Source organism: Mauremys mutica, unplaced genomic scaffold (genome assembly GCF_020497125.1).
Source record: "Mauremys mutica isolate MM-2020 ecotype Southern unplaced genomic scaffold, ASM2049712v1 Super-Scaffold_100033, whole genome shotgun sequence".
Taxonomy (NCBI): domain Eukaryota; kingdom Metazoa; phylum Chordata; order Testudines; family Geoemydidae; genus Mauremys; species Mauremys mutica.
In genome coordinates, this window is record NW_025423255.1 from 9,237,450 (window position 1) to 9,308,506 (window position 71,057).

A 71,057-nucleotide genomic window follows, 5' to 3' on the forward strand; every position below is an offset into this window, starting at 1 on the left:
CGCTGTTGAATATTTGTGCCTCAGTTGTAATATGAATTTGTCTCTTTTCACCTTCCAGCCACTGGGTCTTCTTATGCCTTTCTCTGCTCTCTTCAAGAGCCCTTTAATATCCAATCTTTTCTCTCCATTAAGGCACTTCAACACTTCATTGAAGTCACCTTTCAATCTTCTTTTGATCAGCTAAACAGGTTGAGCTCTTTCAATAGCTCACTAGAAGGCATTTTCCTCCAGACCTCACAACATTTGGTGGCTCTTTGCTGCCCCAGCTCCAATTTCACAACATCTTTTTCAAATCAAGACATCAAACCTGGAGGTAGTATTTGCCTAGCTGTACATCGCTTGCAAAAGAAACAGGTCTTTTTGGTGACAAGTGTTGAAAGGAGCCATTAGACAAATGTGGAGACAGGAAAAATGTCCCCTAACTGAACTGGCATCTCTGGATGAATCATAGAATCATAGAATCTCAGGGTTGGAAGGGACCTCAGGAAGTCATCTAGTCCAACCCCCTGCTCAAAGCAGGACCTAACCCAACTAAATCATCCCAGCCAGGGCTTTGTCAAGCCTGACCTTAAAAACCTCTAAGGAAGGAGATTCCACTACCTCCCTAGGTAACCCATTCCAGTTCTTCACCACCCTACTAGTGAAAAAGTTTTTCCTAATATCCAACCTAAACCTCCCCCTCTGCAACTTGAGACCATTACTCCTTGTTCTGTCATCTTCTACCACTGAGAACAGTCTAGATCCATCCTCTTTGGAACCCCCTTTCAGGTAGTTGAAAGCAGCTATCAAATCCCCCCTCATTCTTCTCTTCTGCAGACTAAACAATCCCAGTTCCCTCAGCCTCTCCTCATAAGTCATGTGCTCCAGCCCCCTAATCATTTTTGTTGCCCTCCGCTGGACTCTCTCCAATTTATCCACATCCTTCTTGTAGTGTGGGGCCCAAAACTGGACACAGTACTCCAAATGAGGCCTCACCAGTGCTGAGTAGAGGGGGATGATCACATCCCTCGATCTGCTGGAAATGCCCCTACTTATACAACCCAAAATGCCATTAGCCTTCTTGGCAACAAGGGCACACTGTTGACTCATATTCAGCTTTTCGTCCACCGTAACCCCTAGGTCCTTTTCTGCAGAACTGCTACCCAGCCATTCGGTCCCTAGCCTGTAGCAGTGCATCGGATTCTTCCGTCCTAAGTGCAGGACTCTGCACTTGTCCTTGTTGAACCTCATCATATTTCTTTTGGCCCAATCCTCTAATTTGTCTAGGTCCCTCTGTATCCTATCCCTACCCTCCAGCGTATCAACCACTCCTCCCAGTTTAGTGTCATCTGCAAACTTGCTAAGGGTGCAGTCCACACCATCCTCCAGATCGTTAAAGATGCTGAAGTCACAACACAGAGCGCTAAACACTATATGAGAACGGGTGGTGTCAGAAGAGTCTCTACCAAAGCCTTTTCCCACCAGCAGGGGCCTCTCTGTGCACAGAACTCCAGGTAGCATGATGGCTGTAGGCAGTGGAGAACTCCATTTTGGCATCTCTTTTGTGGTGAACATCTGCAGTGGCTATTAAAAGGTCTCTAGATAGTGATCTTTGGGAAGAGCTGGCTGAAGAACCTTCCTACTAATCAGGAGAGCCTGGCTTGGCCTTCCTCGCCGAACCTAGTGTGTCTGTTGGCTCCTTTTTTTGTCTCTTTTCAGAGAAAGAAAGATCTGTCAGTAGAATAGTTCTAAGTGCTTGTTCAAGACAGAGAGAGCCTTCCTTGCGGCTGAGTCTTGGTGCCATGGGGCATGCCTCACTGCAGCACCTCCTGCTGACCATCCTAGCAATTAGCTCTGGTTCACCGGTGCGCCTTCATCTAGTAGCGTCTGGCCACCATCTGTTCTATCATTAGGACCCATGTTGCTCTCAGGACTTCAGTGTCTTCTTATGGACACAGCTCTCTGGCTGTGCCCCACTCAGTTCTCTCCCCCCTGCTGGGGGGGGGGGATGTCCTCTACCCAGACACTTGCCTCAGTGGCCGGCTGCAGTCCAGGGTGTAGCCACCTGTGTCAGTGGCTACTGAGGCAAAAGGTGTGAACCTCCAACCCTGCCATCTGTTTCCCTGGACCATTTCCCAACAGACCTAGAACCTTCCTCCACCTTTGTATCAGGGCCTTAGTCTGGCAGTAGTCAGCCAGGAGGTCACTCATGCACCCCTTACCCCAGCACTGCTCTGATCATGGTGCCCTCCCTGCTCCTTCCTTCCTAGCAGCCAATCTTCCCTTCTCAGACTCCAAGGAGTGACTAACTCTTGCTGTGCTGAGCACCTCTTTATATATGGGCTGCTCCAGCAAGCCTTCTCCTGATTGGCTCTCCCAATAAGCCCTTTCTTGATAGGCTGGGTTCTGCACAGCCTCTTCAAGGCTGCCTTAATCTTTCTCCTGCTTGTTTGGGGCAGACAGCCCACCACACATGGAAAGTGGCAAATGAGAAGTCTGGAGCTGAAGGAAAGGTTACCATGACTCAGAACTGAGCCGAGGTTGCTGCGACTGAAACACAGATCACTAACCATTATATGATCACAGTGACTGGTGGGAGAGGCACATGTTAGAAGCCCTCTGTCTACTCAGCTGTGGCTTTCTGTGCACAGAGAGCCAGACACCTCAAGGTCTGCAAGTCTTGAGGGTAATGGGGAACGTCTGTACTTTAGAACTTGCAGGTGTTGACTTGAACCAGCAAATGAAACAGTTGCAAATACTTTCTTCAGGCAGGCACCATGGCTTAGCTGGCTAAAGCACCTGTCTCGTAAACAGGAGATCCTGGGTTCAACTCCCAGTGGTGCCTTGGTGTATGGATTTTGTCTCCTCTGCTCACATTTTCCTGTGTCTGCCTAGGAAACAGAAGAGGCCTCCCTTGGTATCCAAGTCATTGCTTGCTAAGGAAAAGGCATCTTTGGAGAGAAGCATGGGAAACAATCAAATCACAAACCTGGAGTTGATGAAAACGCTGCTATGACTGGCATTGGCATGGCGGTTGCTTCAACTGCAATTGCTGCAACACGAGAGCCTGCGCCACACATCCTTGTGATTCCCTGGAGATGTTCACACACAGATGTCATGTCACCTTCCTTTTGATTGTCATTGATGAAAAATGGAGCGGTTGGGAGAAAAGTCCCAGAGAGTCGCACCGTGGCTAAGCTGGGTGACTCACCTGCCAGGTAAAGTGGAGTTAGGGATGCAGCTCCCAGTAGTGCCTTAACAAATGTGTCTGCTCTTCCCACCTTTTGGTGAATCTTTTGCGGAAACAGAGAAGACTGCCTCTGCCTTGCAATGCAAATGCTTGCAAAAGAAACCAGTTGTTTTTTCTGACAAGTGTCAGAAGGAGGCACATAAGAAATGTGGAGACAAGGAAAAGGTCATCATAACTCAACTTGCATCCATGGCTCTTGAGGCCAGAATGCAGAGCACTAAGCACTGTACGACTACAGCAAAATCTAAACTTTACACCTTATTACACTAGGCAGTAGTTAGGTCAAGCAATTTTCTCATCCTACTGGATGTTACCCTCCTTAATACATAGAATTCCCCCTAAAACCTGGATTACTGTCCTCAGATGACCTTCATTTTCTCAGGATTCCTGCTGCTTCCAGCATAGGTGGGGGAGGAGAAAGGCAAAAACATGATGCCCCAGTCTCCTATTTTATATCCTTAGTTCAAGTGTCTAGAAGACACTTGCCCAGACGTGTCCGGGTGGGCTCTGCTGAGTCACTAGGTTGGGGAATCCTCCTGGTGTGGTCTTGTGCAACTGAGTCATAGACTTGAGCGGTCCCCACAGTGTTGTGTTTGGGCATCTGTCACTGAATTGGAAATCCCTTAATTACAATTCCTCTGCTGATTCATGGCTGTTGAACACCCTCCTCGGCAGGGGTCACTAGCAAAATTATAGCCTATTTCAGTAACAACCATACAGCAAAATGCATAACTTCACACACCCTCATGCTATACATATTTGGACAGAATAACCGATTTCAGCGGATCATGACTTTTCATATGATAACTTACATGGAATGGTTTGTAGGACATATCACAGCCATATATGAATGATGACTAAGTGAGCTACAGGGAGCTATTTTGAAGTACATCATGTCACAAAAGCCTCTAGAGACTGGCCTTTGGGGAGAGCTGGCTGAAGAGCCTTCTGAGTAACCGAGAGATCCAGGCTTGGCCCTGCCAGTTTGTGCTTGCGAACTAAACTTGTCCGTTGGGCTCCCTTTTTTGTGTCTCTTTCACAGAAACAGAGCAGAAGTTCTTGGCCAATCCTTGAAAGTGCTTGTTCAAGACACAGGGAGCCTCTGTGCTGGGGCAGGGGTAGGGGTGCAGGAGGTGGTCGGGGGTGGAGGTGCTTACCTCGGGCAGCACAGCTCCCAAAGTGACTGGCACACACTCCCCTCTGGCAGTGGCTCCTAGGCAGTGGGATACGGGGGCGGGTCAGCTGTGGCGTTTGCACTCAGGGCTGCAGGGCCGGCCACTTCCAGGAGCAGTGTGGCAGGGAGGGAGGGGGCAGAGTGGGCAGGGAGCCACCTTAGCGCTGCTGGCACATCTCCGTGTGTCGCTTGGGGAGGCATCAGGTCTCCATGGGCTGTCTGGGGCAGGGGCCGAGGGGGCTCGGGCCACCCCTTTGCCTCCTCTCTCCAGGCTCCCAGCCCATCTTGCCGGCCGACAGGGATTTTAGGGTGCAGCAGCGCAGGGAGCAGGAAGGGCGAACCACAGCGGCTGCCTCCCCCACATGCAGGAAAATGGCTTGACCTGCTGGCCCCACGGACTAAGGCACCAGGCCTCCAGCTTGCCCCATTCGACCCAATGGGTTGATCTTGTGGCCAGAATTATTTGCAGTCGGGATTTCCCCCAACAGTGCCCCACAGGGGTCCAGGGTCAGCTCCAGCACAGGCCACACAGGAAGGCTTAATGCTCGAGCTGCAGCACATGCTGGGCAGGCTCTAGGCCGGGCTCCCCATGGCAGGAGAGAAGAAGAAGACTCGGCCCCTGGAGGGGCAGGCTGGGGCTTCCTGGATCCCATTTGCTCACAGCCAGCGCCCTGCCCCCACTCCCATGTCATCAATGGCACCCCCAGGTCAGCCAGAATGGAGCAGCGGTTTTCACTGCACCAAGTCCACTTACGGCTTACAGGCAACTCCCAAAGCCACCACAGCCCACCATGTCGGCCAGAAAGGAGCCCACTCAGCCTCGCCATTGCTGCTTTTCCGTCCCCCCAGAACCCCGCTTCTCCTGGGCTGCAAGGAGCCATCCCTGGGAAGCCAAGAGGCAGGCACAGGATTCTGCCTCCCAGCAGCCAACCGCACCTCCCCCGGCTTTGCAGAACGAATGGTGACGCTCTACTAACCCCACTTAGCCGCACTGAGGTGCTTAGCTTCTGCCCTGCCTTCCTCAGCTCGACTTTCCTCTTTTCCCCCATTCCTGCCTCACTTCCTCCTTTGGCAAGTCACGCAGAGGAGGCCAGCAGGAAGAGCCGGCCTCCACCGGCCAACCTCCAACAGCAGAGGAGGCCAAGCCACAAGCCTCCAAAAGGTGACACGCCGCACTCCTCTAGGTTCTCCAGCCTGACGCCAAGGTGCTTTCTCCACTGCTGTCAGCACCCTCTGTCATGCAGGGGTTGGAGTTATCCCACGGACAGGCCAATAGGAGAAGGAGGAGCGTCTTCCTGAACAGCAAGGGGATCTGGCAAAAGGAAGCCAGCATGTTTCTGCCTGGTTTTGAACCAGGGACCTTTTGCGTGTTAGGCAAACGTGATAACCACTACACTACAGAAACTCCATCTGCTTGGCTGTTGCTCACCCTGGCACAGACCGATGGACAAACCTGGAGAAAGTGGTGACAGCCCTTCAATAGGTCAGCTGGCAGAGCAGAGGTCTGGAGCGGGCACTCAGGAAGTCGTCCTTACGTCGCCCTTGTGACTCCAGCTTGAGGGAGAGCTTCTTTTTCTTCCCCTTGCTGACAAAGAGCAAGAGAAGAATGAAAGGGCAGGTGGGCCAACTCGGTGCAGAAGCCCATGCTGTCTTTTCTTGCTGCATAGCATGAAATGAGGGACTTGTGGCAGTTAAAGGCACTGCTGCACTTTCAGAAAACATCCCACCCGTGTACAAAGAGGGATAGAAGAGCCTGTTAGTCTAGCACGCTCCCAACTGAACTACTTCAGCAGCTGCTCGGTTTCTTTTTGGCCTCCCGCTTTTCTGTCTGGGATGTTGTTGTCAGCTGTGGCACAGAAAAAGGATGTCATTGCGAGCAGCCCATGAAGACAAGATTCACTTTTGCCTTCCTTGCTCGGCTTTACTCGCTTCCTCGCCCTATTCCTGCCTTAGTTCCTGGGTTACCTGAAGGCGACGGGGGGCCAGCAGTACCAGGAGGAAGTTGGGCAGCTAGACCCTGGTGGCAAAAGTCCTGCCGCCACTTGCCACCCCACTCTCTTCTCCCAGCGTCACATATTGGCCACCAGGGACTTGGGGCCCAGCAGCGCAACGGAAGGCAGTGGACAGAGCCACCCTCGCCTTGAAGCTCCGGCTCATTAAACCACATCTTCAGTCGCTGATGGCCAATGAGAGACCGACATCGCTTGCTATTTTAGCACTTGGAAATGCCATTGGTCAGTCATTGGATCTCTGTAATGCTGTTACAGAACAAATGAACATAGAATCTCAGTGTGACATTCTATACCTTTGGGGGAGCGGCTGTAACCCCATAATCCTCATTTTCATATCATCGTGATCTTACATATAGAGCATGACTTGTAAGGTATCAGGGAAAGGATATGATCGGCTGAAACTCACTTCTCTACCTATAGATGTAGACCATTCATGCATATGAAGTCATGATAATTGTGCAGCGTGGTTGTCACTGTGCTGCAAGGTGGGGGAGTCAGCCAAATATTAGCTCCCTAGTGGCAACAGCAAGGAAAGTAACCAACACCCGGACAGGGTGTCAAACAACCCATCGACAGCCATTGCCCAGCAAGGGAGCTACAATGTAATGACTCACCTGAATGAGGACACCCCAGGGGAATTGCTCAGACTTGCTCGGAGAGACGCAGTGATGCTCACCTGACTCTGAAGGGGGGAGGGGGGCACAAAGCCATGAGGGAAGAAAGGACATGATAAAAGGAGAGACATTTGCCAGGCTTTATCTCTCTCTGCCACCTGCGTCTACAGACACCCCCACACCAAGCAACTGAAGCGCTGATGAAAGGGGAGAGCCTGGCTGAAAAGCCACCAGCCAGCCTGTGGTGAGGAGCATCTGAGTTTGTAAGGGTACTGAAAGGGTTAAGATCAGCTTAGAATTAAAAGCAATGAGGAGTCCGGTGGCACCTTAAGGACTAACAGATTTATTTGGGCATAAGCCTTCGTGGGTAAAAAGCCCACTTCTTCAGATGCATGGAGTGCAAATTGCAGATAGAGGCATAAATATAGATTGGAACATGAAGTGACGGGAGTTACCATATAAGGGGAGAACCAGTGTTGAATGCTAATTCAGTCAGGGTGGATGTGGTCCTCTCCCCATAACTGATGGGGAGGTGTCAATACCAAGAGAGGGAAAATTGCTTTTGTCGTGAGCCAGCTACTCCCAGTCCTTATTCAAGCTCAAATTAATGGTGTTGTTTGCAAATCAATTGCAACTCTGCCATTTCTCTTTGAAGTCTGTTTTTGAAGTTTTTTTGAATGGCTACTTTGAATTGTTGGGTGTGAATGTGTAAATGTGCTATTGACTGTATAAGTCTCATATGGTCTCGTGATCTGGATTCCTGGTTTTCACCCAGGCGGCCTGGGTTCAATTCCGAGCGTGGGAACAGTGCAGAGCTCTTGCTCAGAGAGGAGGCAGGAAATGAAAGGAATGGGAAGGGATCCTGCCAGCAGGGGAGTTGGACAGTGTTGGGAGGGGACCCCAGAAGTGGGGGTGGGGCAGTGGTCTGGGGGGAGATGAGGGAAAGATCCCAGCTCTGTGGGAAGTTGACATTCTGGAGAGCACAGGCCTGGCATGGGGGGTGGGAAGAGTGAGTGTGTCCCTCTAAACTCACCACCAGCAGACTAGGAAGAATTACGTATTTGTTGGTAAATGTCAATTTCTGTGTAAACACACAACCCAATGGCAAAATCTTTCCATCGATAATCATCAAAACTAACAGATGGGCAAAGTAAGAAACGTGTTGCTTGAGAACTTATCCTGTTCTAATCCTCTAGGGTTCCCTTTTGCCTTAGGCACCACCACGTGGGCATTTCATATCCCTCCTCATTTTCACACAGACACACAATTTCCTTTGCACAGATCCATGAACAGCAAAACCTCCCTGTGTCTATTGTCTGAGCCAGGGCATTCGACTCCACTGAAACCTTCTCTCCTGCAATGGCAATGGTCAGACAGAGGGGATGCGTCCACCTTCCCCCTGGCAGTGAGATATTCACTCTCCTCTTCATGCTGCTGTTGTTATTCCATGAGTCATCAAGGATGGAATAAAAAGCTGAGTTTACTCCAGGGTGAGGAAAGAAAGGAGCCACCAACGCCCTCAAAAATCTCAGTGCCCAGAGAAAACCTGCCTCTGTTACTGGACTCCCAGAGGTGCTGGCAATACAACGGGAAAAGGGACTGTCTGAATTGCCAAGGCAGGGAATGAACAATCTACAGCAACATCATTAACCACAAACACACACTAATCATGCTCCAGCCAGTAGGGAAATGGGCAGGAATTCTGGCTGTTCAGCCATGGCCACATGTACAGAGCTGCACAGCAGTGAGTGTGCTGGGGAAGCTGGTCTGAGCAAACAATTTGTAATGACCCTTCAGTGAGAACAGAAGCAGAGTGTAGAAAGGCCTCTGTGTTAAGTGGTTGAGGCCTTAGGGAGCTGGGCTAAAAAACCATGGGGGCCTTTCTGTGAAGGTTTGATCCTTGCCAGCTAGGCAAGGCTGGAGTGTGGTGTCTCCTTGGCTGCACTTTCAGGGTCTGATCACAACAGTGCCAGAGGGAGCCAAGCCTAGACATATTCAGAGGCTAAGGCCAGATCAATATTTCAAACAGTGAGTCTAGGCTGCTGCAGCTCAGTAATGGAGATGCTCTATGCCAGGGTTTCTCAAACATCCTTTCTACTGCAACCTCCTTCTGCCAAAATAACTTAATACGTAGCCCTGGAAAAAGGGACCAAGCCCCTCCACTCAGGGGGGCAAAGACTGAGCTCCAATGGGGGGAGGGCAAAGCCTGAGGGATTCAGCCCTGGGTGGGGGGGGCTCAGACTTTTGGCTCCAGCCCCAGGACCCAACAAGTCTAATGCCAGCCCTGGTGACCCCATTAAAACAGGGTCACAACCCACTTTGCAGTCCTGACCCACAGCTTGAGAACCACTGCTCCATGCTGAGGGGGGAGAGTTTTCCTGTTGGTGTAGTCAATCCACTTCCCCAGGAGGTGGCAGCTCTGTCATGGGCAGAAGCTATATCAGTGGGTGTGCAAGCTGCGGTGTTTACCACATTTAAGAAGTTTAATCAAACCCCATTTTTAAAACCACCTGTGGTCTGGGAATGGCAAAGGAGCTCGATGAAGCAGGGTCTGTCCTTCAAAGTCCTGGAGACCACGATTCCATACTCCTGTTGTAATGGGGGTATAGCTCAGTGGTAGAGTGTTTGATTGCAGATCAAGTGGTCCTTTGTTCAAACCCAGGTGCCCTCTTAAAGAAAAGAAAAACATTTCCATTCTCCATTATGTTCAGGAGCTCCACCATACGAGGATGTTTGAAATGAATGTGAACACTCAACATTTTGCTGTCCAAATGCATAAAAACCTAGCAAACCTGTCCATCTGCTGAAATCAGTTCCAATCCTCTAAGTGTCTAGTTTATGTTTTCATCAATTAAACAAAGGGATCATTCCCTGAAGCAGAGCACAAGTTTGAAATACAGGCAGCATAGAGCTAATATTCATAATGTCAACTACAAAAAAATGATACACATCTAGAGATCGCATCATTATAATCAGCCAATCAGAACCTCTCCACAGACCCCTTACACGACCACTTCTCTGTAATATTGGCTGCAAATATAGAACAGTGGTCACAACGGTGATCTATACAGTTACAGATTATGTCAATAACGTCACAGGAGGTGACACAGCATCAGAGAGACTGATACTGGAATAGCCTCCAGTTTTGGTGTCCTCGTTTGAAAAAGATGTTGTGAAATTGGAGCTGGGGCAGCAAAGAGCCACCAAATGTTCTGAGGGCTGGAGAAAAATGCCTTCTAGGGAGCTATTGAAAGAGCTCAACCTGTTTAGCTGATCAAAAGAAGATTGAAAGGTGACTTCACTGAAGTGTTGAAGGGCCTTAATGGAGAGAAAAGATTGGGTATTAAAGGGCTCTTGAATCGAGCAGAGAAAGGCCTAACAAGACCCAATGGCTGGAAGGTGAAAAGAGACAAATTCATATTACAACTAAGGCACAAAAATTCAACAGCGAGGATGATTCACCACAGGAACAAGCTACCAAGGAAAGTGATGGATTCTCCATCTCCTGATGTCATTTCATGAAGACTAGATGCCTTTCTGGAATGTGTTTGCCTCAAAAGTAGCTCTTGTGTCCTACAGGAGGCCTGTGATATGCAGGGGGTCAGATTAGATGCTCTAATGGTCTCTTCTGGCCATAAAGTCAACTAATTTCTGAAAAACTGAGTGTAGCATTGGGAGCAGTGTCTGATGTTTCCCTGTCTAGCCGGCTTGCTGCCTAGAACGAACGCTCCTGGAGTGGGGTGATCCCCAGGGAGCAGCTCAAACCTGCAAAGTGCCTGGCCAGGGGCAGGACATTAGCCCAGCAAGGGAGGGGTGTGGCAGTGACATCACAAAGGCCTTTGGCAGGACCTCAGCCTATTGGTCCAAGGTGGTGGGGAGGTGGTGACCTCACAGAGAGATGCTGACATCAGCCAGGCAGGACCGGGGCGAGGGGCCAGGGAAACCTCAGAGACCCCTGTGGCTTTGCTTCCGCAAGTCTCCTTCTCCAGGTCTCTCTTTGAGGACTGAGAGAGTATTCGGGTTCACGGACGTGAGCGCCTGGAGGAACCTCTTTCGAGTTTTCTCTTTCCCTTTCAGTGATTTTACTAGAAAACAGCCGTCCCTGTTTAGAAGGTAAGAGCCTCCTGGAGGTTTGAAACCTGTTCAGTCTGATCCATCTGGTGACAGTTGAATTCTAGGCATGGAAAACACGAGCTTAAGGAGGCAGAATTTTATTCTGCACCTGGGATTTTGTCCCTTAGAATCACTGGGGACATTGGGGTTTGTCCTTTTTGTTTACCTTTTGTCCTTTCTCCTGTTCCCCTCTCAACACCAGGAGAGGGGTGTGTGTTGCGGGAGAGTGCTCAAAATGTGGGGCTGAAATAGTGCTCGGGCAGTGATCCCCACCAGTGACCTGGGCCATCCTTTGGGCTCCCTGGTGAGAACCCTCAGCCTCCCGCCCTCAGTCTGTACCCTGATTGGCTGAGCAGGGAGTTATTGACAGGGAGGAGACTCAGGTCCTTGTTGTTCTCTTTTAAGATCAAGTAAATAAGTCAGAACCAGTTCTATGTTTGATGGATTTTGCTGCTTCTGGGCCCAAGCCGCCTACTCCTTGGGCACACTTGTTCCCCATTCACAGTGCCACCCCCCTCTCTATTCTCAGCAAGCTGCAGCATGAGGTTTCAGCTACCGTACTCCCACCCCCTCCCTTTCCTGTTGATAGCAGCCAAGGGAATTGCTGGGAAATTTGGTTCTTTCCCTGCTCCAGGGCTGGCTCTATAGGCAGGGAGCTAACCAAGGAACTACAGCTCTCAGGGCTCCCTGTTGGTTCTCCGCTCCCAGGCTCGATCCCTGCTGGCTGCCGCCCCTGCAAATGGGCTGCTCCAGGCACCTGCTTGCTTTACTGGTGCCTAGAGCCACCCTGACCCTGTGCCCCTGCCCGGAGCCTGCATCCAGCACCCAAACTCCATTCTAGAGCCTGCACCTGACTCCATCCCAGAGCGCAACCTCTCAACCATCCTACACTCCAATCCCCTGCCCCAATCCAGGGCCTGCACCCCAGACCTCCTCCCCCCACTCAAACTCCCTTGCAGAGCCTTAGGCAAGTGTGGGGAAGAGTTCGGGGGGGGGGCAGGCTCTGAGTGGTCTGGGCACCACCAAAACTTCTACAAACCTGCTGCCACTGATACTTGGGGCGGGGTGAGGAGGCGAGCGGCGAGTCGGTGGATGGAGGGGGGCGCCATTTTCAGTATTTTAATGTTTGGTACTGCAGTGATCGACTGCTGTGTGCAGTAATATAGTGACCCCTGGGGGGTCCATACTCGGGGGGGGGGTGAGGAGGTCAGCTGCGAGTCGGCGGATGGAGAGGGGCAAATCTCTCAGATTCAAAATCTGGGACAGTGTCTGTTGGTCCTTTTTGCTGCTTTTCTCTGGGTTGGGGGTTGTCCCAGTGCTGCACAGAGGGGGTTCCCACAGGAAGGTGCTTGCTCCTAACCCCCGAGGCCGTCAGTGTGTCGGCTCTTCTCTAGCCAGCCCACTTGCCAAGTCTGATTGGCCTTGGTCGGGCTCCCAGCCCCTCTCCAAGGGGTGCAGCTGTCTGGAGGTGCTGCCTTCCACGCCTTCCTCAGTCCCACCTCATTCACTCCACAGGGCGACTGATTACAAAGTGGGGGGAAGATCTTATTCTACTTCTAGCAAAAAGACATTTTTCTATTACCTTAATTACACTACCTTAGGGGCCCCCTATAACATATTACCAAGGTTCAATACAAAGTCATAGGCAAGTTATACAAAAATGCATAATGCAGAGATTTATCTACAACTGCATTGAGTGACTGCTGTGTGCAGTAATATGGTGACCCCTGGGTCTTTGAATGAGGCTTTATACTGGGGGGCAGGCGAGTCGGAGGCGAGTGGGTGGGCAAGTGGCGGGTGGGCACAGAGGTGAGCAGTGAGCCAGCAGGGGCTCTAGGGGCGGGCAGGGGGGTTTCTGGCCGGGGAGGGAGGAGGTGAAAGGAGGCGAGTGGTGGGTGGGGGACTGACTAGGAGGAGATGCAGCAGGCCAGTGGGGAGCTAGGGGTTGAAGAGGGGTGTGATGATGGGGACGAGCGGGGAGGGGGCAGGTCCTATTTTACTGCTGTGATCTGGTCACCCTATGGGTGCCATTTCTTCCCCCTCCCCCCAACCTTCTTTTTTGGCCCACACCTGTTTCAGTGGGGCGGCGCTGGGGAAGGAGGGTTTGTTTCTTTGGGGCGGGCAGTGCTGGGGACGTTGTTTCCACAGGGCTGGGCAGCGCTGGGGAGGTGTTTCAAGGGGGCTGAGTGGCACAACGGGGGGAGGCACTTTTATATTCTTGCTTTGAGGGCAAAAATAGCTAGTTACGGCTCTGGGACCCCATATTGCGCTAGGTGCTGTACAATCCCTGGCCAACACTGGGACACCCAGGGGGTTCCCCTCAATCTCCCTGAGCCTCTGCAGCCCAACTTCTTCTAACTCCATCTGGATCATACACACACATACCCCGGCAAAAAAACAAACCAAACTGGGCGGGGCAGCTCCTGGGGGCAGGGCTCTGGCACAGCCTGGGGGTGGGGCAGCTCCTGGGGGCAGGGCTCTGGCACAGCCTGGGGGCGGGGCTCTGGCACAGAGCAGGGGCGGGGCAGCTCCTGGGGGCGGGGCTCTGGCACAGCCTAGGGGCGGGGCAGCTCCTGGGGGCGGGGCTCTGGCATAGATGGGGCTAGTTCCCACCTCAGAAAGTCCCTGGCCCGGTGAGTGTGGCAGCTGCAGCCTGGTTTGGTCTTGAAGGAGCCAGGAAGGGGCTGGAGCAGTGGGGGGCTGGTAGGAAGGAAGCAGGAAAAACAAGGAAAAGAGCCGTGGGGCAGCTCCTGGTGGCCGGGCTTTGTAAGGTACCAGACACTGCTGGTGCTGCTGCCTCCAGTGTGTGCTGGGACCCCGGGCTGAGCTCCGGGCTGCTGCTGCAGCACCAGAGGGGCTGCTCCAGGGACAGACTTTCACTGAAGCACTTTCTGTGCCCATCCGAGGTGGGGCAGCCCTGGGTGGGCAGAAGAGAGACTCCACACACAGGTCCCAGAAGCTCAGGGTCTCGCAGCCCCTGGGGATCTTCTCTTGGGTGGGGTCTGGACAGCGATGGAGCCCCTGCCTCATGCTGCCTCAGGTGTAGTGTGAGAAACTGCTGTGTGTAGGAATTTGCTACTTATGGTGCACTGAGCATGCTCAGTAAATCTGCTGAAGCCACTTCCCTTCACCCTGCCCTTTCTCAGAATCAGATTCTGCAGATTGCTATTTACAGGGTGTCATAAATGTATAGCTACGGGCAGTGATGAGCTGCCAAAATGCTAACAACCGGTTCCCGCCTCCTCACCCCATGAGGGGTCATGCCCCCCCCCGGGACTCCTGCCCCTTCCAACCCCCCCATGTTCCTTGACAGCCCCCACCCCAGGACCCATGCCCTATCCACCCCCTTCCCTGTCCCGACTGCCCCTTGCCACCCCATCCAACCCCTTCTCTGATTCCTGATGGCACCCTGGGACCCCTACCCCATCCAACCACCCCTTCTCTCTGTCCCCTGACTGTCCCTGGAATCCCGACCCCTAACTGCCCCATTCAACCCCTTCTCCTTTCTGACTGCCTCCCCCCCGCTTGCCCCGTTCAATCCCCCTGTTCCCTGCCCTCTGACCGCTCTGACACTAATCCATTCCCCCCCCCAACTCCCCTGCCCTCTATCCAACACACCCTCCCTGTTCCCTTACCGTCCTACCTGGACCCGGGGCCAACCCCGGGGGCCGGGCAGGCAGGAGCCGCGCCCCCCCAGCTGGACCCGACCCGGGCAGGCAGGAGCTGCGCCCCCCCCCCCCCGGCTGGACCCGACCCGGGCAGGCAGGAGCCGCCCCCCCCAGCTGGACCCGACCCGGGCAGGCAGGAGCTGCGCCCCCGCCCCCCGGCTGGACCCGAACCGGGCAGGCAGGAGCCGCCCCCCCCCCCGGCTGGACCCGACCCGGGCCGGCAGGAGCCGCGCCCCCCCCCCCGGCTGGACCCGCCCCGGGCCTGCAGGAGCCCCCCCCCCCCCCCGCTGGACCCGACCCCGGCAGGCAGGAGCCGCGCCGCCCATCCCCAGGGTCCGGCCGCGACCTCGCCGGGCGGCGCAGCGCCTGGAGCCCTCCCCTCCCGCTGGCGTCCCCGCTCCCCGCCCCAGCTCAAGCTCACCTGCAGGAAGCCGCTGCTTTCTTCTCAGCCCTCCCAGGCTTCCCGCGCGAACAGCTGATTCGCGGGAAGCCTGGGAGGGGGAGGAGAAGTCAGAAGCTTCTGAAGAGGAGGCGGAGTGAGGTGAGCTGGGGCTGGGGGAAGGGCAGGGAGCTGCTACAGCTTTTCTTAAATTTAAAAGCCCTTTTGGAACTAGTTGTCCCTCCGGGAACAACCGGTTCTAAAGGGGGCTTCTGAATTTAACAACCGGTTCGCGCGATCCGGTGCGAACCGGCTGCAGCTCACCACTGGCTACGGGTAGCATAAAATACCCTGTAAAGAGTTAAAAAGCTCCAATAACCTGGTTGGCACATGACCAAAAGTACCAATAAGGGAAGAAAATACTTTCAAATCTGTTGGGGGAAGGTTTTTGTTTTCGTGTTCCTTTGTTCTCTCTGGGTCAGCGAGGAACCAGGGCATGGAAAATACATCTCCCTAAGCACATGGCATAGAAAAACCTTAGAGTTCTGTCCATAGGCAGGTCCTTGCATAGCTTGCTGAGTCACAAGGTGTATCTGCCTTTTCTCAGTGGGTCGATTGTAGAGATGATGGTCTGTAATGGGCCATCAAGCAGGCTAGGCAGAACTGACACCAACTTGTCTGGCTGGGGTGTTCCCTGGAAGCAGAGCACAAGTTTGAAATACGGGCAGCATAGAGCCAATATTCATAACGTCAACTACAATAATGATACACATCTAGAGATAGCATCATTATAATCAGCCAATCAGAACCTCTCCATAGACCCCTTACACAACAGCCTTTCTACAATATTGGCTGCGAATATAGAACAGTGGTCGCAACGGTGATCTATACAGTTACAGATTATGTCAATAATGTCACAGGAGGTGACACGGCATCAATGAAATTGGAGCTGGGGCAGCAAAGAGCCACCAAATGTCCTGAGGGCTGGAGAAAAATGCCTTCTAGGGAACTATTGAAAGAGCTCAACCTATTTAGCTTATCAAAAGAAGATTGAAAGGTGACTTCATTGAAGCGTTGAAGGGCCTTAATGGAGAGAAAGGATTGGGTATTAAAGGGCTCTTCAATCGAGCAGAGAAAGGCACAACAAGACCCAATGGGTGGAAGGTGAAAAGAGACAAATTCATATTATAACAAAGGCACAAATATTCAACAGCGAGGATAATTCACCACAGCAACAAGTTACCAAGGAAAGTGATGAATTCTCCATCTCTTTATGTCATTTCATGAAGACTAGATGCCTTTCTGGAATGCATTTGCCCCAAAAGTAGCTATTGTGTCCTACAGGAGGCCTGTGATATGCAGGGGGTCAGATTAGATACTCTAATGGTTTCTTCTGGCCATAAAGTCGACTAATTTCTGAAAAACCGAGTGTAGCGTTGGGAGCAGCGTCTGATGTTTCCCTGTCTAGCCGGCTTGCTGCCTAGAACGAACGCTCCTCGAGTGGGGTGATCCACAGGGAGTAGCTCAAACCTCCACAGTGCCTGGCCAGGGGCAGGACATTGGCACAGCAAGGGAGGGGTGTGGCAGTGACATCACAAAGGCCTGTTGCAGGACCTCAGACTATTGGTCAAAGGTGGTGGGGAGGTGGTGACCTCACAGAGAGATGCTGACATCAGCCAGGCAGGACAGGGGCGAGGGACCAGGGAAACCTCAGAGACCCCTGTGGCTTTGCGTCAGCAAGTCTCCTTCTCCAGGTCTCTCTTTGAGGACTGAGAGAGTATTCGGGTTCACGGACATGAGCGCCAGGAGGAACCTCTTTCGAGTTTTCTCCTTCCCTTTTAGTGATTTTACTAGAAAACAGCCGTCCCTGTTTAGAAGGTAAGAGCCTCCTCAAGGTGTGAAACCTGTTCAGTCTGATCCATCTGGTGACAGTTGAATTCTAGGCATGGAAAACACAAGCTTAAGGAGGCAGAATTTTATTGCGCACCTGGGATTTTGTCCCTTAGAATCACCGGGGACATTAGGGTTTGTCATTTTTGTTTCACCTTTTCCTCCATCCTTCCCTCCCTCCTTTCTCTTCTTCTCTTGCTTCTTTTGTCCTTTCTCCCGTTCTCCTCCCAACACCAGGAGGGAGGGAGGGGTGTGTGTGTGTGTGTGTTGCGGGGGAGGGCTCTGCAGCTCCCGTATTGGGAGGTCCACCCAAAAATGGGGGGCTGAAATAGTGCTCGGGCAGTCAGGGCTGGATTAACCTTTTGTGGGCCCCGACACCAAACATGTTTGTGGGTCCCTGTGTAGTCACTGTGGGCTCCGAGTATGGGCCTGGTGGGGCAGTGCCATTGGTGCCATAGCATACCCGGTACTGAACCTCAGAGACATTTTTCATTTTGATCACACACCCCTACATGACTGTACGCATTGCCAACACAGCTCCCTCAGCCCCCGGGTTTTCTTATTGAGCTGTACAGCCATGTGGGTTTACCAGTGTCCACAGTGAGCAGAACTTTTATAGTGATCAAGGAAACTCCCCACAGATTTATCTCCTTCCTCATTCAGACCTTCTCTAGCCATGTCTCCAGTACCCCCCACGTCACCAGTCACGGCATGTGGTCCTAGTCTCAGCTCAGAGTTCTAAAGCCAGCAGATACCTGATCAGTTCTGACAGATCCCCCCCTCAGCACCCATCCTGCCATGTGAGCCAACCACCTGCAAACACCATCTCCCCAAAGTCAGGACTTAGCCCTTGGGAATCTGAAGCCACCAGCCTCTCTCCCTCTGCTCCCATCTACATGCTAGTCTGCTACCTGGTCACCACCACCTCTCCCCACGCTTGTTTCCTTTCTACTTTGGACATGCTCCCACGCAGCTGGAAGGTGCCTCTGCCAGCCTGACCTGCTCCCTCTTTCCCTGCTCCCCCTGACATTCCTGTCCTACTGGTGACCTCTGTTCCTTGAGGTGAACTCCAGTGTCTTTAGCTGCTCTAGCTTAATGGCCCCCAGTGGTCACAGAGCCACCTGCAGCTTCTCTGGCTACAGCCATGGGGCCAGTTCCCAGAGGCCAGCCTTAGCCAGCTGCAGCTACTAGCCGCAGGAGGGGTGGCAATGCCAGGGCTGAGCCTGCTTGAACCTTGCAACGGCTGCACTAGGGACTCTAAATCCTCAGCCCTGGCCCTAGGCAGCTGCAGACTCTGGAGTTAGGCACTTCCCTCCTCTAGGCCATGGCTTTAAATACCCGAGATTCCCATCACCTGCAGCAGAGGCCACCAATTCCCACGCCCCCCTCAGCCAGCACCTAGTCGTGCAGAAAGTGCAGCCTGAGTGATTTTGGAGGCTGGGTGGCAGGAGGTTCCCGTCCCTGACCAGCAGCCCTGCAACAAGCTCACATGCTTCCCAGTTAGGACATTAGCCGTTACTGACAAGGTTTGTTTGTGTTGTTTATTTTTTATCTCATTGTTAGGTGTGAGAAGTATAAACTGTTTAATAGGTTCCATTAGTTGGTTAATAAGATGTTTATGAAGTAAATCACTGGCTTTAAAATAAGATCCAATCTGGAGCATATGAACTGTTGACCCCTGGACTCCATCTCTGAGAGGGGACTTGTTTACCATCAGGGGACAGGCTCAAACCAGTCCAAACCGGTTTTTCCCGCCAAAACCAGCCCTCAGCGTTCCATCTCCTCAGCACTTTTCCCGCCACAGAAGTGATATAAGGACGTGCTCAGCGCCTGCGCGGGGCCGTCCCCCCCAGCGACGGCCCCTCCACAGTCGGGTCTTCCCAGCGCTCCCGAGCCGGAGAGTGACGAACCCCCTCGGTCCCGCTGTGAGACTGAGGAACAGGAGGCCGGTCACCCCCATTCCTGCCGTCCTGCATCCCTGGTGTCCAGCCTCCCACAGAGCCCCTGGGGAGTGAGAGACCCCGGGGGGGCACTGGGGCTGGGCAGGAAAGTGACTCTGCCCCGGGGAACCTGGGAGAAGCCTCAGAGCTGCCTCAGCCCCAGTGGGATTTGGGGGGCAGAGACTGGGGCCTGGCGGGGGGGATCCCCTGTGGTGTGGGGGGAAATGGGGGGTGTCAGGCAGGGAGGGGAGAAGCTGGAGTTGTAGGGAGGGGAAGGTCAGTGGGACGCGGGGGGGGGTTGAACTGTCTCTGTGCAGCCAGGAAATTCCCGGGGGGGGGAAGTGGCGGGCGGGAGAAGGGGGGAGGGGGGTTAATTGGATCCTGTCCCTGTTTGTGCCACTTGCCTCTTGCCACCGATACAAATTCTCTCTAGTTCTGCCCCTTTTCTCTCTCAGTATCTCACACGGGCTATAAAATCTGGGGCGATTCCCCCCCTTTCCCCTCCAATGATCAGCTCTCCCGTCCCCCACCGATTTCCCCCGTTCTCCCCATGAGTCTCAAACGTCAAGTTAAAATCATCTCTAGTGAGAGGCATTTTCCCACCCGTTTTATCTGCAGCGATTTGTCCTTGTGTAGGTGGGAAATTGTTGCCCTGAGTCATTCCCCAGCACATGGCTGCCCCTGGAGTGGGGATGGGATGGCTCAGTGGTTGGAGCACTGGCCTGCTAAACCCAGGGCTGGGAGCTGACTCCTTGAGGGGCCCATTTGGGGATTTAGTTGGGGATTGGTCCTGCTTTGAGCAGGGGGTTGGACTAGACACCTCCTGAGGTCCCTTCCAGCCCCGATATTCTATGAGATGCCGGGTCTCTGCCAGGGCAGGGAAGGGAGGCGCACGTGTCCCCCATGGGGACTGCCCAGACCCCCGTTTCCCAATCCCAGTTGCTGCCCCCTAACTACCAACACAGTTACCCCCAACCATCAGTTGCCAGTCACCCGGCCGTCCCCCACTGCTGCCCCCTTCCTTTATCCAGGGACCTTTCAGCTCCCCCTCCCTTGCCCTTTTAATCAGCTCCTCAAAGGGCTCCCTGCTGCCCATGGGAATGGTGGGGGTGGGGGGAACCATTACTTTGTATTTATGTATTGGACAGTTGTATAAAATCCAGTCCAACAGTCCCCCTTTTCCACTAGTTCGTTAACAGCAATATAAAATCCCCTCAGATCTTGATGTTTTTCTCTCATGTTATCAAATATGCAGTTTGTGACATATTTGCTTTGCAAATCTCAAAGATTCATATAAAATACCCTAAACATTTGCCCCACTGCTCTCTAGTTGTCTATTTCTAATTGAATATGCCCTGAGATTTCCCCGTCTCTCTAATTATAAAATTCTAAGAAAATCTCAGATTTACACCTTTTCTCAGATTCTTGAACATGGATATAAAATGTTTGCAAATGTTGCCCATTTCCTCTTTATTCATTTATCAAATATTCATGTGAAACACTCATATTTTGCCTCCTATCAACAACTGATATAAAATCCCTCTGATTTTCCACTTTCCTCTCTATAATTTGCAAAATGGATCCAAAATCTCTCAGATTTCCACCCTTTCTCTTTCATTTCTGAACATTGCTCTCAAAGCTCAGGTTTTGCCTCTTTCTGTGTCATTATCAAATGTCAGTTAAAAATCCTCTCAGGTTTGGGGTTGTTCCCCGTGTTTCTAAATCCCAGCAACTTCTTCCTTCGAGGGAACTTGTTGCCCTGAGTTCTTCTCCATCCTGGAGGTCGCAGGGGGTGAAATTGCCCAGAGATCATCTTTCCCGACTCCTTTGTGAATCATTTGGTCCCTCCTTTACCTCTGTTAAAATGTTTGCCAAAGAAAGAGATCAGCCACATATTTAATACCCATCAAAGCCAGAGGCCTCCCCCTGTTTGGAGATCGGTAGTTCCCAACCAGTTACAGAAGAGTTGGCTGGACCCTTTTCTCCAGCTGGCATGGGATGATGAGGTCACTCTGAGTGCAGTGTCAGTTAAGAAGTATCCCAAGCCCCATGGCAAATGGCCTTGGTGAGGGGTTGCTTCCTGCAGTGCTAAGATGCAGCCACCTCTGGTGTGGATCCATGGTGGCCATTATTTGCTAGTGATAGGCCATGGACATTTCTTATCTATTTTGTCCCTCCAGGCCTACCATACTCCAGTTCAAGAGACATCCCCCAGGGCTCCCTCTGCCCCTGTGACTTTCCAGTGAACAAAACAAGGATCAGAGAGAGGAAAAGCCAGTTCCTGATTCCATATTCCCCCTGCTGGGGTGTGGCTGCCGTGGGGTCAGTGTCTGAGGGAATCCCCCACAGTGACTCTTTTGGTTCTGCTCTTTTCTAGCCTTGTGTTCAGAGACTTTGTTAGAGGGTGAGGGGAGGGAGAAGGGAGGTTAAAAATATGTCTGGGCTTAGCATGGCAGGAGGGGCCAGATCTACATTGTAATAAACAGATTGAGCATTTCCCAGCATGGCAGAATCTAGGGTGTCTGTCTTCAGGGAAAGGGCCTGGGGGAATTCTGATGTGAAATTAACTAAAACCACTTCTGAAACACCCACAACTGCCCTTCTCCCCGAGACAGGCTGCAGAATGGCGTCCATGTTTTGCTCCAGCTCATCCCAGCCTGGCGTGGGACAGGGAAGAGAAATGGCTGCAGTGGAGCCAACGCAGGTAGAGATTATCGGGGGGTTGCTGGTGGGTTCCTGCTGGAGGAGAGGGAGAGCAAGTACACCGGAGATGGGAAGGTTTGCACAGTCTGGTTTGGAGGTTGGAGCGGGGCAGGAAATTCACAGCGTGGGGAAAGGAGGAGGCCAGGGTGTGGCAAACCTGCTGGGAGTTATTTAATAAGTGCCCTAGATTCTAGGAACAGACCCAGGAGGTTGGGAGGTGGAAATGCCCTAATTTGTGAAGAAAGAAAATAGCCCACCTACATGGAGCTAGTCAAATTGACCAGATTCCCAGTGCTGGAGCCTGAGCTCACCAACCAGCGGCCGCTGTGAGATATGAAGGGGGCACCCATGAGTCAGGCTTATTGGAGCTGCCTCTCCCTTCATATCCCGCTCCTCACAATGGGGAGGGTGTTGGGCTTCCTACCAGGGAGCTCCCTGGACCCTGCTAGGGGCTCCATCTCCTGAATCAGTCGGTGGCTAGCAGGTGTGTGATGGATCTGCTGGGAGAGACAAGGGGCTCTCTCTTCGTCCCCTCACCCTGGTATTTGCTCGATACGCTGAGCGGGGTGGGGGTGGGACTCTGTTGAGTGGGATTCACCCAGAGCTTCCATTTGATTGGCTCCTCTCTGCCACAAATAGTGGGGCTGTGAGTGGGGAAAGAGGTCCTGAGTGTTGGACTCTTGCTCTTTCAGGGGCCGGTGACCTTCGAGGAGGTGGCTGTGCATTTCACCAGGGAAGAATGGGCTCTGCTGGACCCCGCTCAGAGAGCCCTCTACTGGGATGTTATGCAGGAGAACTATGAGACTGTGACCTCGCTGGGTAAGGGTTCCTGTCCCCTCGGATCTGGGAAGGGGAAATGAAGAGTTAAGGTTCACGCCAGCCCCACAATGCCACCTCTACTCTGTCCTGTTTCAGCATCACCCCAATATGCCAGTGACACACACACACTACCAGAGACCCTCCTCTGCTGCAGAACACTTTAGGAACAGAGCACAGGAGCCGTATTGCACAGTGTCAAATATCTCCTGTTTGCTCAAATAAAACTGAGGGTTAGGTGCGGCATAATCAGCAGAAGCTTCCTACCCCTGATTTCTCAAACTCTGAGACTTCTCCACCCAGACCACAATAATGCTTGGGGTGTAACAAGCAGGCTGCTGGAGTCAGAGCTGCTGGCCCAAGGTCACTTATCACACAGACACTCTGTGCGTCCTTGAATGCTGGCTGGGGGTATCCAGAGAAGGAAGCTCAGTGGCGGATTTAGCGTTAGTAGGGCCCTGTGCTCGGCTCCATTTTAGGGGTCCATCCTTGGGACATAGGCAAGAAAAAGAACATTCTCTCATTTCCCTCCCCTGCTGCAGAACACTTTGGGAACAGAGCACAGGAGCCGTATTGCAGTGTCAAATAGCTCCTGTTTGCTCAAGTGAAACTGTAAGTTAGGTCTGGCATAACTGTTCCATACCCCTAATCATTTTTGTTGTCCTTTTCTGAACCTTTTCCAATTCCAGTATATCTTTTTTTTAGATGGGGCGACAACATCTGCGTGCAATATTCAAGATGTGGGTGTATCATGGATTCATTTGCTGTTTTTACAAATATGATATATGATATATTCTGTCGTATCTATCCCTTTCTTAATTATTTCCAACACTGTTCGCTTTTTTTCACTGCTGCTGCACATTGAGTGGATGTTTTCAGAGAACTATCCACAGTGACTCCAAGATCCATCTCTTGAGTGGAAACAGCTAATTTAGACCCCATCATTCTGTATGTATAGTTGGGATTATGTTTTACAATGGGCTGCACTATGTGCTATCCTGACATCTAGTACTGCTGAGAACCTGCATTCAGTGATATCCCTGCCCTTCCTGTTCCCTTTCTCCTCTGAACCCCACCGGCCCATGCTTCCTGTTCCCAGCTTCCCCCGGACACTCTCTCTGTCTCTGAACCTCTTGGTGCATCCTTGAATGCTGGCTGAGGGTATCCAGACAGGGGAGCTCCAGCAGCAGAACACTGAATCTCACCCAGGATTACAGATGACACAACTCCTCACTGCTCTGGGTTGCACCCCAGCATGTGAAAATGGTCTAGGTTGGTAGTGACATTTCTTGAGACATGCAGAGTCTTGCTCCCATATCACCAGGTGTGATAACAATAAGAGGAAAGGCCGAATATGGAAAACTGCTTGTTCAGCTCGCTTTTGACCTGCATCATATTTTGCAATATATTCCAAATAAGGAAATTAACATGCAACGTATGTGTCATTGTTTGGGGTTTTAAGCTTTAAAAGGCTTGTGTGATTTTTAGCTCAGGGGGACATTATTCCAATAGCTGTCGCCCGCTGCGCACTTTTAACCAAGAAAAGAGCCTCAGGCTGAGCTGATTCAAAATCAGTCATGTGGTTGTTTTCCACAACAGCTTCAAGAGGTCCCTGTGATGGAATGTAAATGTCTTCTTCACACCTTCCCCCTGCAGGAGAATGGCTGTTTGACCAGCTGTTTGCCTGGCTGTCTCTGAGGAACTGCTCTGTGGGTGTTCCCCAGAATTGTAACTTTTTCAGTAATATCATACTGTAAAATCTCATAACTTTACATACAGTGTTACTACACATTTTAATAGGCGGATAATATTCAGAAGATTATGCATTTTCAAATGATACCTCACAAGCCATACTGTGTACAAAATTGATCATCATTTTCTAGAAGCGTGAACACAGGGGTATAGACTGACACAGTGTCTGTGTGTGTGTTCCCAGCAGATATGTGGGTATTTCAATCCCTCATAAGCACAGTGTTCGGCATTTTCAAGGACCTGGGGAACTGGTCCTGGGAATTCACTGGTTTACCACGTGTGACACTGTACGGAATTGTGAGACACTTTGGTATTAATAATAAAATAATAATATAATCTGATAAAATTGCAATGAATTGTGCTAGATATGCCATGTAAGGTGTCAGTAAAAATGTCATGATTTGCCAAGTATGATAATATTGTTTCTACATTTGTATCACCTTTGTATTGTGAGTTATAGATATGTGGGGTATATCTGTATTTCCAGACTTGTGCAGTGTTTCTGGGTGACACCCCCAGACATATTGACATCAACACTGCCTAGCCTGTTTGATGGCCCATTGAGGGTCATCAGCTGTACAATGAGCCCATGGAAAGGACCAAGGGGATACACCTATTGAGTCAGCAAGACATGCCGGGGTATGCCTGTGTAATGAGAACTCCAAGGCTTTTCCATGCCATGTGCTGTGAATCTTGTGTTTGGGACACAGGAAGTACAGGACACATGGCAAAAGGAATGTAAAGGGCAGCTGCATCATCTCCATTTTGTCTTCAATCCCCCTTCCTACTTCTGGAGCAACTTCTCTACAAACTGAACCCTGGAACAAAGGACTGAATGACCCATCCAAGCTATGGATGTGTTACAGACAGACTTTCAAGCCAGCAACTCACCAATACTGCTAAGAACCTGATATATCCATTTTGGAATGTATCTGACTGCTTTCCCATTTAACTTCTTTCTGTCTTTCTTTCATTTAAACCTTTAGTTTAGATGCTAAACGATTGTCTGGGGCCTGGTCTACACTAGGACTTTAATTCGAATTTAGCAGCGTTAATTCGAACTAACCGCTCAACCGTCCACACCAGGAAGCCATTTAATTCGAACTAGAGGGCTCTTTAGTTCGAATTTGGTACTCCACCCCGGCAGGTGGAGTAACGCTAAATTCGACATGGCTAGTTCGAATTAGGCTAGGTGTGGATGGAAATCGAACTTAGTAGCTCCGGGAGCTATCCCACACTGCACCACTCTGTTGACGCTCTGGACAGCAGCCCGAGCTTGGATTCTCTGCCCAGCCACACAGGAAATGACCCGCGAAAATTTGAATTCATTTTCCTGTCTGGGCGGTTTGAATCTGACGTTCTGGTTGCACATCGGGGCGAGCTCCGCAGCACTGGCAGCAATGCAGAGCTCTCCAGCAGAGGAGTTCATGTAATCTCTGAATAGAAAGAGGGACCCGGCATAGACTGACCGGGAACTCTTGGATCTGATCGGTGTGTGGGGCGAGGAGTCTGTGCTTTCGGAGCTGCGCTCCAACGAACGGAATGCAAAGACCTACGAGAAGGTCTCCAAAGCCATGATACAGACAGAGGATACAGCCGTCATGCAACGCAGCGCCGCGTGAAAATCAAGGACCCCAGACAAGGCTACCAAAAAATCAAAGCGGCCAACGGACGCTACGGAGCCTGCCACCACTGCCCCACCAGTGACCATGGACTCTGATGATGGGACAGTGTCGACGGACAGTTCCTCGACGATGTTCACGGACGGGGAAGATGAGGAAGGGTTTGTGGAGGACGAGGCAGGCGATAGCGCTTACAACGCTGGTTTCCCCGACAGCCAGGATCTCTTCATCACCGTCACGGAGATCCCCTACCAACCCTCCCCGGCCAGGAACCCGGATCCTGAATCAGGGGTAGGAGCAGTCGGTAAGTGCTTTAACCATGTTAACTTTTATTCTTAATATAACAGGAATCTGAAGTGTGTGAAAAGGAGGTCTCTGTATATATGGTGATAGAACAGAAATCCTCCTGGGAGAACGCCACGAAGCTCTCCTGCCGTTAATCGATAAGCATCAGCAGGAGGTTCCTGGGGAGAGCTGCCTTATTGGGTGCTCCGTGATAGCACACTTTTCCGCGCGAGGCTTTCATGCGGTATTCAGGGAGCACTGCCTCCCAGAGCACGGCTGCATAGGTCCGTGGTTCGTGCTAGATTTCACGCCGCATGCGCTCTCTATCTCCTTCAGTGCCCGTCCTCACGGTGATCTCGCTCGGAGACTCCTGCATCTAAGTAGGGGAAGAAATGTTACGTTACGCCTGGTCCAAAGTATTTTTAATAAATAAACGGACAGACGGCATAGCACAGACTCAGCACGCAGCTGCGTGACGAGCGTAACGGAAAGCCAAAGAATCAAATGGACGCTCATGGAGGGAGGGGGGAACGAGGACGCAAGGTATCCCACAGTTCCTGCTGTCTCTGAAAAGCATTTGCATTCTTGGCTGATCTCCAAATGCTTCTAGGGTCAAACACAGTGTCCGCGGTGGGTCGGGGCATAGCTCGGCAATTTACGCACCCCCCCGACCCCCAGAAGTTAAAGGGAAAACAATCCTCTGTTGACTCTTTTACATGTCACCGTATCTGTACTGAATGCTGCAGATAGACGCGATGGTGCAGCACTCAACACCAACATCCTTGCTCCCCCCACGCTATGGATGGCTGATGATGAGGATGCATTTCCATCTTTTTGTACCATCAGCCTATTGGCACATGGGGCAGTGCAAAAGGGCTGGTAACCATGACAACCATACCAACTTGCTTGGGACCGGTCGGTCAAGGCCGCCTGTTGCTAATTTTTCATGGTAGATGGTGCAGTATGGCTGGTAACCGTCCTCATCATTGCAACAGGGGGCTGAGCTCCATCAGCCCCCACCCTTCATTGTAAAGAAAAGATTCAATTGCCCCTGGACTAGCAGAGGGATGAGTGGCTCCCTCCTCCACACCCCTTAATGTCATCTCTGGACTATCATTGCAGCTGGAGGCTTCCTTCCACTCATTTCTCACAAACGACTACCTGTGTCTTATTCATGCATTCTATATTACTTCATCACACAAGTGGGGGGACAATGGTATTGGAACCCAGGAAGGCTGGGGGAAGAACGGAATGAACAGCTGGGGTTGTTTCAGGAGCACACCCTGTGAATAGCGTTCAGCTCAAAATTTATGCAGGATTGGACAGAGAGCAGCTGTGGTCTCTGGTTGTATGATACAGTGGTTCTCTAGTACACTTGCCCATAATCTAGGCAGGACTGATTCTATTTTTAGATACCCAGAAAGGAGGGATTGACTCGGGGAGTCATTCCCAAATTTTGCTTTTGCGCCCCTGGCTGATTGACCAGGGGCACTTATGACAGCACCAAATGGCGCAGTGCAAAAGGACAGGTAACCATGACCATCTTATTACCGTCTTCTTACCAGTTCATGGTATGGTAGACGGTGCAGTATGCCTGGTAACCATCGCTGCTGTCATGCAAAAGCATAAGCATGCTGCTGTGTAGCGCTGCTGGTCCGCCTCTGTCAGCGGCATCCAGTACACATACGGTGACATACACAAAAGGCAAAATAGGGTCCATTGTTGCCACGCTATGGCGTGTGCCAGGGCATTTCATGGAAAACGTGCTCGAAATGATTGTCTGCCGTTGCTTTCCCAGAGGAAGGAATGACTGGCGACATTTACCCAGAATCCACCGCGCAAATGATTTGTGCAACAGCAGGCACAGGGGTCTCAACAAAAAATTCACAGAGACAGCCTAGACTCAGTTAATTGTTCACAAAAAAGTATCATTGCAAGGAATTAACTAACTGTTTCCCATCTCACAGCTTCCACTGTCTCCAGACCTTCCACAGCATCCACCTCGCAGAGGCTGGCGAAGATTAGGCGGCGAAAGAAAAAGACAAGGGACACGATTTTCGATGAATGTGTGGGCTGCTACCTAGCCGAGGCGGACCAGCAGAGGCAGTGGAGGGAGAAAGTCTCTCTGTACCAGCGCTCACACAGCGAATGGGAGGAGAGGTGGCGTGAGGAACACAAGCAGGCGACTCAAGCAATGCTTGTACTACTGAGGGAGCAAACGGACACGCTCCGGCGACTTGTGTATGTTCTGCAGGACCGCTGCAGGACAGAGCCCCCGGCAGTATCTCTGCAACCGCCCTCCCCCGCCACAAAGTCACATACCCCCCTCACCCCAAATAACCAGGAGGATGCCCGCCCTGGGCCGTGAATACTGTCACTGCACCCCAGCAGAGTGCTCAAGTAACCAAAAGCTCTCATACCCTACGTTTGCATAAGTCCTTCCCTTCCGGACTCAAACAAGTCCCAATCCCAGTCCCATCCCATAACTGTGTACTTAAGTAATAAAAGTACTTTGCTGTTAAGTACTGTTTCCGTCATGTTTCTTCACTGAAGACTGTGTTTGAATGGGGTGCGTGGGGAAGTGCGTTGCTAATTGCATAGGACAGGCACCTTTCGCAGGGTACAGACACGGGTGCCGGATCAGCAGCAGGTAACACACACAGTGCAGTCAGCAGGCACCGTGGTCGGTATGGGAGGTGGTTTCCAGGTTCTGTGTGGGCGGTGGGGATGTGACTTTTTAGCAGGGGAGGGCGGGTACAGATCTTATACAGCGGTCCTTGTCGTGGACCGCTGAGTCACGCAGCAGAGGAATCTGTATCCGTCCTCCTCTGCCACAAGGCCACATAGCCCCCCGCACACAGAATCCCAAAAAGGAGGGATGGCAGGCTCCGTTGAAACAAGCAGTCCGGCAATGCGGACCGCTGTAGGAGCAGGAGCCTGTCATTCCTTGAGTTTAGAGGCGGTCTTTACATCAGCGCACACCCTACCCACCGCAGTCTGCGTTCCAGTTTCGACCCTTTAACGAAAAGTCATGAATAAAGAAACCTCTCCTCAGTAACAGTGTGACATGTATTTTATTTTTACACGTGTCTTGGAAGTGGAGGAAACGGGGAGAACGGGGTATTTAACCGAAGAGGAGAGTCAACAGTAACTGGGTAAAGAAACAGGGGCAGGTTCAGCTTCTCTGTAAAGAAACTGAACAGTCACAGGTCACGCTGCTCGCTGCTCGCTGGTATTTAAAGAGTTCCTTGTCGCTGTCCCAGGCGCCTGTATAGGGCTTCATGAGCAAGTGCGTTAGCGGGCAGGCTGGGTCACCGAGGATCACTATAGGCAAATGCACATCCACAACAGTTATTTCGTGGTACGGGAAGAAACTACCTTCCAGCAGGCGTCTGAGCAGCCCACAGTTCCTGAGAACACACGCATCAGGAACCTTGCCCGGCCATACGACGTTCATGTTGGTAAAAAGGCTCCTATGGTCCCCCAGTGCTTGCAGAACCATTGAAAAGTAGCCCAATTTCTCAGCAGCTGAATGTGGAAGAGGTGGACGATAAAGTGCGAGGAGGAGAAAACGGCGAGGATCGCAGCGGGCTCCATGCTTGCAGTGCTGTGGCGTACGCGCTGTAACTGACAAGAGAAGGGCGTGAACAGATTTCCCACCGGAGCTTTCAGGGAGGGAGGGCATGATTGACGGTTCAATGACAACAGTTACCCAAAAGCACCCTCGACACATTTTTCCCCCAGGAGGCATTGGGAGCTCTACCCAGCATTCCAATGGGCAGCGGGGACTGCGGGAACTGTGGGATAGCTTCCCACAGTGCACCGCTTCGAAAGTCGACGCCGGCCCCGTTAATGTGGACTCAGAAGTTCGAATTAGTGTATTTAGTATGGATACACAAATTCGACTTCATAAGGTCGAATCCACAAAATTCGAATTAAGTAGATTCGAAATAGTCCTGTAGTGTAGACAAGGCCTTAGACAAACTTGGGCTGTCGGTGGTTATGTGTGTCTGTGCTTCACCACTTTGGCTGCTCTGTGAAAAGCTGATGGTTCAAACAGAAGCTGGTGGGTTTTTGTTTTGTTTTAAGCAATTAGAGTCTAGTACATTTTAACAGGCAGAAAATGTCCTATTCTGGTCTAGCCCCATTTGACTCCTTCTGTCCATCTTCTTCCTTCCCCCTCAGTGTCTTTCCTTCCCCATTGGGGACATGCAGAGATGAACCCCAGTCAGTCTGTGTCACAGAGAGTCTGTATCTCCTAAGGAATGTGGGTGAAGGATTTCAGCTGAATTATCGCCGCTCACCTGGGTTAGAAACATTTGTTTCTTTCGAGCAGATAGTGGGAAATGGGACATTAATTCAGACTCAGGAGGCAAGGCAGAGGCTTCATGCTCTTGATCTCCATGAAGGGAGAGAGGATCCCCAGGAAGGAACAGAGCTTCCTTTAGACTCAAGCTGGGTCTCCTGGAAGTTGGAAAAGACCCTTGGTCACTGAGGATCTCATGGGATCGTGCTGCTCCAGAGGCTCGAGAGTCCTGGTGTCACTGCACAGTCTGAAATGGAAGGGAGGACCCTGGAAGGGAAGGGGAGGAACAGAAAATGGAGAGGAATGAAACAGAATAAACGCCTCTTCTCTCTCCCATCCCCAACCCAGCTAGAACTGTTATCAGTGGGGAAACTCCCCACGATGAATGGCAGAGACCACAGAGACATTCGCCTCATGCTGAGAAGTAAGGTGACCAGACACCAAGTGTGAAAAATCAGAGACTTTCACCAGAGGCATTGGTGGTATAGTGGTGAGCATAGCTGTCTTCCAAGCAGTTGACATGGGTTCAATTCCCAGCCAATGTGATGATTCCTCCACTGGGAATTGGTTTAATTTCAGTCACATTGTATCAGTTTATCAATGGAATGAGAGAATCAGTGTCCCAAATCCCAACAGGTCATTAAACACCCAGTGGAGGAAGAAAGGGGTGGGACTATATAACGAGCAGTTTGAGTCATCCTGGTATTACAATGCTTGGTTTAATTTTTTTTAAAATTTCCTTTACTTCCCTCTCCCTTTTAGACTCAGAGCCTTTAAGGTCAGAAGGGACCAGTGTGATCATCTAGTCCGACCTGCTGCACCTTGCAGGCCAAAAGATCCCACCCACCCACCCACTCCTGGAATAGACCCGGTAGGGGAGGCAGCTCCGTGCTCTGCCCCTACCCCAGGCAGCACATGGAGGCCCTCTGCTCCCCTCCCCCCCAACGGGTGTGCAGAGATGTGCCAGCAGCACTAAGGTGGCTCCCTGCCCACTCTGCCTCTGTCCCTCCGTGCCGCTCCCAGAAGTGGCTGGCATGTTCCAGCATCCCCTGGGGTGGGGGGAATGTCTCCACGTGCTGCCCCTGCCCCGAGCACCAACTCTGCAGCTCCCATTGGCCAGGAACTGTAGCCAATGGAAGCTCTGGGGGCAGCGCCTGCAGACAGCAGCACATGGAGATCCCCTGGCCCCACTCATCTAGGAGCTGCTGCCAGAGGGTTGTGTGTACCGGTCACTTTGGGAGCTGCACCACCCCTCCTGCACCCCACCCCCAGCGCAGCGCCCACACCCAAATTTCCTCCCAGAGCTTTGCTTGTCTTCCTTTCACCAGAACCATCCTTCTTCTCCTGGGCTGCAAGTAGCCATCCCTGGGAAGCCAAGAGGCAGGCACAGGATTCTGCAAGGTACATGTCCCACAGCGCCGCGATGGACAGTGTGATGAAGGTAAGTCTTCCCGAGGCACAATGAACTGCAATGCAGCGAACCACTGGCCAGGCGGTCAGGGCAAAGGGCATTCACTGGAGGTACAAGCTTGTGAGTGACTCCTGAGCACAGGGCCCCTTCCCCTTTTAAGGACCTGCTCCTCATGGCCTGCGACTGGAGATGACTTGGCTGCATCTGGTGGGTCACACTCCACCTTGGGCAGTGTCCATGCTCTGGGTGTGTGATCACTGCCTAATGAGAGTCCCAGACACCTTGTCTGTCTAGCAGCTCTTCTGATCTTCCAGCTGTGCAACCAGCCCATTCATCCCACAAGCATTGCAGGAGGGAGCGGGAGGGGGAGGGGGAAAGCCACTTCACAGGCATTCAGAGAGGGAGAAGAGACAAAAATGGGAATGGGGGAAGTATAACAGACCTATTGAGCATAGAAATCACTGCTGCTCCTACAACAGCAGGGACAGGCCATTAAGAGTTGGGAAAAATTAAGCCATCATGTTTCTGCCTGGTTTTGAACCAGGGACTTTTTGCGTGTTAGGCAAACGTGATAACCACTACACCACAGAAACTCTGTCACAGGGCTCTGCCCCTCCTGTCATAAGAACAGAAGAATGGCCAGACTGGGTCAGACCAAAGGTCCATCCAACCCCATATCCTATCTGTCAACAGTGGCCAATGCCAGGTGCCCCAGAGGGAGTGAACCTAACAGATAATGATCAAGTGATCTCTCTCCTGCCATCCATCTCCTCCCTCTGACAAACAGAGGCTAGAGACACCATTCCTTACCCAGGCTGCCTAATAGCCATTTATGGACTTAACCTCCATTAATTTATCTGCAAAAATAATGAGGAGTACTTGTGGCACCTTAGAGACTAACAAACTTATTTGAGCATAAGCTTTCATGGGCTAAAATCCACTTCATCAGATGCATACAGTGGAAAATACAGCAGGAAGATATATATATATACACAGAGAACATGAAAAAATGGGTGTTGCCATCCACACTATAATGAGAGTGAGCAGTTAAGGTGAGCTATTATCAGCAGGAGAAAAAAACCTGTAGTGACAATCAGGATGGCCCATTTCCCACAGTTGACAAGAAGGTGTGAGTAACAGTAGGGGGACAAATAAACATGGGGAAATAGTTTTACTTTGTGTAACGACCCACCCACTCCCAGTCTTTATTCAAGCCTAATTTAATGGTGTCCAGTTTGCAAATTAATTCCAATTCAGCATCTCTCGTGGGAGTCTGTTGTTGAAGGTTTTTTGTTGTAATATTACGACTTTTAGGTCTGTAATCGAGTGACCAGGGAGATTGAAGTGTTCTCTGGCTGTGTTTGAATGTTATAATTCTTGATGTCTGATTTGTGTCCATTTATTCTTTTATGTAGAGACTCTCTGGTTTGGCCAATGTACATGGCAGAGAGGCATTGCTGGCACATGATGGCACATATCACATTGGTAGATGTGCAGGTGAATGAGCCCCTGATGGCATGGCTGATGTGATTAGGTCCTATGATGGTGTCCCCTGAACAGATATGGGGAGAGAGTTGGCAATGGGCTTTGTTGCAAGGATAGGTTCCTGGGTTAGTGTTTTTGTTGTGTGGTTGCTGATAAGTATTTGCTTCAGGTTGAGTGGCTGTCAGTAAGCAAGGACTGACCTGTCTCCCAAGATCTGTGAGAGTGAGGGATTGTCCTTCAGGATGGGTTGTAGATCCTTGATGATGCACTGGAGAGGTTTTAGTTGGGGGCTGAAGGTGACGGCTAGTGGGGTTCTGTTACTTTCTTTGTTGGGCCTGTCCTGTAGTAGGTGACTTCTGGGTACTCTTCTGGCTCTGTCAATCTGCTTCTTCACTTCAGCTGGTGGGTACTGTAGTTGTAAGAACTCTTGATAGAGATCTTGTAGGTGTTTGTCTCTGTCTGAGGGGTTGGAGCAAATGTGGTTGTATCTTAGAGCTTGGCTGTAGACAATGGATTGTGTGATGTGGTCTGGGTGAAAGCTGGAGACATGTAGGTAAGTATAGTGGTCAGTATGTTTCCGGTATAGGGTGGTGTTTATGTGACCATCGCTTATTAGCACAGTAGTGTCCAGGAAGTGGATCTCTTGTGTGGACTGGTCCAGGCAGAGGTTGTAGGTGGGATGGAAATTGTTGAAATCATGGTGGAATTCCTCAAGGGTTTTCTTTTCCATGGGACCAGATGATGAAGATGTCATCAGTGTAGCACAAGTAGAGTAGGGGCATTAGGGGACGAGAGCTGAGGAAATGTTCTAAGTCAGCCATAAAAATGTTGGCATACTGTGGGGCCATGTGAGTACCCATAGCAGTGCCGCTGACTTGAAGGTAAACATTGTCCCCAAATGTGAAATAGTTATGGGTGAGGACAAAGTCACAAAGTTCAGCTGTGACATTATCGGGGATACTGTTCCTGACAGCTTGTAGTCCATCTTTGTGTGGAATGATGATGGAGCATCTACATAGCTAGACAATCCTGCTGTCAGGGTGCCAATGCCTGAGATGATGGGGCATCCAGGATTTCCAGGTTTATGGATCTTGTGTAGCAGATAGAATAACCCTGGTTGGGGTTCTAGACTGTCTTATTGCCAAGGGACAGAGAAACTCGGCCAGCAGCAGGGAGTGCATAACACCGCCCTAGTGTGGGGGTGACAGCGCCTCCAAGATCCTGACATCCCTATTGGTTCCAATGCTGGTTGTTTTCCTTTTCCGGTGGGACTTTGGGCAAGTTGCTCCCCCCTCTAGGGCTCCGTCCCCAGCAGACAAATGGGGATTTCGTACCTTCCCGCTATTGGAAAGTGCTGGGAGAATCCCCCAGCCAAAGCTGCTCTGACAGCGCTAAGCAGCATCTGACCATTCAAGGTCGGAGCGCACTGCCCAGGAGGAGGAGTGTCTGGCTCTGGGGTTTCACTTCAGCCCAGTCTAGAGAGAGGGGCCCAGCCATGGGGTTTGGCTCAAGAAGACCAAGTCTCCAATTTGTTAAGGGTGTTTTGAATTCCAATCCTGTGCTCCAAAGTGCTTGGTGTCAGCTGCACATTTTAGAACGATACTCTCCACTCCATTTTCCAAATCATCATTCATACTGTTTACCCACCTCCACTAGGCCTGGAACCCTGCCAAAGAAGGAAAGAGGATTGGTTTGGAATGATTTGTTCTTGACAAATCCATGATCCCTCGTGCTAAGAACCAAATTATCCTGTAGGTGCTGCTGACAAACTGAGTGTTTAAGAATATATTCCAGTATCTCTCCAGCTATGGAAGTGAGGCTAGCTAGTCTGTAAGGCCCAGGGGTCTCTTTGTTCCCCTTTGAAAGATAGGTCCTGTCTTGTTCATGGATGGGAAGATGTTCTTTTTCAGGGATCTCAGATGAGAACTGGGGCACAACACCTGGTTTGTTAAGGCCACAAAAATGGAGGCAGGAACCTCTTCTCTCCTGCTGGCAAAGAACCCCAGGTACCGAAAAGACAGAGACTCAAATCCCTGAATGGGCTTTAGAAAAGGCAATGGTTAAAAAGTTTGGCCCCGACCATTTCTTGTTTCCACAAACTAGACATTTTAGCAAACTTTAGAATTCCTTGGTGCTAAACACCGTGAAACTCCCCTTTCTCCTTCACACAGGGCTTTATCGCCCCTTATCTCACTCAGGCTCACGACTGCCCAGAGCTCGAGAACTGTCCCTGTTCCCATTGGGCAGATGGGGAGGAGCCTGAGGTATAGAGAAGGGAAGTGACCTGTCACCAGATGGATCAGACTGAACAGGTTTCAGACCTCGAGGAGGCTCTTACCTTCTAAACAGGGACGGCTGTTTTCTAGTAAAATCACTACAAGGGAAGGAGAAAACTCGAAAGAGGTTCCTCCTGGCGCTCACGTCCGTGAACCCGAATACTCTCTCAGTCCTCAAAGAGAGACCTGAGAAGGAGACTTGCTGGAGCAAAGCCACAGGGGTCTCTGAGGTTTCCCTGGCCCCTCGCCCCTGTCCTGCCTGGCTGATGTCAGCATCTCTCTGTGAGGTCACCACCTCCCCACCACCTTTGACCAATAGGCTGAGGTCCTGCAAAAGGCCTTTGTGATGTCACTGCCACACCCCTCCCTTGCTGGGCTAATGTCCTGCCCCTGGCCAGGCACTTTGGAGGTTTGAGCTACTCCCTGTGGATCACCCCACTCAAGGAGCGTTCATTCTAGGCAGCAAGCCGGCTAGACAGGAAAACATCAGACGCTGCTCCCAATGCTACACTCAGTTTTTCAGAAATTAGTCGACTTTATGGCCAGAAGTGACCATTAGAGCATCTAATCTGACCCCCTGCATATCACAGGCCTCCTGTATGGCACAATAGCTACTTTGGGGGCAAATACATTCCAGAAAAGCATCTAGTCTTCATTAAATGACATCAGGAGATGGAGAATCCATCACTTTCCTTGGTAGCTTGTTCCTGTGGTGAATCATCCTCGCTGTTGAATATTTGTGCCTTAGTTGTAATATGAATTTGTCTCTTTTGACCTTCCAGCCATTGGGTCTTGTTAGGCCTTTCTCTGCTAGATTCAAGAGCCCTTTAATACCCAATCCTTTCTCTCCATTAAGGCCCTTCAACACTTCAGTGAAGTCACCTTTCAATCTTCTTTTGATCAGCTAAACAGGTTGAGCTCTTTCAATAGCTCACTAGAAGGCATTTTTCTCCGGCCGTCAGAACATTTGGTGGCTCTTTGCAGCCCCAAACTCTAATTTCACAACATCTTTTTCACATGAGGACACCAAAACTGGAGGCTATTCCAGTATCAGTCTCACTGATGCCGTGTCACCTCCTGTGACGTTATTGACATAATCTGTAACCGTATAGATCATTGTTGCGACTGCTGTTCTATTTGTAGCCAATATTGTAGAAAGGTTGTAGCGTAAGGGGTCTATGGAGAGGTTCTGATTGGCTGATTATAATTATGCTATTTGTAGATGTGTATCATTTTTATAGTTGACTTTATGAATTCCTGCTCATTTCCCCACTGGCTGGAGCATGGCTGGAGTGTGTCTGTGGTTAATGATGTTGCTATAGATTGTTCGTTTCCTGCCTTGGCAATTCAGACAGTCCCTTTTCCCAACGTATCTCCAGCACATCATTAGTTCAAATAACAGGGGCAGCTTTTCTCTGGGGCACTGAGATTTTTTGGGGAGTTGGTGGCTCCTTTCTTTCCTCACCCTGGAGTAAACTCAGCTTTTTATTCCATGGTTCATGTTTTATGGAATAACAACATCAGCATGAAGAAAGAGGAGAGGGAATATCTCACTGCCTGGGCTGAAGGTAGCCACGTCCCCTCTGTCTGACAGTTGCCATTGCAGGAGAGAAGGTTTCAATGGAATCGAATGCCCTGGCTCAGACAAGAGACACAGGGAGGTTTTGCTGTTCATGGATCCATGCAAAGGAAATTGTGTCAATGTGTGAAACTGAGAAGGGAAATGAATTGCCCACAGGGTGGCGCAATGCCCTAAGCTAAGGCAGGAGGGTGAAGGAATGGGGCTGAGGAATGACTGAAGTGGACTCACCTGGGATTGAAATGACATTTGTTTCTGTCAGGCAGTGAGAAATTGACATTAATTCAGATGCAGGGTTGAGGCTTCTTAGCTCCTTGTAGAACTTGAACTTGATTTCCCTGAAGGGAGAAAGGGAAAGTCTGGGGCGGCCTTGAGTCCCTGGCTGGGTCTCCTGGGCAGTGGAAAACATCCCTTGTTTGGCCCTGCCAAGGGGATCGTGGAGGCTGAGACACCCCTCGGCTTGGATCAAAGGGGGAGTTGGATGGAATTTATCACACAACCCTCCCTGCTCCCCAGAGCCCCACGGGGAGAAGCTAGAGAAGGGGGAGTCATTCCTCCCCTGCTCTCCCAGAAGAGCTGCTAGCAGGGCCGCCCAGAGGCGGGGGCAAGTGGGGCAATTTGCCCCAGGCCCTGGGTCTTGCAGGAGCCCCCACAAGCAGGAGCGTAGCTAGGGGGGAGCAGAGGGGGCTGCCGCTCCCCCACTGAGCACATTCCCCCAAAGTGGCGCCTTAGTAGGAATTTGGAATAAGGTGGAAAGATCTGGAATTCCCCCCCCCACCTCCTGGGGTGGCAGGGGGTGCAGGTGGAGGTGGCAGAGCCCAGGTCTGGGGTGGCAGGGAGGTGCAATGGGGAGCCCAGGGCTGGGGTGGGGGCAGCCAAAATTTTTTTTGCTTGGGATGGCAAAAAACCTAGAGCCGGCCCTGCCTCCACGCACCATGAGGTACGTAGGAGCAGATCATTATTATCCTGACTGGAAAGAGGGAGAAGCTAAGGCTGAGAAAGGAGAATTGACTTCTCTGAGGTCACACAGCCAGTCAGGGGCAGAGTTGGGAATAGGACCTAAGAGCCCTGATTTTCAAACTAACCATCGGATCTTGAATTTCAGACATTGAATGACCTGAGTAAAGTGCTCTCAGATGAGCTCCAGACCAACAACAGTGAACAGGAATTATTCAGCAAGTATTTGAGGAGAACTGCAATGTCAGAGAGAATCATGAACTGCTCAGAGACCATTAATGCAGAGAAGCAGCAAAATTCATCAAACACAGAACTGGTTCTGACTTATTTACTTGGTCTTGAAAGAGAACAAGGACCTGAGTCTCCTCCTTGTCAATAACCCCCTGCTCAGCCAATCAGGGTAGAGACTGAGGACGGGAGGCTGAGGGTTCTCACCAGAGAGCCCAAAGGATGGCCCAGGTCATTGGTGGGGATCAAATAAAATTCAGAATAAAATTCTGCCTCCTTAAGCTCGTGTTTTCCATGCCTAGAATTCAATTGTCACCAGATGGATCAGACTGAACAGGTTTCAAACCTCCAGGAGGCTCTTACCTTCTAAACAGGGACGGCTGTTTTCTAGTAAAATCACTAAAAGGGAAGGAGAAAACTCAAAAGAGGTTCCTCCTGGTGCTCACGTCCGTGAACCCGAATACTCTCTCAGTCCTCAGAGAGACCTGGAGAGGGAGACTTGCTGAAGCAAAGCCACAGGGATCTCTGAGGTTTCCCTGGCCCCTCGCCCCGGTCCTGCCTGGCTGATGTCAGCATCTCTCTGTGAGGTCACCACCTCCCCACCACCTTGGACCAATAGTCTGAGGTCCTGCCAAAGGCCTTTGTGATGTCACTGCCACACCCCTCCCTTGCTGTGCCAATGTCCTGCCCCTGGCCAGGCACTTTGGAGGTTTGAGCTACTCCCTGTGGATCACCCCACTCAAGGAGCGTTCGTTCTAGGCAGCAAGCCGGCTAGACAGGGAAACATCAGACGCTGCTCCCAATGCTACACTCAGTTTTTCAGAAATTAGTCGACTTTATGGCCAGAAGAGACCATTAGAGCATCTAATCTGACCCCCTGCATATCACAGGCCTCCTGTATGGCACAATAGCTACTTTGGGGGCAAATACATTCCAGAAAGGCATCTAGTCTTCATGAAATGACATCAGGAGATGGAGAATCCACCATTTTCCTTGGTATCTTGTTCCTGTGGTGAATCATCCTCGCTGTTGAATATTTGTGCCTTAGTTGTACTATGAATTTGTCTCTTTTCATCTTCCAGCCATTGGGTCTTGTTATACCTTTCTCTGCTTGATTCAAGAGCCCTTTAATTCCCAAATCTTTTCTCTCCCTGAAGGCACTTCAACAGTTCAATTAAGTCACCTTTCAATCTTCTTTTGATAAGCTAAACAGGTTGAGCTCTTTCAATAGCTCACTAGAAGGCATTTTTCTCCAGTCCTCAGAACATTTGGTGGCTCTTTGCTGTCCCAAACTCTAATTTCACAAGATCTTTTTCAAACGAGGACACCAAAACTGGAGGCAGTATTCCAGTATCAGTCTCACTGATGCCGTGTCACCTCCTGTGACATTATTGGCATAATCTGTAACTGTACAGATCACCGTTGCGACCGCTGTTCTATATTTGTAGCCAGTATTGTAGAAAGGTTGTCGTGTAAGGGGTCTATGGAGAGGTTCTGATTGGCTGATTATAATGATGCTATCTCTAGATGTGTATCATTTTTGTAGTTGAAGTTATGAATATTGGCTCTCTCCCGGCTCACCCGCCCCCTCGCCACTGCCCACCCACTCGCCTCCTCAGCCCCCGTCCCTCACCTGCTATTGTGTCATACAGGACACCCTGGGGGTTCCCCTCAATTTATCTGAGCCTCTGCTGCCCAACTTCTTCTGACTCCATCTGGATCACCCAGGAGCCTTTCCAAACAGTCCTTCTTTCCCTGCCCCCTAATTCTGCTTTCACACCCTGGGCTCATCTCCTCTCTTTGTCCCTCCCCCCCCCCCGGGTGATCAGAGATGGAGGCAACTTCAGCCACTGGAGCCAGCCCCAGCGAGCGCTGCAGCCTGCCCGGGGGGTGTTTGCAGACACAGGAAGGGAGCAGCTGGGAGCAGCGGGTGCTGGGAAGAAGGAAACAGGAGAACAAATCCCTGGGGGGGGGGCAGCTCCTGTGGGCGGGGCTCTGGCACAGCCCGGGGGCGGGGCAGCTCCTGGGGGCGGGGCTCTGGCACAGGCCGGGGGCGGGGCAGCTCCTGGGGGCGGGGCTCTGGCACATTGTGACACAGGAGCCCGGGCTCAGCAGCTGCTCCCTGGTGGCCACGTGCTGCCAGCAGCGCTGGAGCCGCCCGGGCCGGAGCGGAGCCGCTGTTCTCAGCTGCAGCAGGAGCTGCCCCCGGCCCCGCTGGGCTCCAGGTGGGGACAGAGCCTGGGGCGCGGGGTTCCCCTGGGTGCGGCTGGCGGGGCGGGAGGGGAGGGGAGAGGCCGGAGCTGCAGGCGGGGAAGGGCGGTGGGGCAGGCGGGGGGTTGATCGGTCTCTGGGCACCAGGAGAGCCCCGGGGCAGTGTGTGTGTTTGTGAGTGTCCTGGGCCCAGGCGCGCGCATGCGGGGAGCCCCAGCACCCCAATGCCCTGAGCCCCGGCTGGGGAGGCTGCTCCCCCCCTCCCGTGGGGGCTCCGGGGGGCAGGGAGGCTGCGGCGGCTGCAGGCGGGTGCTCAGCCCCCCCGGGAATGACCCGCTGCCAGCAGCTTGTGGTGCCTCCTCCGCTGAGCTTTTCCCTTGGGGCGGTGTGACGACACATTGTGCAACCCTCCCGTTTTGCAACTAGGTGCAGTTTCTGCCGCACAACGTGACCATCTGGGCCCCTGCTCAGGACTTGCTGCCACCTGGTCCATGGGGTTGCGAATCAGGAGGGACAGGGTTTGTGGTCGAAAACACTCACATTCTACTTCCTCCTGCCTAATGTGCCACATTGACCTATTGCAGGGGTCTGGGGGGTTCTGCATTTTAATTTAATTTTAAATGAAGCTTCTTAAGCATTTTAAAAACCTTATTTATTTTATATACAACAATAGTTTAGTTATATATTATAGACTTATAGAAAGAGACCTAAAAATATTAAAATGTATTACTGGCATGCGAAACCTTAAATCAGAGAGACTAAATGAAAACTCGGCACAGCACTTCTGAAAGGTTGCCAAATCCTGATCTTTTGGAAGATTGAGGCACGCTCTTTCACTTTTCTGTGTATGAATACGTGAAAAGGGAGGTAAGGTTTGGGGGTACAGAGCACACCCCTAACCCCAAGGTGATAACCAGAGTGGCCATTTTCATTGGTCCGGGGATGGTTGTGCACCTGTCACTGGTCCAGGGATGGTTGCAAATTGGGAGGGATGGGGTTTGTGGTCGAAAACACTCACGATCTGCTTCCTCCTGGCTATTGTGCTAAATTGACCTATTGGATGATTGAGGCATGCTCTTTCACTTTTTTGTGTGTGAATACGTGAAAAGGGAGGTAAGGTTTAGGGGTACAGAGCACTCCCCTGACCCCAAGGTGATAACCAGAGTGGCCCCATTCATTTTTTCCACTGGCTTCCTCCTTGCTTATTTCCAATAACTTGGCTGCCTATGCACCTGTCACTGGTCAAGGGATGGTTATGCATGTGTCACTGGTCCAGGGATGGTTGTGCCCCTGTCACTGGTCCAGGGATGGTTGCAAATCTGGAGGGATGGGGTTTGTGGTTGAAAACACTCACGATCTGCTTCCTCCTGGCTAATGTGCTGGCCTTCTACCTGTACCGAACCAGGCTGTTCAGGAAGTCCTTGCAACTATTCGTTGCGTCAGCCAAGCGGATTAGGGGGCAACCAGTTTCCATCCAGCGCATTTCCTGCTGGATCACCTTGTGCATACGCACGTGTTACGACTTGGCAGGGGTTACCCCACCACCTATAGTGAAGGCGCATTCTATGAGAGCACAAGCCTCGTCGGCCGCCTATGTCACCCACATCCCTATCCAGGACATATGTAGGGCTGCCATGTGGTCACCTGTCCACACTTTTTCCTCGCACTATGCGATCGTCTCCCAAGCACAGGATGACGCCGGGTTTGGTAGGGTGGTACTCCGTCCTGATAACCCTTAAACTCCTACCCACCTCCATCAGATATAGCTTGGAATCACCTACTGTGGAATACACAGGAGCAGTCACTCGAAGAAGGACAGTTACCTGTTCCGTAACTGGTGTTCTTCGAGATGTGTTGCTCTTGTCTTGTCCACATCCCAGCCTCCTTCCCCTCTGTCGGAGTTGTCTGCCAAGAAGGAACTGAGGGTGGGGGGAGTGTGCAGCTCCCCTTATAGCACTATAGAGGCGCCTCTCCAGGGGTCGCAGCGGTGCTCCAAAAATTTCCGGCACCGGTGCACGTGGCGAGCACGCACACCTACTGTGGAATAGACCGGAGCAACACATCTCAAAGAACACCAGTTACAGAACAGGTAACTGTCCTTTTTAAAGGATGTCTAGATTTCATTCCTGTAGTAACAGAACTGGTGATAGGAAAGCAGGAAGAGGGAGAGAGGGGGGTGGGTGTGTGTGTGTACAGCTTAATTTGGTTAAATAGTCTAACTTTCAGTACTCAGTGTTTCAAAAATGTTAGACTGCCAACCTGTGTCATAGAGATGTCTTCTGTTTTTAAAAAAAACCATGAATAAAGCTACTTTAAGGGAAATTACTGCTTTGTCCAACCCTGAAGAGCTATGAGATCTTTGCTCACCAATTCTCATAAAACTTGTATTTGTTATGCCTTTTTGGTGACTTTAGTATTATGATCTATTATAAATAAAGTTCATTTCACTGATTGATTTTAAAATGAAATTAGTAACTGGAAAAAATGGCCAGTATTTTTTTTAAACCTGTGACAATTATAAGCTACTGTATTCTGTCGAATCAAAAGCATTTTTTTAAACCTGTGACAATTATAAGCTACTGTATTCTGTCGAATCAAAAGTATATCTAAGTATAATCTAAAGTTCTCCTGCAAAATGCCGGCTGTGCAAATCCTCCTGTGGCTGGATCATTCTTGGGTTTTTATTTTAAGTACAAAATAAATATGTATAACAAATTTAAACGTATGTAATTAGTAATTTGATATGTTGGGTGGTGCCTCTTTTTATGTGTTTGCTCCCCTGATGTTAGAACCTGGCTATGCCACGGCTGTAGAGGGCTCATCACCCAGCAGCTGGGGGCCACCATGTGGCTCAGCAGGGCTGCTGGCCACAGGGCCAATGGGTGTGGGTGGGCTGGGTGGGATCTCGGGAGTCACGTCTCAGGGATCTGCCCCACTCCCCAGCACTGCTCCAGCTCTGAGCTGTCTCCACTGCCTGGGACCTGTGGGGCTCACCTGCCTCCCCGGGGGAAGAGCCACCTGGGACTGGTGCAGAGGCTGGGCCAGTCTCAGCCACTCACAGGGAACAGTCGGGGGCGGGGGGGGGGGAGGCTCAGCTGGGTCCTGAGAGAGCCTGGCCCGGGTAGGCTCTGCTCCTGCTCTAGCCTGGCTGCTTCCACCACTCCCAAGGGGCCGGAGTTCTCCTGCCCCAGGACCAGCTCTGGCTGCGCTGCCAGCTCAGCCTGGCAGACACAGTCACCTCCCATCAGGGCCGGCTATTGTGGCTGGGGGTTAGGGTGTGGGAGAGTAGGTCTCTTGTGTGTCTGGGTAGGTGCTGGGCAGGGGGGGGTGAGGAGATCTGTGTGTGTTGTGGGGTTGTCAGTGGGGGAGATCTGTGTGTGTCGGGGGCACTGGGAAGTGTGGGGGGTCTGTGCGGGGCACTGTGCAGTTGTGGCAGTGGGGGGCCACAGGGCAGTGAGGGGATCTATGGGGGGACTCTGGCCTGGTCTACACTACGCGGGGGAGGTCGAACTAAGGTACACGACTTCAGCTATGCGAATAGCGTAGCTGAAGTCGAACTACCTTAGTTCGAATTTCCTACCTGTCCAGACGCCGCGGGATCGAACTCCGCGGCTCCCCCGTCGACTCCGCCACCGCCGTTCGCAGTGGTGGAGTTCCGGAGTCGATGGGAGCGCGTTTGGAGTTCGAACTATTGCATCTAGATTAGACGCGATAGTTCGAACTCCGAAAAGTCGAACTCTCCGCGTCGACCCGGCGGGTAAGTATGGACCTACCCTCTGGGTGGGGAGGTGCAGAGCACTGTGCAGTTGTGGGAGGGCGGTGGGGGTCTTCAGCTAGGGGGGCAGTGGGCAGTGAGGGGATCTGGGGGGGGTTCTGAGTGGGTGGGGGAGTGATCTGGGAAGGCACTGGGCAGGGGGGGTTTGTGGGGTCTCTGGATGGTGCGGCGCTGGGCGTAGGGAGCCGGAGGGGTGCTGGGCAGGGGGTTTGTGGAGGTCTCTGGGTGGTGCAGCACTGGGCGTAGGGAGCTGGAGGGGTGCTGGGCAGGGGGTTTGTGGGGGTCTCTGGGTGGTGCGGCACTGGGTGTAGGGAGTCGGAGGGGTGCCGGGCAGGGGTTTGTGGGGGTCTCTGGGTGGTGCGGTGCTGGGCGTAGGGAGTCGGAGGGGTGCTGGGCAGGGGGTTGGTGGGGGTCTCTGGGGGGTGCGGCGCTGGGCGTAGGGAGCCGGAGGGGTGCTGGGCAGGGGGTTTGTGGGGGTCTCTGGGTGGTGTGGCACTGGGCATAGGGAGCCAGAGGGGTGCTGGGCAGGGGGTAGCATGGTGCAGCATGGGCCCACCCCCAAGGGGAAGAAGCACAATGGCAGTGCAGGGCTGGGCTGGACAGCGTGGGTCTGGCAGCTCCTGGTTTGTAAACAGGGCCCTTGTACTGGGCTGGGTGGAGTGGGGCTGTCCCTGCCGTGCCATGACTCATATCCCATTGCCCCCAGTCAGCCCCTCGCTCTGAGGACTCTGCCCCCATGCCTCATGTCCCCATTTCCCCCATGGGGACCCACAAATATATTTAGCACCGGGTCCACAACAGGTTAATCCGGCCCTGTTTGGGGTGCAGGCTCTGGGATGGAGTTGGGGGTGCAGGAGGGTTGCAGGCTATGTAGAGTTTGAGTGATGGGTGCAGGCTCTGACCTGGGGCAGGGGATTCGGGTACAGGAGGGGGTACAGACATGTGGGCTCTGGGAGGGAGTTACCAAATCAGCACGTTGTATAAGAGAAAGGAGCTGCAGGGATTTCATATAGACATAGAAAATGATAGAAGACACTTTTACATAGTCAAAATGTGAGAGGCAGAGTGTGAGGGAGGGAGGGGGCGTCTGTACAATATTTCCCCGCATTCAGTCTCCTGGCTGGAGCAGTAAGAGCCCCGCAGCACTTGTACAGGATAGAGAGGAGCTGCGGTGTCTGAGCTTTGACAGTCTGGGAATTGGGCTGCCGGTGCCTTTAAGACCCAGCCCCAGGAACCCGCCCCCTGCTCCAGGGCTGACACGGGGCACAACTGAAAACAGCCTGTGGCCCCCCCCCCCCACAACCCCAACACCCCCAGATCTGCGAGCCCAGCAGGTGGCTCATCCCGAGGGGCCACTGTCCCCCCACCCCCTCCCTAAATGGGGGTTTTGTCCCCGCACAGGGTCTGGCAGCTTCTCCCCCCCCCCGGGCTTAACCCCGGCTACCACCCCCCACCCCCGATTTTTCCCCTTCAGCCTCTCTCCTGCCGCTGCCTACAGCAGCTTGACCCCCTCTGGCCAGTAAATTTGTGTCCCCCGCTCAGACCCTGGCAGCCCCCCCCGCTGCGATTTGCCCCCTTGAGCATTTTAAACGCCCCCAAAGAGCAGGCAGCAAATCGTGAGTAGAGGTGAGGGCAGAGAGAGGGCAGTGGCGACAGCGGAGGTTACTGGGCATGTTCAGTGCAGCCAAAGTAGCGAATCGGGAGCGGTTCATGTTCCTGTCGGTACACCGGGCCCCGCTGGGCTCCAGGTGGGGACAGAGCCTGGGGCCCGGGGCTCCCCTGGGTGCGGCTGGCGGGGCGGGAGGGGAGGGGAGAGGCCGGAGCTGCGGGCGGGGAAGGGCGGTGGAGCAGGCGGGGGGTTGATCGGTCTCTGGGCACCAGGGGAGCCCCGGGGCAGAGTGTGTGTGTGAGTGTCCCGGGCCCAGGCGTGCGCAGGGGGGGAGCCCCGGCACCCCAATGCCCTGAGCCCCGGCTGGGGAGGCTGCTCCCCTTCTCCCGTGGGGGCTCCGGGCGGGGGGAGGAGGCTGCGGCGGCTGCAAGCGGGTGCTCGGCCCCCCCGGGAATGACCCGCTGCCGGCAGCTTGTGGCGCCTCCTCCGCTGAGCTTTTCCCCGGGGGCGGCCTGGGCGCAGCTGCGATCAGCTGTTTGCTGGGCAGGCTCCGCTCCGCTGCTCCCCCCCCCGCTCCTGGGGGGCTGAGTGAGCCCCCCCCAAACAGCCCCAGGGGTCCGTGGGGGGCAGGGCCAGCAGCAGCAGAGCCCCCCGCTCCCCTGGGGCTGCCCCGCCCCGCTCGGGCTGGGGGCTCTGCCAGGGCCCCCGCGTGAATCGCTGCTCCCTGCCCGCCGGGCTCGGCTCCGGCCACAGCAGAGCGGGTGCCCCGGGGAGCCCAGCTGGGCTGGGGCTGGGGCAGGGGGAGGTTTGGGGGAGGAGAAGCTCCAGATACCGGCAGAAGCCGCGGGGGCGGGGGAGGAGCCGAGCTAGGTCGGAGGGGGGGGAGGAGAAGCTGGGTTGGGAGGCGGCGGGGGGGAGGCCAGACCCCAGCAGGAGCTGCACTGGGGGGGGAATGGAGGGGGAGAGGAGCCACCCTGGGGCAGGCAGGAGAAGCCCGGACCCTGGCAGAAGATGTGGGGCTGAACTCCCCGGCTCCGGAGCCCCAGCCACCTTAGTGGCAGAAGTTGCAGGGCTGAAGCCCTGACCCCCCTCTGTGTGGAGCTGGCCTGAGCCCCTCTCGCCCCATCCCCCCTGTGGAGCTGGCTCCCACTCTCCGGCTGTGGAGACATTCAGCCCAACTCTCCCCATGTTGGTATCTCCATTTCCCCCCCGCCCCATCACCCAGCCATGGATGGATTTAGCCCAGGAGGCAGGGTCAGTGTTGGCCCCATTGGGCAGGTGGGATCTAGGGCACAGCGAGGTGAAGTGACTTTCCCCAGGCTACGCAGGGAGTCTGTGGCAGAGCAGAGACTCAAACCCAGAACACCTGAGCCTGAGTCCTGTGCCTTAACCACTAGGCAACCTTCCCCCCGAAGGAGAGGGAACCTCCTCTGCCACTTTGAGTGTGTGGGTGGGAGCAGGCACTAGACAGAGCTGCCAGGAGGTGGGGAGGGGGGTTGGATAGTTGGGGGGGGGGTGATTAGTGGGTGGGGGGGTCTCTGGAGGGGGCGCTTAGGGGACAAGGAGCAGAGGGAGTTGGATGGGTCGGGAGTTCTGGGGGTCCTGTTAGGGGCGAGGAGCGGTTGGATGGGGCGTGGGAGTCCCGGGGGTCTGTCTGGGGTCAGGGGTGTGGATAAGGGTCAGGGGGATGGGTAGGGGGTAGAGTCCTAGGGAGGCAGTTACAGGGGGGGGTCTCAGGAGGGGGAAGTCAGGGGACAAGGAGCAGGGGGGGTTGGAGGTTCTGAGGGGGCCAGCCAGGGGGCAGGAAGGGGGAGGCAGTGGATGGGGTGGGGCTAGGGCCGGGCTCCCTGGGTGCGCACCCTAATGAAATGTGCCGCACACGCCTATGGTCACGGGGGTGAGCTACTCACATCCTTTTCCTGTTTGTGCCATTTCTTTACGTCTCAAAACCTGAGAACAATTCTCTCTAGTTCTTCCCCTTCTCTCTCCCCTCCCCACATGTGGCTAGAAAATCCAAGGAGATTCCCTCGCTTTCCCTAAAATTATTGACTCTCTCGTCTCTCATTTTCCCTATTTTCTCTGTAATTCTTCAATTCTCCTCAGCTTTGGGATGTGAACCCAGCCCGTTTATCTGCAGCAATTTGTCCTTGGGTAGGTGGAATTTGCTGTCCTGTGTCACTCCCCCAGCGTGGGTGGGGGTTAGTAGGTGCTGGCTGGGGGAGCCCGCAGACGCGGCTGCCTCTGGGGGGGGAGATGGGGGGGCCGATCTCTGCCAGCGACAGGACATGGCCGCACAGGAGGGGAAGGGAGGAGCCAGTGTCCCTATGGAGCCTGCCCAGCCCCTTTGGTTCTGCTCCTTTCCAGCATTTTATTCAGAGACTTTATTACTGGGGAGGCTGAAAAATCTCCCTGTGGGCTTAGCCTGGCAGCAGAGGCCAGGTCTCCCCTGCAGTAAAGAGCTGGAGCATGTTCCCAGCATGGCAGAACCTAGGCTGTGTCTGTGCAGGGAAAGATCCTGGGGGAATCGTGATGTGACATGAACTAAAGCCTGTTCTGAAACCTCCGCAACTGCCCTTCTCCCCCTGCCAGGCTGCAGGATGTCGTCCATGTTTCACTCCAGCTCGTCCCATCCTCCCATGGGACAGGGAAGGGAAATGGCTGCAGTGGAGCCAGCTCAGGTAGGGATTATGGCGGGGGGAGGTCCTGGTGGGTTCCTGCTGGAGAGAGAGGGACAGCAAATACACAGGAGGAGGGAGGTTTGGGCAGTCTGGTTTGGAGGTTGGAGCGGGGCAGGAAATTCCCAGCGGGGAGAATGGGAGGAGGCCAGGGTGCAGCAAACCTGTTGGGACTTGTTCAATATGCGGCTTCCAATCTAGGAACAGACCCATGAGGTTAGAGGGTGGAAATGCTCTAATTTGTGGGACAGGAAACAACCCCCCTCGGTGGGGCTAGGAAAATGGGCCAGAATCCCAGGGCTGGAGCCTGACCTGATTAACCAGCGGCTGCTGTGAGATGTGAGGGGCACCCACCAGGGAGGCTTGGGGGGGGGGGGGGCGGGTTCTTAACCTTTTTCTTTCTAAGGCCCCCAACGTGCTATAAAAACTCCACGGCCCTGCATGTGCCTGGTTCTCTGCATATAAAAGCCAGGGCTGGCGCTAGGGGACGGCAACCAGGGCAGTTGCCTGGGGCCCCATGTGACAGGCCCCCCCCCCCGCAAAGCTAATTGCTCAAGCTTTGGCTTCAGCCCCTGGTGGCAGGGCTCATGGCCCCAGGCTTCAGCCCCAGGCAGGGAGGTTTGGGCTTTCTGTCCTGGGCCCAAGCGAGTCTGACACGGGCCCTGCTTGGAGGCCCCCCCTGAAACCTGCTCGCAGCCCCCCAGAGGCCCAGGGACCCCTAGCTGAGAACCACGGCCTTAGGGGATGTGCCCCTCCCCCATACCCGGCTCCAGGGCTGGCCTTAGAGAAAATGGCGCCTTGGGTGAACTTGTATTTTGGTGCCCCCATCCCCCTGGCCCTCACAGGCTCCCCACCATCACGTCCAGACCCTGATACCTCCCTCTAGTGCTTGATTTTATTGAAAGAGGCACCAGAGCTCAGCCCCGGCACAAATTCAGCACCGGCAGGGCGGCCTCACAGCAGAGGCTGCTGGCCGAGCGCCCAGCTCTGAAGGCCATGCCACCGCCAGCAGCAGCGCAGAAGTGAGGGTGGCCTGGTGTGTGGTGTATTGTGCAGCCTTTGATTTTATGTAAAGTGCAGTTTGTAATGTGGCATTACACCACCGCGGGGTCGGCTCTGGTGGCGACAGTTTCAAGCTTAACAGAGTGAAAGTCGCCTCTGCTACTTGCTTCAAATGTACAGTCTCTAGGAACACACACACACCAAGGGAAGTGACCACACAGACATTCACAAGCACAAGGTCTAGTCGGTTTTACAAGTTTTATTAAAGTTACAGTTAAGGTTATGACGACCCAAGCGCACAGAAATTCTATAAAGACCTGTGCAAAAGTTACACCTCTAGTTCTACTCACATCCTGACAATAGTATTAGGGTCTGATGTGTCTCTCATGGATTGATCATCAGTAGAGGGATGGTTCCTGCTGGAGTTTCCCACAGGGAGCTCAGTTTTCCTGCTCTGGGCACCCCCTTTATATAACGTGATTCTGATTATACCTCATTAGCATTGACACACAACCTGTGTCCTGTGGTTAAGGCACATTTGGAAACAGAGGTGCCTTTCCAGAATTTTTTTTATTTAAAATTAATCTTCTGGCTAATTGTTTACCCTGTTACCACTTGGTACCTCTCTTCCCATCATCTTAGGGCATCGGGTTTTTCCTCAGCCGTTTACTTCTGTCAGCATTTCCTAGCTCCAAGGCCTAAACTAGCGAAGCTAAAATCTTGCAGGTCTCAGCCTACAGGCCTTGTGTTTCAACCCTATTTACTTAGATACCTAATACATGATTATTCTCGCTACATACTGATCAATCGATTCTCTATTTAGCATACAGTGATCCCGGACAGCTAAACATAGAAGCTGCCGCCGAATTGCCGCTGCCGCAGAAACGCACCTGCCGCCCTAAGGACACACGGACTGTCCCCCACTGCCCGCGGCGGCAATTCGGCGTGCTGCTTGGGGGCAAAACAAGGGGGACTGCTGCCCCTTGCAGAATGCTGCCCCAAGCACCGGCTTGGAATGCTGGTGCCTGGAGCCGGCCCTGCTTCCAGCCCAGCGGCACTCTCTAGTCCGAAGGCTCGTTCACACGGCAGCAGGGGCCAGCAGCCCCCACTCCTGACCTAGAGGCAGCAGCACAGAATCTTGTCCCCCCACCTCAGCTCAGCAGAGACTGGGCACAGAGGCAGGAGGGTGGGGCCACCCCGACATCAGCAACCCGCCCTGCCCCCACCCCCCGCACAGCACAGGAGGCTCCTGGGAGCAGCTTGGCCGGGGCAGCTCCAAGTGGGGGGCGGGGGGGCAGGGCTGCAGGAAGGGCTGCAGGGGCAGACAGCTGAAGAGAAGTGGGGGGAGGAGAGACAGGACACCCCTGCTGGAGGAACCCCCTCAGCAAGGCCCCCCTGGACCATCATGTCATCTGCCCCCCACTGAGTCTGGCCCCGTCCAGCTCTTCACAATGAGAACAGCGCTGGGCTCCCTGCCAGCGAGCTCTCCCTGCACCTGCCAGGGCCTCCATCTCCTGTGTCCGTCTGTGGCTAGTGGGGGGGGGATGGATCTGCTGGGAGAGACAAGGGGCTCTCGCTTCGTCCCCTCCCCCTGGCGTTTCCTGGCTGCTCTGAGCGGGGTGGGGGTGGGACTCCTGCCTGTGAGCCACCCAGAGCTTCCCTTTGATCGGCTCCTCTCCCCCATGAGTGTGGGGCTGTGAGTGGGGCAGCAGGTCCTGAGTGTTGGACTCTTGCTCTTTCAGGGGCCGGTGACCTTCGAGGAGGTGGCTGTGTATTTCACCAGGGGAGAGGGGGCTCTGCTGGACCCCACTCGGAGAGCCCTCTACAGGGATGTCATGCAGGAGAACTATGAGACGGTGACCTCGCTGGGTAAGGAGTCCTGTCCCCCCGGTTATTAGAAGCTGTGGGGTCTCTAAAGAACCTGAGCAGTAATAACTTTATACCTTTATTCATCAAACAAGTTTTGACAAGTTTCTTTGCCCCCCACTTTTTTGCCTCATCTCCCGCCCACTAGAATAATTTTTAGACATTTGTCATCTGTCATTTTGAAATTGCATTGAATGTGTCCTTATTGGCTACATTAATAACTGTAGCTTTCATGCCTTTTCCTCATTTTAAGAGGAAAATATGCCACCTGTAGAATTCTAAATTGAGTTAATAGGTGTGTGACCGATGCAGGGCTTGTGTGACAGTCAGATGAGCTCCTCTTTTGATAGAAGAGAGTATAACATTGTCATGCAGGAGCCCAAAGGTGAAAGGAGAACAGAGCCTTGTGAGACGAGGAGAAGGGGGGGAGTAGATAATTCTGGGGTGCCTGGACATGGGGAGGGTGTGTGCAGGATTAGAGGTAAGATGGAGCAAGGGGGGCTGAGGTTGTGAGAGACGAGGAGGGAACAGAAGATGCTCTCAAGGTGCCAGGAGGTGGTGACAGCTGAGAGTAATGGGAAGAAGGGGAGGGGAGTGTGGAAGAAGGGCACCCAGGAAGTGGGCTGGGTGGGTCAGTGGGAGGGAGGAGAGGTTTGGGGATCTAGAGCTGTGGGGGATCCCAGACCTTTAACCCTGAATCCCTACCCAAGCCTTGTTGTTTTAGAGCCTCCACTCCAGTTTTCTTTCTGTTCTGTTTCACTTACATACGTTTTACCCAAATATTATTATTTTAACTCTTGACCTCCCTCTCCCACTCATTACCCCCCCCTCCCACCTCTGTGCACAGAGACCCTGGCCACCGATCCTGAGTCCTTGCAGCATCCTCCTTCCCGTAGCAGGGCCACTACCCAGGCACAAATGGGCACATTCTTGATGATGTCACAGGCTGGTAGTGTAGCCTGTGCAATTTTTACACCCATAAGATTACGTATTGGGGGACAGCTAGCCGTTGTACATGGCTACTCAAAGTTAATGGAGAAGATGAAATCTGGTGAAACACACAGAAACTTGATTGAATGGAGACAGTTATAATGGAAATCATAGACAAGGATCAATCTACATAATGTGCCCGTCGCCGAATTGCTGCTGAATCCACGGGACCGGCGGACCTCCCGCAGACAAGCCGCCGAATGCTGCCTGACTGCCGCCCTCACAGGGACCTCCAGGGCGGCCCCCGCGGCTTGCCACCCTGGGCACGTGCTTGGATAGGGACTCACATGCCTCTCCTTTTTGACCAGTGTGTGAGGATTGCAGCTTGTTCTCCACTGTGTTCACTGGACTAACGTCCAGTTCCTGTGCGTTGCTTTCTCTCCAGGGGCTGTGAGCAGTGTGTGTGTGAGAGAGGCAGGAATTTTGGTGATACGTGTATGATGCCAATACACACCTCAGTTTCCATCTGTGGTTGGTATTGCTGTGATTAGAACGAGCAGGAGACATGAGGTGTTTTGTCAAATGGAGTGATATGAATGGGTCATTAAGGGAAAAAAGAAGCAAGAGAAGAAGAGAAAGAGGGAGGGAAAGAGGAAAAGGGAAACCTACAAACACAAACCCCTATGTCTCTAGTTATTCTAGGGGATAAAGTCCTTGGCGGAAAATCACATTCTGCCACCTTAACACAGAGATTTCTATGCCTAGAAATCAGCCAGCAGCAGGTAGATCAGACTGAACAGGTTCCAAATCTCTCTGAAGCTCTTACCTTCTAAAAGGAGACTCCAAAATGACTAGTAAGAAAGGAGAAAACTCGAAAGCGGTGCCTCCTCAAGCCCTAGTACATGAATCCTAATTCTCTTTCCTCAAGAGAGACCTCAAGAAGGAGACTGGCTGCAGCAAAGCCACAGAGGTCTCTGAGGTTGCCCCTGCCCTGCACCTCTGACCTGCCTGGCTGATGTCAGGGTCTCTCTGTGAGGTCACTGTCTCCCCACCATCTTCATCCAATAGGCTGAGGTCCTGCAAAAAGCCTTTGTGATCTCACTGTCACACTCACCCCTCCCCTGCAAGGCTAATGTCCTGCCCCTGGCCAGCCCTTTTGCGTACAACGACTGATGAGAATAAAGAGTTCTCAAATGAGCTACAAACCAACCATAGTTCATAGTCATTATTCAGCAAGTATTTTAGAAGAACTAGCACATTAGAGAGAATCATGAACTGCTCAGAGACAATTATTGGACAGAAGCAGCAAGATGAATCAAATACATGATTGGTGGTTATGACTTATTTGCTTGGTCGTAAAAGAGAACAAAAGGACCGGAGTCCTCCCTGTCAATAGCCCCCTGCTCGGCCAATCAGCACTGAAACTCTGAGAGCTGGAAGGCTAAGGGGTGCTACCAGATGTCCCAAAAGGATGTCCCAAGTCACCAATAGAGGGGATCACTCTCAGAGCGTTAGTCCAGCCCCACCTCTTTGTCAGGGCCTCCCACAATTAGAGCACACACACCCGCAAACACACACATACACCCCTGCTTGATGGAGGGAGGGAAACAGGGACAAGGGAAAAAAGAAGCAAGAGAAGAGAAAGAGGGAGTGTCATAAACAGTTAGTTAAGGGTTAAGGGTTTTCTACCTGTAAAGGGTTAGCAGGCAGTACCTGATGACCACCTGACCAGAAGACCAATCAGAGACAAGATTTTAAAATCTCTGTGGAGGGAAGTTTGTTTTTTTCCTGTGTCCTTTGTTTGGGTGACTCGTTCGTTGGAATTAAGGGAGTCCAGACGTTTTAACCAAGTCCTTAGAGTTCTGCATAATTTTCTTCTATTCAAGCTAGTGAGTATTAGCAAGGAACTAGTATTCTTATACTTTTATTTCTGCATTTGCAATTGTGTGTTTTGCTGAAAGATTTCTTTAATTCTGTTCTGTTATTGCTTTTACTGAGAAAGAAAGGAGGGGGGGATTCCCTCCAGAGATTGATAAGTTCAAACCCTGTGCCTTGTTCCATCTTGGTATTTCAGAGATAGTGTGCTTCTTTTCATTCTTTTAATAAATCTTTTCTAATTAAGGAATTGGTTAAAATCATTCTCTTGTGGATTCAGGGGAAGGGGAGAGAGGGGAAAGGAGGGAGGAGGAAGACATTCCTCTGTGGTTTGAATCACGGCATCTCTCCAGAGTATATTAAGAAAGAGGGAGGGGGAAGTGGGCTGTTTCCCTGTGTGTGTGAGATGAATGGGGATTGAATCTGTGTTTTCCCAGGGAAAGTTTGGGGAAATAGGCAGTGGGTCAAACACTTATCAAATTGACTGGTGGCAGCCGGACCAGCTCTAAACTAGGATTAGTTTAGGGGAATCCATGCAGGTCCCCATCTTGTAAACCCAACAGCTCCAAGTGGGGGTGAAACCTATGACAGGGAGGGAAAGAGGAAAATGGAAACCTAAAAGGACAATCCCCTATGTCTCTAGTTATTCTAGGGGATAAAGTCCTTGGCAGAAAATCACATTCTGCCACCTTTACACAGAGATTTCTATGCCTAGAAATCAGCCAGCAGCAGGTAGATCAGACTCAACAGGTTCCAAATCTCTCTGAAGCTCTTACCTTCTAAAGGGAGACTCCAAAATGACTAGTAGGAAAGGAGAAAACTCCAAAGAGGTGCCTCCTCAAGCCCTAGTACATGAATCCTAATTCTCTTTCCTTAAGAGAGACCTAAAGAAGGAGACTTGCTGCAGCAAAGCCACAGAGGTCTGTGAGGTTGGCCCTGCCCTGCACCTCTGTCCTGCCTGGCTGATGTCAGGGTCTCTCTGTGAGGTCACTGCCTCCCCCCCCATCTTCATCCAATAAGCTGAGGTCCTGCAAAAAGCCTTTGTGATGTCACTGTCACACTCACCCCTCCCCTGCAAGGCTGATGTCCTGCCCCTGGCCAGCCCTTTTGGATACAACGACTGATCAGAATAAAGAGTTCTCAAATGAGCTACAGACCAACCATAGTTCATAGTCATTATTCAGCAAGTATTTTAGAAGAACTAGCACATTAGAGAGAATCATGAACTGCTCAGAGACAATTATTGGACAGAACCAGCAAGATCAATCAAATAGATGATTGGTGGTTAAGACTTATTTGCTTGGTCGTAAATGAGAACAAAAGGACCGGAGTCCTCCCCATCAATAGCCCCCTGCTCGGCCAATCAGCACTGAAACTCTGAGAGCTGGAAGGCTAAGGGGTGCCACCAGATGTCCCAAAAGGATGGCCCAAGTCACCAAAAGAGGGGATCACTCTCAGAGCGTTAGTCCAGCGCCACCGTTTTGTCAGGGCCTCCCACAATTAGAGCACACACACCCACACACACACATACACCCCTGCTTGATGGAGGGAGGGAAGCAGGGACAAGGGAAAAAAGAAGCAAGAGAAGAAGGGAAAGAGAAACCTGCAAACACAAACCCCTATGTCTCTAGTTATTCTAGGGGATAAAGTCCTTGGCAGAAAATCACATTCTGCCACCTTAACACAGAGATTTCTATGCCTAGAAATCAGCCAGCAGCAGGTAGATCAGACTGAACAGGTTCCAAATCTCTCTGAAGCTCTTACCTTCTAAAAGGAGACTCCAAAATGACTAGTAGGAAAGGAGAAAACTCCAAAGAGGTGCCTCCTCAAGCCCTAGAACATGAATCCTCATTCTCTTTCCTCAAGAGAGACCTTGAGAAGGAGACTTGCTGCAGCAAAGCCACAGAGGTCTCTGAGGTTGCCCCTGTCCTGCACCTCTGTCCTGCCTGGCTGGATGTTAGGGTCTCTCTGTGAGGTCACTGCCTCCCCACCATCTTCATCCAATAGGCTGAGGTGCTGCAAAAAGCCTTTGTGATGTCACTGTCACACTCACCCCTCCCCTGCAAGACTGATGTCCTGCCCCTGGCCAGCCCTTTTGTATACAAAAACTGATCAGAGTAAAGAGTTCTCAAAGGAGCTAGAGACCAACCATAGTTCATGGTCATTATTCAGAAAGTATTTTAGAAGAACTAGCACATTAGAGAGAATCATGAACTGCTCAGAGACAATTATTGGACAGAAGCAGCAAGATTAATCAAATACAGGATTGGTGGTTATGACTTATTTGCTTGGTCGTAAAAGAGAACAAAAGGACCTGAGTCCTCCCTGTCAATAGCCCGCTGCTCGGCCAATCACCACTGAAACTCTGAGAGCTGGAAGGCTAAGGGGTGCCACCAGATGTCCCAAAAGGATGGCCCAAGTCACCAATAGATGGGATCACTCTCAGAGCATTAGTCCAGCCCCACCTCTTTGTCAGGGCCTCCCACAATTAGAGCACACACACACACACACACACACACATACACCCCTGCTTGATGGAGGGAGGGAAGCAGGGACAAGGGAAAAAAGAAGCAAGAGAAGAGAAAGAGGGAGTGTCATAAACAGTTAATTAAGGGTTAAGGGTTTTCTACCTGTAAAGGGTTAGCAGGCAGTACCTGATGACCACCTGACCAGAAGACCAATCAGAGACAAGATTTTAAAATCTCTGTGGAGGGAAGTTTGTTTTTTTCCTGTGTCCTTTGTTTGGGTGACTCGTTCGTTGGAATTAAGGGAGTCTAGACGTTTTAACCAAGTCCTTAGAGTTCTGCATAATTTTCTTCTATTCAAGCTAGTGAGTATTAGCAAGGAACTAGTATTCTTATACTTTTATTTCTGCATTTGCAATTGTGTGTTTTGCTGAAAGATTTCTTTAATTCTGTACTGTTATTGCTTTTACTGAGAAAGAAAGGAGGGGGGGATTCCCTCCAGAGATTGATAAGTTCAAACCCTGTGCCTTGTTCCATCTTGGTATTTCAGAGATAGTGTGCTTCTTTTCATTCTTTTAATAAATCTTTTCTAATTAAGGAATTGGTTAAAATCATTCTCTTGTGGATTCAGGGGAAGGGGAGAGAGGGGAAAGGAGGGAGGAGGAAGACATTCCTCTGTGGTTTGAATCACGGCATCTCTCCAGAGTATATTAAGAAAGAGGGAGGGGGAAGTGGGCTGTTTCCCTGTGTGTGTGAGATGAATGGGGATTGAATCTGTGTTTTCCCAGGGAAAGTTTGGGGAAATAGGCAGTGGGTCAAACACTTATCAAATTGACTGGTGGCAGCCGGATCAGCTCTAAACTAGGATTAGTTTAGGGGAATCCATGCAGGTCCCCATCTTGTAAACCCAACAGCTCCAAGTGGGGGTGAAACCTATGACATGGTGGCAGCGGTAAAGAACCCAGAGATCTATTCAGCAGGCTACAAGGGAGTGATACCCCGAAGGCAAACAGACAGGTTTTTCTAACAAGGCTTTTGTTAGAAGGGAAACCTACTAAGAGGACACTTAGCAATTTGCAACAGGCACTTGCTAAACCGGTTTGTTTAGTGCTGTGAGCGAAGAGGGGGACATTTTTTTTTCTTCTCTCTTTCTCAGTCTAAAGGACAGTTGGTAACTACATTAGCATGACACCAAATGCAAATACAAAGTTTTTGTTTCTTTCTATTCACTCGAGAGTAGACAGGGTTAGGAATTGACGAGCAACACAGACAGTTCACTGACTGCAGAGGGGTGTGGCCAGCACCACCAAGCCACCAAGGGAAACAACAAGAAACTTCTCCGCTGGAGCTTAGCTCTCCAAGACTTTGATTTTGAAATTCAACACATTTCAGGAGCTTCCAACAAAGTTGCTGATGCACTCTCTCATGAAAGTTTCCCAGAATCAAGTGGCTAAACAGTGTTCTTAACATGTTTAAATGATTAGTAGTATATGTAATAGTGCATGTGTTTTATTACTCTGTTTGCATGTGTTTTATTACTCTGTTTGTTTTCCAGTTCTAGGAGGAAATCACTGCCAGTGGTTCCCACTGTTGGTGATTTGGGGGGCGTGTCATAAACAGTTAGTAAAGGGTTAAGGGTTTTCTACCTGTAAAGGGTTAACAGGCAGTACCTGATGATCACCTGACCAGAAGACCAATCAGAGACAAGATTTTAAAATCTCTGTGGAGGGAAGTTTGTTTTTCCTGTGTCCTTGGTTTGGGTGACTCGTTCGTTGGAATTAAGGGAGTCCAGATGTTTTAACCAAGTCCTTAGAGTTCTGCATAATTCTCTTCTATTCAAGCTAGTGAGTATTAGCAAGGAACTAGTATTCTTATACTTTTATTTCTGTATTTGCAATTGTGTGTTTTGCTGAAAGTATTTCTTTAATTCTGTACTGTTATTGCTTTTACTGAGAAAGCAAGGAGGGGGGGATTCTCTCCAGAGATTGATAAGTTCAAACCCTGTGCCTTGTTCCATCTTGGTATTTCAGAGATAGTGTGCTTCTTTTCATTCTTTTAATAAATCTTTTCTAAGTAAGGAATTGGTTAAAATCATTCTCTTGTGGATTCAGGGGAAGGGGAGAGAGGGGAAAGGAGGGAGGAGGAAGACATTCCTCTGTGGTTTGAATCACGGCATCTCTCCGGAGTATACTAAGAAAGAGGGAGGGGGAAGTGGGCTGTTTCCCTGTGTGTGTGAGATGAATGGGAATTGAATCTGTGTTTTCCCAGGGAAAGTTTGGGGAAATAGGCAGTGGGTCAAACACTTATCAAATTGACTGGTGGCAGCCGGACCAGCTCTAAACTAGGATTAGTTTAAGGGAATCCATGCAGGTCCCCATCTTGTAAACCCAACAGCTCCAAGTGGGGGTGAAACCTATGACAAGGAGGGAAAGAGGAAAAGGGAAACCTAAAAGGACAATCCCCTATGTCTCTAGTTATTCTAGGGGATAAAGTCCTTGGCAGAAAATCACATTCTGCCACCTTTACACAGAGATTTCTATGCCTAGAATTCAGCCAGCAGCAGGTAGATCAGACTGAACAGGTTCCAAATCTCTCTGAAGCTCTTACCTTCTAAAAGGAGACTCCAAAATGACTAGTAGGAAAGGAGAAAACTCCAAAGAGGTGCCTCCTCAAGCCCTAGTACATGAATCCTAATTCTCTTTCCCCAAGAGAGACCTAAAGAAGGAGACTTGCTGCAGCAAAGCCACTGAAGTCTCTGAGGTTGCCCCTGCCCTGCACCTCTGTCCTGCCTGGCTGGATGTTAGGGTCTCTCTGTGAGGTCACTGCCTCCCCACCATCTTCATCCAATAGGCTGAGGTCCTGCAAAAAGCCTTTGTGATGTCACTGTCACACTCACCCCTCCCCTGCAAGGCTGATGTCCTGCCCCTGGCCAGCCCTTTTGGATACAACAATTGATCAGAATAAAGAGTTCTCAAATGAGCAACAGACCAACCATAGTTCATAGTCATTATTCAGCAAGTATTTTAGAAGAACTAGCACATTAGAGAGAATCATGAACAGCTCAGAGACAATTATTGGAGAGAAGCAGCAAGATTAATCAAATAACCAGCAATCAAGTATGCCTTATTTGCTTGGTCGTAAAAGAGAACAAAAGGACCTGAGTCCTCCCTGTCAATAGCCCCCTGCTCGGCCAATCAGCACTGAAGCTCCGAGAGCTGGAAGGCTAAAGGGTGCCACCAGATGTCCCAAAAGGATGGCCCAAGTCACGAACAGAGGGGATCACTCTCAGAGCATTAGTCAAGCCCCACCTCTTTGTCAGGGCCTCCCACAATTAGAGCACACACACACACACACACACACACATACACCCCTGCTTGATGGAGGGAGGGAAGCAGGGACAAGGGAAAAAAGAAGCAAGAGAAGAAAAGAAAGAGGGAGGGAAAGAGAAAAAGGGAAACCAAAAAGGACAAACCCCTATGTCTCTAGTTATTCTAGGGGATAAAGTCCTTGGTGGAAAATCACACTCTGCCACCTTAACACAGAGATTTCTATGCCTAGAATTCAGCCAGCAGCAGGTAGATCAGACTGAACAGGTTCCAAATCTCTCTGAAGCTCTTACCTTCTAAAAGGAGACTCCAAAATGACTAGTAGGAAAGGAGAAAACTCCAAAGAGGTGCCTTCTCAAGCCCTAGTACATGAATCCTCATTCTCTTTCCTCAAGAGAGACCTGGAGAAGGAGACTTGCTGCAGCAAAGCCACAGAGGTCTCTGAGGTTGCCCCTGCCCTGCACCTCTGTCCTGCCTGGCTGATGTCAGGGTCTCTCTGTGAGGTCATTGCCTCACCACCATCTTCATCCAATAGGCTGAGGTCCTGCAAAAAGCCTTTGTGATGTCACTGTCACACTCACCCCTCCCCTGCAAGGCTGATGTCCTGCCCCTGGCCAGCCCTTTTGGAAACAACGACTGATCAGAATAAAGAGTTCTCAAATGAGCTACAGACCAACCATAGTTCATAGTCATTATTCAGCAAGTATTTTAGAAGAACTAGCACATTAGAGAGAATCATGAACTGCTCAGAGACAATTATTGGACAGAAGCAGCAAGATTCATCAAATACATGATTGGTGGTTATGACTTATTTGCTTGGTCGTAAAAGAGAACAAAAGGACCTGAGTCCTCCCCGTCAATAGCCCCCTGCTCGGCAATCAGCACTGAAACTCTGAGAGCTGAAAGGCTAAGGGGTGCCACGAGATGTCCCAAAAGGATGGCCCAAGTCACCAATAGATGGGATCACTCTCAGAGCATTAGTCCAGCCCCACCTCTTTGTCAGGGCCTCCCACAATTAGAGCACACACACCCACACACAGGGTACGTCTACACTACAGGACTATTCCGAATTTGCATAAACCGGTTTTGTAAAACAGATTGAATAAAATCGAGTACGCGCGGCCACACTAAACACATTAAATCGGTGGTGTGCGTCCACGGTCCGAGGCTAGCGTCGATTTCTGGAGCGTTGCACTGTGGGTAGCTATTCCGTAGCTATCTCATAGTTCTCGCAGCCTCCCCCGCCCCTTGGAATTTCCGGGTTGAGATCCCAGTGCCTGATGGGGCAAAAATCATTGTCGCGGGTGGTTCTGGGTAAATGTCGTCAGTCACTCCTTCCTCTGGGAAAGCAACGGCAGACAAGCATTTCTCGGCTTTTTTCCCTGGATTGCCCTGGCAGATGCCATAGCATGGCAATCATGGAGCCTGTTTTGCCTTTTGTGACTGTCACCGTATGTGTACTAGATGCCGCTGAGAGAGGCGATTAAGCAGCGCTACACAGCAGCATGCTTTTGCTTTTGCATGACAGCAGAGATGGTTACCAGCCATACTGTACCATCTACCAATCCATAAATTGGTAAAAAGATGATCATGGTTACCAGTTCTTTTGCACTGTACCATCTGTTGCTGTCATAAGTGCCCCTGGCTGCTCTTAGCCAGGGGCGCAAAAGCCAAAATTGGGAATGACTCCCTGAGTCAATCCCTCTTTTTTGGTATCTAAAAATAGAATCAGTCTTGCCTAGATTATGTGAAAAGTTTACTAGAGATCCAGTATATCATAGAACCAGAGAGCACAGCTGCTCTGTGTCAGATCCCACAGAAATGATGAGCTGTATGCTATTCACAGGGGGTGCTCCTGCAACAACCCCACCTGTTGATTCTGTTTTCCCCCAGCCTTCCTGGGCTACCGTTGCAATGTCCCCCAACTTGTGTAATGAAGTACTAAAGAATGCAGGAATAAGAAACAGTGACTTGTTAGTGACTTGTTAGTGAGATATGAGGGGAAAGCAGCCTCCAGCTGCTATGGTAGTCCAGACAGGACATTAAGCAATGTGCAGGAGAGGAGCCCAGCATCCAGCTGCTAGCCCAGGGACAGTTGAATCTTTTCTTTACACATGAAGGGCGGGGGCTGATAGAGCTCAGCCCCCTGTTGCTATGATGAAGACGATTACCAACCATACTGCACCATCTACCAGGAAAAATTAGGAGCAGGCACCCTTTATTGACCTCACAGATGCTAGTCAGCATGGTTACCAGCCCTTTTGCACTGCACCACATGCCAAAAGGCTCATGATGAGGACGGGTATCAGTCCTATTGCACCATCAGCCACCCATAGCGGGGGAGGGGGGAGCAAGGATGTTGGTGTTGACTGCTGCAGCATTGCGTCTATCTGCAGTATTCAGTAAAGATAGGGTGACATGTTAAAGAGTCACGAGAGGTTTTTTTCACTTTTACTTCTGGGGCGGGTGTGGGGGGTGTACATTGTCGAGCTATGCCCTGGACCACCGTGGACACTGTTTGTTTGACCCTAGAGGCATTTGGAGCTCAGCCAAGAATGCAAATGCTTTTTGGAGACTGCAGGCACTATGGGATTGATTGAGTCCTCCAGTCCCCCCTCTATGAGTGTCCATTTGATTCTTTGGCTTTCCATTACGCTTGTCACGCAGCAGTGCGCTGAGCCCCTGCTATGGCGTCTGTCTGGAGAATTTTTAAAAATGATTCTGAATTTCGTCTTCTGTAACGGAGCGCTGATAGAACGGATTTGCCTGCCCTTACTGCGATCACATCCGCATGGTCCATGCTGGAGCTCTTTTTAAATTTTGATTTCTGACTGCATCGCCACCCGTGCTGATCGGAGCTCCACGCTGGGCAAACAGGAAATATTCAAAAGTTCGCGGGGCTTTTCCTGTCTACCTGGCCACTGCATCCGAGTTCAGACTGCGGTCCAGAGTGGTCAGTGGTGCACTGTGGGATAGCTCCCGGAGGCCAATACCGTCGATTTGCGGCCACACTAACCCTAATCCGATATGGTAATTCCGATACTAGCGCTACTCCTCTCGTTAGGGAGGAGTACAGAAATCGATTTAAAGAGCCCTTTATATCGATATAAAGGGCCTCTTGGTGTGGACGGGTGCAGCGTTAAATCGGTTTTACACTCCTAAAACCGGTTTAAACGCGTAGTGTAGACCAGGCCACACACATACACCCCTGCTTGATGGAGGGAGGGAAGCAGGGACAAGGGAAAAAAGAAGCAAGAGAAGAAGAGAAAGAGGGAGGGAAAGAGGAAAAGAGAAACCTAAAAGGACAAACCCCTATGTCTCTAGTTATTCTAGGGGATAAAGTCCTTGGCGGAAAATCACATTGTGCCACCTTAACACAGAGATTTCTATGCCTAGAATTCAGCCAGCAGCAGGTAGATCAGACTGAACAGGTTCCAAATCTGTCTAAGGCTCTTACTTTCTAAAAGGAGACTCCAAAATGACTAGCAGAAAAGGAGAAAACTCCAAAGAGGTGCCTCCTCAAGCCCTAGTACATGAATCCTAATTCTCTTTCCTCAAGAGAGACCTCGAGAAGGAGACTTGCTGCAGCAAAGCCACAGAAGTCTCTGAGGTTGCCCCTGCCCTGCACCTCTGTCCTGCCTGGCTGGATGTTAGGGTCTCTCTGTGAGGTCACTGCCTCCCCACCATCTTCATCCAATAGGCTGAGGTCCTGCAAAAAGCCTTTGTGATGTCACTGTCACACTCACCCCTCCCCTGCAAGGCTGATGTCCTGCCCCTGGCCAGCCCTTTTGGATACAACGACTGATCAGAATAAAGAGTTCTCAAATGAGCTACAGACCAACCATAGTTCATGGTCATTATTCAGCAAGTATTTTAGAAGAACTAGCACATTACAGAGAATCATGAACTGCTCAGAGACAATTATTGGACAGAAGCAGCAAGATGAATCAAATACATGATTGGTGGTTATGACTTATTTGCTTGGTCGTGTCGGAGAAAAACTCAGTTCTCGCTTTTTCTTTTGGGTGCAGCAAAATCAAATACTTTATTATTTCTCTAGTAATTACAATAGAGGGAGAGAGTGCCCTAGGACACAATGTCGCCCTAGTCCCGGACAGGTCTCTCGATTGGTAAACAATTACAGTAAGCATTTATACCTTTGTTACAGACAATAACAAGCAATCATACAGACAATAATGAGCAACAGCTGCATTTTGTTTATATAGAAGCCATCCTGCTATCTTATATTTCTCACTTCTAGGAGACAGCAGTCCTACGTATTTGGTTATCAAGTTGCAAGGTCGTAGTAACTTTTTACACAGTTTCTTTCCCTCTCGCCTCACACCATCCTCGCTTCTGCAAGTCTTACGTCATTAGGGTTACAGTGTGGCCTAGCTCTTGCTAACTACTAGCCTGACTCTTGCTAACTGACTGACATGCATTAAAATCCCCTTCAAATCCTTGTTAATTCTTTCCCTGCTTCCACACTCCCCCCTTTTGTATTTCTAGTACAACAGAGATTTTCAAATCTCTATTTGCATTAAGCCATGGATTTCAGATTCTACATCAGATGTTTCAACCTTAGGGGTTTTGATTGAATGTAATGACAAGGCATGATTAGCATGGACATAAAAGGAATTACCTCTAGTACAGCCTTTACAACAACAACAACATAATTTTAAGCTAACTAATATCAATACAAGCAATAACATGTCCATAGCAATGATATAATGGTGTTGTTATACAGTCTTGGTCACAAAGCACAATACATCAAACTTAGTACATAAAGTAGACACTCTATAAGCTGTATGAAAGGCATTCTTTTCAGCTTGATATATATTCTGAAGCATGTGAATTTGCCCTTGCAATTCAGAGATTCTTTGAACCTCTGGTAACAATGAAAGCAAATCATGAAACCGATCAGGCACTACTCTAGTCCAATTAAAATACACCTGAAATCTAAGAGCTACTTGTAACATTCTATCTGCAGGCCAGTAAATGAGACAATTGCCTGCAGCAGTGGTAAGATTAATATGTATATCTTGCAATGTGATGGCTTTAACGTACACACAGCTATCATTAGCTTGAAAAAGTGGGTGTCCTGTCAGGGTAGTTCCTTGTCCTCTACCCTTCCAGCAAACGTTATGAACAGTGACAACTTCCCCTGGCTTCAGTTTATAGATACACTGAAGGGGTTCTAACAACTAGAATGTCCATTGACTCCCTATTCCTATCCAAAATGTCAGGTGTTATTCTAGGGACACTGACTATAAATCAGTTAGGTATATCAGGTGGTCTAATTTCCCAGATGTCTCGGTAAATAATTCAGTCCCACATTCATCCTCCCCATGGACCCGTTAGGATTCGGTATGTGGGAGCCCACACCCCCCTAACCGGTCCAAATGCTTGGAAGGAGCACTGTGAATGTCCACACTTTCATCCAGAAAGTGTCCAAGTATGTCTTTATGACCACAGATCAGATGGTTCCTGATGCGTCTGTAAGGGCAGTGGGACAAGTCTGGACTTGATCCCATTGCAATGCCTTCCCAGCCTCAGTGATATTTAATACCATCTCTGTCAGTAACTTCTGGGTCATAGAACTAAGGGTGGAAATGACATGTAACTCACTAACTCCAGCCTGTACTTGGGATAGCTGAACTTCAAAAAATAAGGCTAGTGGCTTATTCTAGTTGGCCCAATTTCTCATCATGTTCTTGGCTTTTAAGACTACTCCAAATGGCTGCTGCACTATTGTTGTGCTAATCTAGTGACAGCCCCTTGTGAGCAATTTTGGTATGCAAAAGTGATCTGGAAACTGGATAAGGGCAATATCATTTAAAATTCAATTAGGGAGGGCAATACATGCTGAAGGATTTATCCAAACCACAGGGCGCAGCCTGTAGAATAAACCCCAAAATCCAACCAATACCACATTCCCAAGCATGGGTCCCACAATTTTTTTTTCTCTGCCAGTGTATAATTCTTTGTTTCTTCACCAGGGTCAGTTCTTAATGTCCTTTTTGGTCAGGAATTCCTGGACTTTGGCAATGTCAGTGGAGTGAGTGTTTCTTCTTCTTTCCCAAAACAGTTGTGGTTCAGCATCCTACAGGGGAGAGGTTGCCAGCACATTACCCTGTAATGGTTTAGCTTTTTCTAGAAAAGTTTAAAAGGCACAGTAGATCTGTCAATGGACAAGGGAGAGGTTTCCAGCACGTCACCTTGTCCTTTTTCCCTGCTGTCCAGAAGGCACAGTAAAACTAGAAGACGGAATAGGCTAATCATCAGTAGAATAATCCTCCTGATGTGGGGGGGGGGTCTTTTTTTTTCAGTGAGATGCATGGGTCCAGGCCGGTAGTCCTTGACACTTCACAGCAGTGTTGGTGGTTAACAGGACTTGGAAAGGGCCTTTCCAGCGTGGATGTAGAGAAATCTCTGTATTAACTCTCTCTATAAATCTTTATGTGAATGCATTGTGTTATTTTGTATTAAGTATCTTTCTGTGTTAAGTGTCTTTATGACATTGCATCTTGCATGATATTATTTTGTATTTCATATGACTTGGCATTGTGCCTCTCTATTTTCATACAACTTTGTATTAGGAAATTGGTAGAAAACTTGCTTGGCTACACTTACAAGTTGCAGCGCTGGTGGAGGCTTTCCAGCACTGCAATTACACCCCGTCCACACTTGCAGGGCACAACCAGCGCTGCAACTCCCTGGTTGCAGCGCTGGCTGAAAACCCGTCCCGGTTGGGGTATAAGGAGTGCAGCGCTGGTGATCCAGCGCTGCTCATCAGGTGTGGACACTCACCAGCGCTTTAATTGTCCTCCAGGGAATAAGGAGTTATCCCAGAATTCCTGTTCAGCCACTCTGCTCATCAGTTTGCACTCTACTGCTCTGGCCTCAGGTGACCCGCCCTTTAAATGCCCCGGGAAATTTAAAAATCTCCTTCCTGTTTGCTGCAGCCAGGTGTGGAGTGCAATCAGTTAATCTTTCCTGGTGACCATGCCTCCACACGGCAAACGAGCCCCAGCATGGAGCACTGGCGAATTGCAGGACCTCATTAGTGTTTGGGGGGAGGAAGCTGTGCAGTCCCAGCTGCGCTCCAGCCGTAGGAATTATGATATCTTTGAGCAGGTATCAAGGTCCATGCTGGATAGGGGCCATGATCGGGACGCGCTGCAATGCAGGGTGAAAGTTAAAGAGCTGCGGAGTGCCTATTACAAAGCCCGCGAGGGAAACCGCCGATCCAGAGCTGCCCCCACGACCTGCCGTTTTTACAGGGAGATGGACGCGATACTTGGGGGTGACCCCACTGCCAATCCCAGGACCACGATGGACACTTCTGAGCAGGGTGGGGGACAGGAGGAGGAGGAGGAGGAGGAGGAGGCGGCGGCGGGGGGGGGAGGAAAACGTGAGTGAAGCTACTGGGATGGGGGAAGACACCCCAGAGTCCCAGGAGGCATACAGCCAGGAGCTCTTCTCAAGCCAGGAGGAAAGTACCCAATCGCAGCAGCCAGCAGTTGCAGAAGGACAAGCAGAGCAGCGGGTTACCGGTAAGCGGCTTTTATTTTCTGGGTGGAAATGTTTCTGGAGAGGAAGGGGGGTTAGGGCTGCATGCATGCCAACCTAGATGTGGAATAGCCCATTGATGTGGTCTATCACGTCGCGGTAATCGGCTGCAGTAATCTCTTCAAAAGTTTCAGCCAGAGCGTGGGCAATATGCCTGCGCAGGTTTATAGGGAGAGCCACCGTGGTCCTTGTCCCAGTCAGGCTAACGCGTCCGCGCCACTGTGCCACAAGGGGTGGGGGGACCATTGCTGAACACAGGCAAGCTGCATACGGTCCAGGGCAGAATCCACATTGCTGTAGAAGAGCCTCCCGCGCTTCCCTAGTGACCCGCAGCAGGGAGATATCTTCCAGGATTAACTCCTGTGAAAAATGTTGGGAGACTCTTTAGTGAAGATAGTGATAGAGCTAGGGAGATAGTGAAGATCACCCCTGCAGCTGCATCTTCACTCAACCCCTCTATCACTGCAGCTGTTCGGTGCACTTCCCCGAAGCAACCAGCACCCCTCTATCACTCAAGCCCCACTTCTCCCTCTATGCAGCACCCCTCACTCACCATTTCGTGTCTTCTGTTGTGTTATGTGTGTGGTAAAAGAATGCTAAAGTGAGGACTAAGAACTCCTTCTGTGTGTGGGAATTACTGTCTGGAGATAGTGAAAACAATGCTACCCTGTTAAATGTTGTCATTTCTGCCTTTCTAAAGTGACCTTGACTGCTGGATTGACCAGATGTACCACAGCACAGAAACTGCAGAATTTGAGGAAAAATCCCCGAAAAAGCAAGGAGGACATGCTGAAAACTGTTATTGCTCACTCTGCTAGAGAGAGTAAAAACTTGCAGGAGTGGAGAGAAAAGGAAAGCAGGATCCGCCAGAGGGAAAGCAGGACCCGGCAGAGAAATGCAGTGGCCAAGAGGAAAAGCACAGAGCAGCTGCTAAGCATCCTGTCGCGCCAAGCGGACTCTATCAAGTCACTCGTTGCCATGCAAGCAGAGCACTACCGTGCTACTCCCCCACCCCACCCGTCCCAAAGCTTTTTGCCTTGTGCACCAATGTCAGTTCAAACCCCCCTTCCCCAGCATCCAGGTTCTTACCACCACCAGCTGCCTCCAACACCTGAACGTTCACCAACCAGCCCTGATAACTACAACCCTTACCCTCTGCACTCAACCCCCATCACCATGCAGTTTATGCACCCTGAAGTGCAGGATTCATTGCACAGCACTCCAGACAGGATGTATGCAAACTTGTGACTGTGCAGTTCACCAACCCACACCCCTGCCCTCTTGTGTTCATGAAATGTTGTGTGTGTCTGTCTGTCTGTCAAGGAAGTTTTTTTCTTTTCAATAAAACAATTCTTGGCTTTGAAAACAGTCTTTATTATAGCAGATAGTGAAGACCTTAGCCCAGTAAAGAAACAGGCACTGCAAATCATTTTAGGGATAATACAATAACAGTGTAAACAGTGCACTTCACTCCCATGCAAGGCAGCAAACATTACTGTTGGCTTTCAGCCTCAAATTCTTCCCTCAAGGCATCCCTAATCCTTGAAGCCCTGTGCTGGGCCTCTCTATTAGCCCTGCTCTCTGGCTGTGCATATTCAGCCTCCAGGACTTGAACCTCGGTGGTCCATGCCTGACTGAATGTTTCACCCTTCCCTTCACAAATATTATGGAGGGTACAGCAAGCGGATATAACCGCGGGAATGCTGCTTTCCCCCAAGTCTAGCTTCCCATACAAGGATCTCCAGCGCGCTTTTAAACGGCCAAAAGCACACTCCACAGTCATTCGGCACCGGCTCAGCCTGTAGTTGAACCGGTCCTTGCTCCTGTCAAGCTTCCCTGTATAGGGTTTCATGAGCCAAGGCAGTAACGGGTAAGCGGGGTCTCCAAGGATCACAATGGGCATTTCGACGTCCCCTACTGTGATCTTCCTGTCTGGGAAAAAAGTCCCTGCCTGCATCTTCCTGAACAGGCCACTGTTCCGAAAGATGCGTGCATCATACACCTTTCCAGGCCAGCCTGTGTAAATGTCAATGAAATGCCCACGGTGATCCACAAGCGCCTGGAGAACCATAGAAAAATACCCCTTACGATTAACGTACTCTGATGCCAGGTGGGGGGGGGGGGGCAGAATAGGAATATGCGTCCCATCTATCGCCCCTCCACAGTTAGGGAAACCCATTTGTGCAAAGCCATCCACAATGTCCTGCACGTTCCCCAGAGTCACGGTCTTTCTTAGCAGGATGCAATTAATTGCCTTGCAAACTTGCATCAACACGATTCCAACGGTCGACTTTCCCACTCCAAACTGGTTCCCGACCGACCGGTAGCTGTCTGGAGTTGCCAGCTTCCAGATTGCAATAGCCACCCGCTTTTCCACTGTCAGGGCAGCTCTCAATCTTGTGTCCTTGCGCAGCAGAGTGGGGGCGAGCTCAGCACACAGTCCCATGAAAGTGGCTTTTCTCATACGAAAGTTCTGCAGCCACTGCTCGTCATCCCAGACTTCCATGACGATGTGATCCCACCACTCAGTGCTTGTTTCCCAAGCCCAAAAGCGGCGTTCAACAGTGCTGAGCATTTCCGTGAATGCCACAAGCACTGTAGTGTCACACGCGGCAGGCAAATCCATATCGATATCATCGTCGGACTCCTCACTGTCACTTTGGAGCTGAAGGAATAGCTCGACTGCCAAACGTGTTGTGCTGGCGACACTCATCAGCACAGTCCTCAGCAGCTTGGGCTCCATTTCCCACAGAAATCGCGATTCACACACAGAGAGTAAAACAGAAAGACACTCACAATGGCGCCAAACGTTGCCGGAAAGACTGAATGCTGGGATGTGAAGCGATGCACCACGGGGCGTTGGCACAGGAAGCGGAATGACCCACACACTTCCTTCCCCTTCCCACAATACTCAGCGCCAAAATGGGATGAGGTGCTCTGTGGGATAGCTGCCCACAATGCACCTCTCAATACAGCGCTGGTAAGTGCTGCAAGTGTGGCCACACTGCAGCGCTGGTAGCTGTCAGTGTGGCCACACTCCAGCGCTGGCCCTACACAGCTGCATGACCAGCGCTGTAACTCCCAGCACTGCAACTTGTAAGTGTAGCCAAGCCCTAAGAGAGAGACTCTGCTGCTGGGAGGGTTTCACCATGTGTCAGAGGGCTACACCCTGGTGGGAGGGGGCTAGGCCTGTACTGGGATAAGGTCACTCTGTGCTTCACAGTGTGGCAGAACCTAGAATGTCCATTAGCAGGGGAAAACCTGGGGGGAATCGGCTTGTGGAATGGACAAAAGCCCCATCTGAATTCTTAC

The 71,057-nt window shown here is 51.3% G+C and overlaps 4 non-coding genes across 4 annotated transcripts; 2 read left to right on the forward strand and 2 right to left on the reverse strand.

The window, feature by feature from the left end:
* Positions 1 to 2,750: 2,750 nt before the first annotated feature.
* Positions 2,751 to 2,824, forward strand: TRNAT-CGU. Its single transcript has one exon. It is a non-coding gene; the product is annotated as a tRNA-Thr (tRNA).
* Positions 2,825 to 5,735: 2,911 nt separating this feature from the next.
* Positions 5,736 to 5,808, reverse strand: TRNAV-AAC. The gene has a single exon. It is a non-coding gene; the product is annotated as a tRNA-Val (tRNA).
* Positions 5,809 to 9,628: 3,820 nt separating this feature from the next.
* On the forward strand, positions 9,629 to 9,700 carry TRNAC-GCA. Its single transcript has one exon. It is a non-coding gene; the product is annotated as a tRNA-Cys (tRNA).
* A 22,734-nt stretch (positions 9,701 to 32,434) lies between these two features.
* On the reverse strand, positions 32,435 to 32,507 carry TRNAV-AAC. The gene has a single exon. It is a non-coding gene; the product is annotated as a tRNA-Val (tRNA).
* Between the last annotated feature and the right edge of the window lie 38,550 nt (positions 32,508 to 71,057).